The sequence below is a fragment of the Haemorhous mexicanus genome, chromosome 1, assembly GCF_027477595.1.
Source record: "Haemorhous mexicanus isolate bHaeMex1 chromosome 1, bHaeMex1.pri, whole genome shotgun sequence".
NCBI classification, from domain to species: domain Eukaryota; kingdom Metazoa; phylum Chordata; class Aves; order Passeriformes; family Fringillidae; genus Haemorhous; species Haemorhous mexicanus.
The window spans coordinates 85,311,747-85,383,835 of NC_082341.1; the positions used below are offsets into that span (position 1 = coordinate 85,311,747).

The window sequence follows — 72,089 nt, forward strand, 5'->3', positions numbered from 1 at the left end:
TATTATTTTAACTACCGAGTTCCCTTTTGGTTTCCATTCAACTGCATTATATAAAATTAGACTAATTCTTAGGAAAAAACTAAGCTAAAACAGAGAGAACTGTTTTGTGCACATGACAGCTCTTATTTAAATAATAATATTACAAAGCTCTCATCATGCAGACAAGACCCAGAGAAAAGGAAAGTCTTGAATTTGATCCTCATCCAGATACAGAGTTGTCCTTGGTACTGTTGACTTGGGGGGGATCAGAGTAGGGAAACTTGGAGCTGTATTTTTATGCTGAGTTTTTTCTGTGAATAAACAGAATTTCAGTCTCCAGGACCTTACATGGTACAACATACAGCATACAATTTCTCAGTAAAAATATTGTTAGAAGCTGCCTTCAGATGACAGATTTTCATTATTCTCTCTCCTAGTTCAGACTTCACTTCACTGGAGAAAACACCAAACATTTCTTACATATCTGCTATTTAACCATTTGGACTGTAACATACTGCAATTTGATTCTATGACATTAATGAGGGGGTCACATGTCGGTTCTGCAAGGGTCCTAATGTCAGATACAATTAATCACTTAATATACCTACAAATCTGAATAAACAGGGACTGAAATCCAATGAGAAATCCTTTTGAAAAAGAAATTAGGGTGTTTACTTCTTACTTTGCCCGGTAGGATCGGATGAGCTGCAGTATTTTGTTACAAAAGTGTTCTGAGTCTTTGCCCTTCTTGCTACAGGGCAGTGTCTTGAACCATCAGCTCCAGCTGATGATCCGTGTCCTATGTAACCAGGGGTGGGAGAGGGAGAGCTCCTACAAAGAGAGCCCTCAATGCTGAAGATCTCAGATTTCTTTCCGAAGTTTCAAAGGAACACATGAAAATGTCAGAACCATAAATTGGCTTCTCTCTGCTCTTTATCACAGACATAGCATTGCCTTCCAAGGCCCTTACTTTCTTCTGCCTTGCACTAGCCACAAGCAGCTGCTGCTCATAGGCTCACAGCAGTGCTCACAGGCTTTTGAACTCAAAGGTAGGTCCATCATTTAAGTTGTTCTTCTGCAATCAGCAATGGCATGTACTGGTTGCTCACCCCAAGTCAAGGTTTAAACTACATAAGGCATAAAATATTTTAGGTTTAGATATGGCAAAGATTGTATTCTTTACTCAGAGGTAATGAGATGGTAGTTTGAAAGAAACTACTTAATTATTATTAGTCAGATAATGAGAAAAGTCATCTTAACTCCTTAGGAATTTGTCTAGAATCTCCTAGCAATATGGAATTTCATTTTATTAGTGCAACCTAAGGAAAAACTTCTTCATATCCTTCAAAACTTAAGTCTTGTATTTTAACGTTTCAGAGAATTATTTAGCTGGTGAACATCTGACTGGAAGACATGATGTGATTTCAAGAGAAATATTTTTTAAAATTAGACAGGAGTCAATACTTTTGAATAGCAACAACGCAGCAGCTAAAAGAGTTTAGCACCTGCATCCTCCTGGGGAGCAATTTTATTTGGGTTCTCATAATTAACAGGTGCTCATGAAGGTACTTAACTATGAAACATTAGTACCCAGCAGATTTTCATTGCTCTCTTGAGTACTGATATTGCAGAGATACCATTTCAATGGGAAAAAAACCCCAAAACAAAACAAACCTGAAAATTATACCTAGCCTAAAAATTTCAGATACAATGCCAAATAGGTTGTGAAATCCAGCCCTAGTCACCAGGAGGGCACAGTGGATGTTGAATTGCTACTGTGGCAGAGGGTTAGTGCAGCTGGGACTGTTCTGGAACATCTGTAAAGCAAAATTCAGAAAAGAAGATTATACTGATATGTCATCTAATGCAGCTTAAAAATAAATAACTACATAAATAAATAACCTTTTGGACTCCAAGCCCTTGCTTAGATCCTGAACAAAAGTACCTCTAGTTTTTCTTGTCTGTTTTTGTCCCAATACTCGTTCAGCACTCATTTCATAACAGACCATGCTGTCCTTTTTTTCTTTTTGTGTCAAAGAAGTATAAAGGAGAAAAACGCAACTATATTTAACTTCAGAACTGTCCATCAGCCATGCAAAAGCACAAGTAGGTATTTCAAATAGTAAAGCACGTACCACCTCACTGCTAGAGCAGGCTAGCAGGGGAGCGCTAAGGCACACTACTGCGTGATGCTGCGGCGCGGGCAGCACCAGACGGGCACAGCCCGCCCGTCCCGAATAAACGCTGCTCAGCCGCCCCTGCCCGCGCCCGGGGCGGGTCCGCAGGCGTGCCCCGGCCGCGGGGCCGCGTCCCGCACCGCGGGGAGAGCGCCCAAAGCCGCAGCGGGACGCAGCGCGCAGCTCACGTCCCGAACCGACGCCCCTAACACCGCCAAAAGTTTCAGCCGCCGGCGGGGCCGGCCCCCAACGCGCCCGCCTTGCCCCGCTTTCCCTCCCGACCGCCGCTCGCCGCTCCCGGAGCGCGGCCGCGGCGGGGCCCTGCGGCAGGAGCGGGCAACCTCCGCCCCGCACACCCTCCGGCAGCGGCAGGGGCGGGCAAGGCCGCTGCACTGCCGCCCCCCGGCGGGCTCCGAGTCCCCTCCCCGCGCCGCGCCCTGCGCCCGGCCCGCACCCGCGGCGCGGAGAGCGGCAGGGAGCGCGGCAGGGAGCGCCCGTCCTGCCCCGCCGCCCCCGGGGACGGGGGCGCCCGGCCGCCATGTGAGAGCAGCGGGGCCCGCGGCGGAGCCCGTCCCCGGGGCGGCGGGGCCGCACCGGCTGCGGCCGCCGCGCCGCGCTGCGGGCTCGGCAGGTCTGCAGAGGCGAGCGGGCAGCAACAAGCCGCCTTCGGCCGCCCGCCCGCGGCCCCGCCATGGGAGCCGGGCGCGGGGCGACGCTCGCCCGCCCGAGCCGCCGCCGGGGCTGAGCGCGGCGCCAGCGCAGGTACGGAGGGAGGCAGGGAGGCACGGAGGCGTCGCGCCCCCCCACGGGGGACCCGGCCGGGCTGGGGAAGGGGCTGGCCCGGCTCCCTCAGAGCTCCACCGAGAGGAGGTCGGGCGGCGCCGCCCGGCCCTCCGGAAAGTTTGGGCGGGCGGCGCGGAGCCCCGGCTCCCCTGCAGCGGCCGGGCCGCGCCGGGCAGCGCTGCCGGGCGGGCGGAGCGCGGTGCCCAGCGATGCCCTCGCCGAGGGCCGGCGAGGCGGGCGGGTAGAGAGGCTTTTGAATGGCTTTGGGGAGCGGTACCGCGGAGGTGGTGTCGTGCCGGGAGACTGCAGCGGCATTGCTTGTCGTGGCCAGAGTAGTGTACGTATTTTGGTTTGGGGTTTTATTTTGGGTCCCGTCCCCCCCCCCCGATTTGGTGTGCAGTGTTTCAGGGAGAGGAGCCGGGAGCGCTGCCTAACTCCTGGAGGATGTGGGTTAAATGAGCCTTGGCTGCTGAAACTCGGAGCGGCTCTACCTTGTCTTTCGAACACGGGCGAGGGAGAGGTGGTGTGTGCTGGTTTGGGTAGTTCGGAAGGGAGGTAGTTTGTCTTTGCTCGCTTTAGTGTGTTTGGTTGTACTTGTCTGTTACAGAAACGTGCTCGCTGGTAGGTATTTAAACAGAACCCAAACCAGCGTACTTCAGACTGATTAAGAGGTTAATGAAAATCATCGTGTGTGCAGACAGTGAATAGCACTCAGCTGGGTAATTTCTATTCCGGACCTTGCTGGATTTTGGGGAGCTCATTTAGTTCATCGGGCGTCCCTCCTCTTCACACATTGTCATTTGAAAGTTAAAAATAACCTCCCAAGCGCTCTGAGTTTTGCCTGAACCTGCCTTTGCAAACGCTGACTCCCCGGAGTTCTGCGTGGTGCTCTCTCGGAGCCGAAGACGCTCGGTCCGTGTCCAGAGCCCTGCTATTTATAAGAGTTGGCAGAGCGGGGGAGGAGGAGGAGGGATGCAGCAGCAGGCTGTTTGCCTTTTGCATAAACTACCGAGGCAGGTTGCATATTGTTTGAGATGTTGCATCGGTGGAGGCGAGGCGGGGTGCGGGGTGGGGGGAAGAAGTGCAGAAGCTGAAGTATTCCTAATCCTTCTTTTCCTAGGGACTGTGGCTTTACGAAGCGCTTCCCTCCGATGTGAATGCAGTGTCCCCTGTGGGATGCAGTAGGTGATGCCCAGCTCGACTGCAATGGCAATTGGAGCTTTCTCTAGTTCTCTTCTCGTAACCTGCTGCCTCATGGTTGCCCTCTGTAGCTCCACCGTTCCCGTACAAAAACTGGCCAAGGCTCAAGACAAACAGGAGATAAAGGCGAGCCAGGAAAAGAGAGATCACACGTCTACAAGGGACAGCCAGACAGGTCCAGGGAAAATGAATGAGATCGGCAGGAGCGGGAGGGAGGAGGGTAGCAGGGACTGGAAGAGCAAAGGAAACAGGAACTACTCGAACAAGGAGTCTTGGACTAAGCAAAAGCAGGCTTGGAACAGCCAGGGGACAAGCAGTAAATCTGGGAGCATTCAAGTGCAAGAGCAAAGGGATGCTGCTCCCGAGGAACCTCAGGTGGCTGAAGATTCATCTCTCCCAGCATCTGTTGCGAGCGTCACTCCCGAGCCTCCGGAGGAGTACGCCTATCCGGACTACCGTGGGAAAGGCTGCGTGGACGAGAGCGGCTTCGTCTATGCCATCGGGGAGAAGTTTGCGCCGGGCCCTTCTGCCTGCCCCTGCCTCTGCACTGAGGAGGGCCCGCTATGTATCCAGCCCGAGTGCCCCAGGCTCCACCCTCGCTGCATCCATGTGGACACCACGCAGTGCTGCCCACAGTGCAAGGAGAGGAAGAACTACTGCGAGTTCCGAGGGAAAACCTACCAGACCCTAGAGGAGTTCATGGTAAGGAATGAAGCCAAAGTCTTTTTGTGGGTTTTTCTCTTGTTTAAAGTGGCATTATGGTCTTTAGCTGTTTTCTCAGGGAGTGTTCTGTGTCTCCCCCTCCTCTTCACATTTCTGTGTTAATATTACTTCTGCAGTCCTGTAAAATATTCCCCTTAAACATGACCTTTCTTGCTCTAACATTTTTAAGTGAGGGTGCTGATCTTTATTAATTCCTTTGGTATTTACAGTAAAAACTGCTGCTTGGAAGGATGCTACTCAGTGGTGTTCTGGATTTTGTGAAACTGTTAAACTTCTGCCTTGCAGGGATCAAGCAGGGTTTTGTGGGCTGACTTCTATTCCTAGTAATCAGTTTCTGATGATCCCTTCTTTTTTAACAGTAATTTCTTTTTCCTTATTAACTATTTAGGTAGTGCTGCCAAGGTTGCATAATGTTTGCTCTCTGTGAATGACTATAGGCCTTCTTTTTAATAATAGCATGGTTTGCAGTCTTGATTGCAGTGATACCTAAAGAAAGGACTTAAAAAGCTTCATGTTTGGGGAAATCCTTTCAGACCAGGGTCTTTTTAGCATTATGCAAGGTTGTTATCATTGAAAATGCAAGATGTTACAGTGCACTCAAAAGTTTTGGAGTTGGGGCCAGTTTTCTGTTTGTTTTCCTTGTCTTTTTCCATTTAGTATTTTATTGTGGTTGAGACCTGTAAGCAGGCTCTAAGAATGGCTTGTGAAATTTCTTGTGAGTGACTATTAGATGCAGGGCTGTTCCAAAACCCATTTCTGAATACACTGCAGAATTTCATGCTGAATATATTGAGGGTAGGATGAAATATAATTCAAGGTTCTGGAAGCTGAGCCCCTCTCAGGGTAGAGAAATAGAAAGTGTTTTTGAAGGCTGAAAGTAAGTTGTCACATTTGCTCTCTGGTATTTGGATGATCATGAAAACATAGCTTTGGTTCATAATGTCTTTCCATGTTCTTCAATTTAAGAAAAACTAAACAGAACAGAATTACTTTCTCCATAATAAGAGCGTTGTCATTTGCTCTTCTTGGGCAGGAGTGCGCAGAGCAGGGGTGAATTGCAAGGTATGGCAGAAAACATTGTATCATCCTCCCTATTTCCATGTAATCCTCAAGGGTTACATTCAACATCAGAGTGGAAGTGTTCTCCTTAAGGGGGACCAGCTTACCTTACCAGCAGCTAGTTGATGTGGCCTTTTCAGAGATGGCTTTTGAGATCCTTTCTTTCCCAGCAAGCTTAATTCTTGAGGAGTGGCCAAAAGATGAAGCTTCTCCATACCTTCACCATAGGTCAGTGTTTTATAGGCTTCTCCCTGCTTTTCATTCTCTCTCTTCTACTGAGTTCCATTTCCTAGCCTTTTTCTGTAGTGGTGTTGTAGTAATGGCAGTAAAGCAAGCTTAAAATACTGTGTTAAATGTGTAGTAAGTGTAGAACCTTAATGTTCCCTGGTACATTTGAATATGACTGACAGCCTTGGTAAAAATAGTGTTGAACAGTGGCATGTATAGAAATGTCCTGAAAAAATTTTGGTTTTCAGCTTTCTTTTTAACTCCATTCAGCTTTTAGCCCTTGGCTTCATATCTTCCTCTAATGAAACATTACTGCTTTGTTTTACCTGGCTTTGGAAACACAAGTGAGAAGGGATGTCTGCTCAGTACAAACAAAGAAAGTTATTGATGCAATTAGGCAGTGGAACTGCAGCATGATTAATTTCCTATGTGAGAACCTTGTTTTTTTAGTTGAGATTCAGTGTTGGTTCCAATATTGTGAGCACAAGCTGTAAGTGCAGCTGTTTGCCTGGGCCGCTGCAATCAGTGGAGTTGTCTGGCAACACAAGGTGCAGATGTAGTCAGGTTGCTGCTGCTCAGTGGAAGCAATAGCAATATGCAAGCAATTGCACAGTTTCAAAGGTAATTTTGTAAGTTTAAACTTGATGGTCTTGGTTGACCATGCAATCTCTTGATTAAGGTCAGGGAAGGAGTTATAAATGGATAGTGATGTGATTTTTCTCTGCATCTGCTCCTACTATTTGTGGCAAAGAGTACCTGAAGGAAGAAAAAGGTGACCTCCTAACATTTAAGTGACATTTTTTGTACAAAAATTTATGTATAGATATGTAATTATGCATGCAAACTTGTGAGTCTGCTTCTACAAAATTCCTATATGGCTTGGCATGGCAAAGAATTGCCCTGACTGGAGCCAGAAGCCGAGTGTGCCATAGAATTTGAGGTTTGATATGTTTCTTCTTTGAGTTGCAGTCCATCCTTCAGGCTTTGCTTGCGTGTGCATGTAAGCATGCATTTTGTGTTTTCAAAAAGAACATGGATGTCAGCACAACACACAGCTTGGGTATAGGGAAAGGATGAAGTCTCATAAAGCTGTTTCCATCAGCACCACTCTGGTCACCCGTGGGTATTGTGGGGCAGAATAGCAGTGTGATCACAACATCCATATTAGTGGAACTGGTAGCAAAATCTTTATTTGGTGAAATGCAATGGGTGTTAAAGCTCTGCACTGAAGCTGAAGATTTCTAAAGCACGTGGTCCAAATCTTCCAAGTACAATTTGAAAATGAAGGCTGATGTATAAAGTCTTAGGAGAATGAGGAATTATCTTCAGAGGTGCAATGTTTTGAGAAAGACCTATCGTTTTGAAACCTGTTGCTTTGTGTCTTTTAGAATTTCCTTGCTACCACAAGTGGTATTTGTTTTGTGGGTAAGTTACTTGGAAATCTGGAAGTCAACAAACCCAAAGGAGTTTTGAAAGATCAGTGGTATTTTGAAGGCACAGAGGAGTAAAAGCATGGCTGGTATGTTTATTATTGTCAGTGTAACCCCATTCTTGTTCTCCTGGGCTGTGTAAGTGGCAAGAAAATATTAGTAAAAATTCCAGTATAAATGAAAATAAATTTGGGGTTATGACTGTTTTTTTTTTTTTTTAATTTGGCTCTTCTCAAGGCTGAAGGAACCAAATGTAGATTGTATATCTGTTATTAATCCAGCTTTTTGTTGGTTTTGTTTTGATGTCTTTTTGGTTTGTAATTGAAGTTGGACATTTGGTAGGGGAAAGCTCAAATTGCTTGGGACTACAAATGATTTGTCACATCTTAATTATGAAAATTTACATTAAGCTGCTGGATAGACCTACTACCCTTACTAAGCTACAGCTTTGTTCACACTCCACTAGTGGAAAATGTAGCAGTTTACAAGCAGTTTACACCGTAGTGCATTTGCTCTTTTACAGTGCCTGCAGCTCCTATACCTCTGCTCATAAACTTCCCTTTAAACAGTTCTAAAGAGCTAGGGTTTTTTTGCCATCTGTAGTCAATTTTCTACAAGTTTTGTGGCTGCCTGGTGAATACACAAGATTTCTGTTGCCTCTTGTTGTCTTCCTGCAGTTCTTTCATAGGCAGAACTGCTGCTGCTACAGAGTTAACAGCTTCATCTGTAGACCATGGAGATGTGGTATCATCAGTTGTCAGAGAGAGATTGATATTTTTTCCAGTCCAGCCTGGTTATGTAGAAGTGCTGAGCGTGAGTGCTGCTGGGCTGGTCATTCCCCACAGGAACAAGAGGGATGCTCCTTGCAATGACTGCCACTGGGAACTGCGCTGCAGGGAATGCACTTGCACTGCATGAGTAGAGAGGGGAAATGAAGGACCAAATGTGTCTTTTCATTCTGATTTATTTAGCTGCTGTTACATACAGGAACTGTCTTATTGTCTCTCTCTCTCTAGTGATAATTAAGTCTCCAAGTATTAAGCTGCCATTAAGGTGCAGAAAGTGGGGGTTTTCTACAGTTCCTGCTGTATCCTGATGATCAGTAAAAAGCAATGTGTTTAGTCCAAGGATGAACAAATAATGGCTGACACTGATACCATTTTAGCAGCCACTGTGCTTTGCTTGCATGCCTGAAAAGAGCTTTGTTGAAATGACCTCGTGGATACCCTCATTCCTGCTGCCATTACTCAGGTTGGTGGGTTGCACAGATGACAGTACTTACCAAGAGTGTACTGGAAGTATTCCCCTGAAATCCCATGATCTAGTACACTAGAAATGCCTTCATCACTGCAGTATCACATTAACAGTCCACTCTGTTCACAAAAAATGTTCTCTTCAGGTGTGTGTGCTGTATAGGACAGAAATGTGTATCATGAGTCATCATTATTAAAAAAGAATTAGATCAGTTTTGTTTCTCAATCAATAGTAAATTACTTGTTTTTTCTGAGAATTTCCGCCTTTGTCAAATTTGGAAATTAGTAAATTTATATAATTAGAACATGCTTAAATTTTACGGAGGAGAGATTTTATGAATAACGTCTGTGTGTTGCCTTGTTTCCTGATTGTTGTCAGGTACTCTAGTTTTTTACACCACTTCCAATATTGAATGACACAGCTACTAAGCAGTGTCCCGGACTAAGGAATGTCTGTTGTGGTAGCTACTGATCTCATTCAGCTTTGATGGTTGGCAAATTTGCATCTTTTCCAAGTCATGGAAAAAAGTGTTAAAATTTGATTGAAAGCTGTAGGTTTGCCTTGTTGATCCTGATCCTTGGAACTGAGTGCTGGTATTTTTTTCAAGTAGGATCATATATTGTATAATATTTTTATATTAAAAATAATATTTTAAAAATCAATCCTCCTTAAAACCCGTGTTTTTATAATTTAGTAAGTATTGTTTCTAGATATAACTCTAGAAGGAGGGATTCTTGTTGTTGACTTTATCCTTAGAAGCTCAGGTTTGCTGACACTCAAAACTTCACATGTTGTTCAAGTGATTACTTGAAATACCTGAGCCTTTCAACTCTGAGCACTGGATCAGAAACCTCCTCATCTGCTGGCACTCCAGCTCTGGAAGTCAATGTGGCAGTTTAAAAACAATTACAGGACAAAGTTGTCCCAAAGTCTGCAATAAAGATCTTCTGCACAGGACTGTCAGCCTCCATGTGGGATTTCCTAAACAAATGCGTGGTGTTATCCTTGGTAGAGTGTAAAGCAAAGAGAAAATGCAAAGTGAGTAGCCAGCAAATGAAACCTGAAATAAATAATAGTAATAAAAGCAGAAAGCAACACAGCAGGAGACCCTATTTAGGCTTTCTAAGCAGAGGGAAGGGTGTGAAAGATATCTGAGTGCATAAGTGAATAACAGCCTTGGCAGGTGGGAAGGGAAGTAGCAAAGCATGAATGAGCATTTAGTTGGAGATGATGCTTTGCAAGCATCAGCATGTTTGAACTTTGGAAGTGAGAAGGATGTGAGAGGCAAGCAAGCAGAGAATGGATTTGAGGAAAAAATGTGATAGGCTGCCTGAAAATAGGGAGAAGAAGCAGATGATCTGCAAGTTAGACATCTGGGTGATTCTTCAAAGTGAATAATTATTTTCTTTTTTAGATTTTATTTTTTTCTGCTCTTATTGGAGAAGTGAAATGGGGGATTGTCTGCATCAGCTGGAATCTGGAATGAAAATTGTCCATAAAAAGAACAACCTCCTCCTCTAAGTAAATCAGTAATCTGCACAGATTTTAGATTTAGAGGATCGCTAATAATAATGTTCAGCTGCATTTTCATCCTGAGTTCTGAGCATGTGTACCCATGTGGTGTTTTGGAGTGTGGCAATGAGATTTACAGTACAGCATTTATTGCTCTTCACATTCTGCTTCCCTCTATCTTGTGTGGTATGAGGATATCAGCAATGCAAGTGAGATGTGCCTGGTCAGGAATGCCGAGGAGGACAGCCCAAATTGTACATGTGGCAAATGCAGATATTTCAAAGTCCATTTTTTACTAAAGAGAGTCTTGCTACTCTTTTGTTGGGAATTAATTTCTTTGAAGTAGGTCTTTCAAGTAACTATCTCATGGTATTCCTATTCTGTAAGAGTTCTTCAAAGGCAGTAACATTTCACTAGGTAACCTGTATTTTCCTTCACCCCTTCTTTGAATTTCAACTTCCTTTCAGAAAATTACAAATATTAGAAGAATTGTCCAAAACCAATTAACCTATGGGAAATAACTGAATTCAAAAGGATCAGGATTTTTCCTGACTTCTCTTTGAAAAATATAATTTGCAATAAAATGCAGCTTCATACTTTCAAACCTGAAAAAAATACACTAGGGATTTCCATTAAAAGAAGTTTCAAACTTCATTTAGCAAAACTTTTCTTCTTAAAATACATTTTTTTCTCTAAATTATTTTTGAACTTCTAATAGAACTGAGCTAAATTATGAACTTAATTTTCGGAAATTCATTAGAAATTCAGTAAGATAATCTTTGTTTTAGTCCTATTAAAAGTCTTCGCCGTTGTTGTTTTCAACATCCCTCTGACTTCCCCATTCAGTATGTAGGTTCAGAGAAGAACCTGTTTTGGTTTGGTTTTCTTCTCCTGCCATTGTTCTATAACCTTGCAGGAGCCCAGTCTTGCTCTCTGCATTATTTAGGCCACAAAACCAGTTTGTTTTAGAGCAGGGTGGAGAAAGACGTGAAGGAGAGAACATTTCAGATGAGAAGGGGGGCACTGCCCGCTCCAGGAGCGCATGAGGTGGAGGAGCTAAAGGGTGCCTGGTTTGTGTTCCAGGTCTCTCCGTGCGAGAGGTGTCGCTGTGAGGCCAACGGCGAAGTGCTGTGCACGGTCTCAGCCTGTCCCCAGACCGAGTGCGTGGATCCCGTCTATGAGCCTGACCAGTGCTGCCCCATCTGCAAAAATGGTGAGTGATGGCTGCAAAGCCAGCAGGAGGCCTCTGTCAGAGAGATCCATGGTGCTCTGTTCTGCTTTTGAAAAATGATTCAGATATTTGTCTTTTTCCTCGACTGGAGATGGAGTTGTTTATGGATGGTGTAATCCTGTTGTGAGGAATCAGATCTCCCTTGATTGTGGCGGACTCAGTTATGACCTACGTGGATTTTTGTTACCCAAGAGACAGTTAGGATGTTAATACCAGCTGTTGGTGTATCTCTTGGATATATAATTTGCACAAACTCATTGTGGTTGTGTTTCACCTAGGCACACAAAGTGGAGCTCAGACTCTTCATATTATCCCCCTTTCAACATGAGCAGGAAAAGCTACCTTTGTTCTCCATTCATATTTGTTTCCCTTTTAGATATTCTTCTCCTTTTTTTTGGTATTTTTTTTTCCTCAAGGCAAATCAAATGTACCTTGTTGAGTTCATCTAATTTTCATAACTAAATGAATTAAACTCCCAAGTTTAATTGAATATTTTTTGTAACTAAATTAGACAGAAAGTCTCTCTACTCCCAGCAAGGGCTTGTATTAGATCAAAGTCTTAGTCTATTTAGACGAAAGAAATTACATGACATACTAGCTCATCACTTATAAAGAAGAAATGATAATTTATTAATAGAAATGAAAGCTGCAAAATCTCAAATGAAATTATATTTAAAATTAAAAAGGACATTTAAAAATACTCAGATAATGTGCACACATCTATTATTTCTCTTGAATAGGTAGGTATAATTACATCAGCTAAAACAAACTGCTTAAAATTGTGGGAAAGTTGGGGGAGGAGAGAGTGTACAGCATATGGTTTCCACAAATTCAACAGTAGATGATAAGGGATTGTTAATTGCATTGGAGGAGTTTCATTTGTGTGGATATAAAAGTAATTGCTTCATATCCCTTAATTGGTTGTTACAACCCTGAAGGAATTTGTTCTCAGCTGTACAGCTTAAGGGCACTCTTGTTTCTGGAGATGAGGACAGGCATTTTTCAAGGCATTTAGGGGCAGTTCCTGAGAAAGTCTGAATTTGGAAGGTGGTGATGTCATAACTAGCTAGTCCTTAGGATCCTTTAGCACTTGTTTGATGGCAAGAATGTTGCTGACATTGTGCATGACATGGTCTGCTGCAGTTCCCAGGTCAAAGTGACTTTAGCTGGCAAAAGGTCTGTTTTCACTATCAGGGATGGAGTTAAAGCAGAATACCTTAAGACTCTGTAGTCTTTCTCACTGAACTTGTCCAGTGGTCTTAACAGTGTTTGGAGCTGGGTTGCTCTTCCATCAGACACATTCTCCCACAAGCAGCAACGTAATGCACAGCAGTGGCAATCTCCCATTGATGGGTCCCTTTTGGATTAAGGTGGTATAGCCGTGCAGGGCTTGGCTTGGCTGTTCACACAGATTCCCTGACACTTTTCCCAGAAATGAGGAAAAGTTCCCAAAAACTGTATGTGAAACATACCTTTTGTTGTGAGGAAGCTGCCTTTTCAGAGCTGTTAAAGCTGTATTACCTGAATTCTACCAGCAAGAAAAGGATGATCTTGTCCTCAGCCTCTGATTCCCCAATATTACTTGTGTATTTCTCCCATATAACTGAGAGCTGGCATCTCTGACCCAGTTTCAGACCAAGGTGACCACAGCTGCCTGTTTCTAGTGAGATGTACTGTCACTTCTCTGCATGTCAGAGAGCCAGCAGTGGCTTTCCTTGTTAGCTTTTAGATGAAGAAGAAAACCATTAGCAATAACTACAAGACCAAGATAGCTCAGAAGCATCTCAGCTTTTCTGGTTCAGCAGTTTCAGTATAATATCACGAAGAAACTTCTGAGGAAACCTCTCCATCGGGGGAGTGCATTATTTTGAAAAAAGGACTGTTTGCTTTTGGAGCTTATTTTAAAGTATGGTACATGTGCAGTTCTCTAGGAGCTTCAGTGAATTGCTGAATGTTTTTAACTAGATTGGAGCAAAAACCTATTGAGCAGGAAAACCTAGCCTGCCTCATCCTCTCATTTTCAAGCTTGCTGGAACAAATGTACTGTGAATGTGGGTTGGAGAAACAATCATTGCATTGTGCTTCAGGGTTGATTGTTACAGTGATGACATCAATGACATCATGTCAGTGACTCACAAGAGCTTTGGATGATGTACAGGGAGCTCAGCCATTTAACCTGAATGGTGGGAAAGGTGGAGCCATGGAAAGCATCCAAGTGAGGTACCCGCCATCACAATCTGCAGTAGACCAAGAAGGGGTGGGAGGTGAAGTTTGGGTTCTCTACATTTACTAGCATTTGTGTGTTGAAAATGCAGACAGTCAAACTGATTTCCCTCCCTTTCCTGCCACTTCCTAACATACAACACCTTCCCAGCTTGCCTGGTGGAGGATTGCAGGCAGGGACCCAACAGTGAGAGCTGTTACCTCTGTCACTGGTAAGAACGTACACAAAGGCCCGATCAAGGATGGAGGAGATCCAGTGAAAGCCTGTGATTATTGGAAATTAATGAATTCAGTATATTGACCGGTCTGAGACCCTGTGCCTTAGCTCTTGTAGAAAGGCAGGTAGGTAGTTGGCTTCTCTATTTTCACAAATTTGCTGGCAGCCCTTACGAGGAGGGGCAGATGTGTAACTGCACATTGGCCCTACACAACTGTGCACATGTGGAGGTACAGACTTGCTTTGGATGTAAGCAGTGGTGAATGGAAGATTTGTGGAAATAAAGAGTAGTTACATATGTAGTATTTAATAATCTTCTATATCAGCATGTGATATCAAAAAGAAAGCCTGGATACTTCAAAAAGAAGCCTGGATACTTCCATAGCTGAAGATATTATTTTCACCTTTGTGGGCAGGGACAGAGAGTGCTTTAAAAGAAAATTTGCTCTGAAAAGTAGTATATAGAAGAGAAAAAAGATAACACCTCTCTGAGATCTTGGTACCAGGGTAATTTTCCTGCTTTTTGTGTCTCAGGTCACTGCAACTGAGGGGGTTGTTTAGTCTTTATCTTGTATAAATGGCCTGAAAGAAAACAGGGTGAGGACAGAAGGGGAGGGAGGAGAGGCTTCCTTCTCATGCGGATTACATGTTAAGCTTCATGCTTTTGGTAACCATCAGCATCAGCCACAAGAAAAAAATTCAGAAAGTTAAATCTGACTTCAGAAAGTTACATTAAGTAACAGGTGCCCAGTTCAGATCTCTATTCTGCTATACAATAGCATTGTGGTTACTTTTGTGGAAAACATCCCTGTTCACAGCCATATCAATAACCTTAGATTCAGGTACAGACATTTCTACAGTTTGTGCAGAGATCAGGGTAAAGATAATGGGCATACAGTCACTCTTTCACTGGGAAAAGTCTGGGTGCTTCTCTCTGACACATTTGGGGTGGTGGGTAATACTGGTAATGAATTATCTTTCTCTAGATGAAGTTACCTTGGTTGTGTGTTCCACTTCTATTCCCAGCATTAGAGCCCTAGTAGGCATACACAGCTGAATTCTGCTTTGCCTAAGCCTGCAGCCATGGAGCAGCTGATGGAGTCAAGGGTGGCCCTGCTCCTGACGGTGTGCTTGCAGGAAGATGAGATTAAACCCATAACCCATGTGGAGCCTGAGGGGGAGTCGTGGTTGCTAGACCAAAAAACATTTTGATCTAAGGTCCCCAAGAGATTTTTATTTCATTATATGGCTGAAAGATTGCCCCAGATAAAATGAAGTGGATCCTGTTGCACTCCTAGCATTTATCTATCTGTGTGTCAGTGTTGTTTCTCTGTCTAGAGCAGGGAGAGCTGAGCTTCTCCTTTTGGCAAAGGCTCATAGCTGTACAGTCAAAAATAAAAAACCACTGATGCCTGGAGGATCAAGTGTGTTCTCAGGGCTGTAACATTTGCAGGAGATGTCTATTCTTACTGGCTGTGCAATAGGGAGACTTCACTGATTGCAGTCCTTTCAGGTGCCTTAGGTCATTTCAGGACCTAATTTGATATTTGTGTTCATAGTTACGGTTGAAATCATCATTTGGTTGAAATGATTGCTGCTAGTGAGGTGCAGGTGTAATGTGCTGTGGCCAGGGAGGGCGTGTGGTGATGGTTTTGTATCCCTGTGCTGAGGCTGACTCACTGAAACTTGCCTTAGTACCTTTCCGTACAATTGCAGTGTTTGGGCTCAAGGTGACTTAAAAGTGCTTCTGAATGGCAAGGGGGGACCTCCATCTGAGAGAAGGAGCTCTCGAGGGAGAGCTTGAGAAACCCTGGTAGCGGCTGGCAGAGCTGCTGTCTCCTTTTGCTACTATTGGTAAAACAAGGCTTCGTCTCACCCGAGGACTCGGGTCTGTGCTGGTTGATGCAGTACTGTTGTCCCTGTCATCCCTCTAAGATCCAGGTGGAGATAGGCTACCTTGGGCTGAGAGACCTGTCTGGCCATAAGAAAGAGGAGGATGTTTGTTCTGGGCTCACGAAGGGAAGTTGCACCTTGGCAGCTCTCATTTGGGCTGGCTGTTTGCTCTGCCCTGCAGCCCCGGCTTTGCTCAAGTACCATGGTGAATCTGACCTGTAAAATTTCATGTCCTTCTGCACTGTGTTTAAATAAAATATGAAATGACCTTGACCATAAATGTCTTAATCTCAGCAATGAAGAAAGTATCGTCATGCTGGTGTCCAAGTAGAGGGCAAGGCAGGACTATTGCAAACATCAGGAATGGAAATGCTGTAAAATTGAAGTAATCCATGCTTTTGATTGTCCTCCCTTCCTTTTTCTATTGTCATTTTAAATACCTTTTTCAGTCATGCTTTGGCAGCTAATTTATGTATAGCAAATGAGATCCAGAAGTTTTAAAGCCTAAGAGTGGATTCTTCAGTCTACATTATAGGGGGGGAATATCAAATCAGGTGGTTATGATGGCCTCTTTTAGATGTGAAATATAGGTACCATAAAATGATTGTGAATTCTAGTTGATAAGATTGAAATAGTATTTAATTTTTTTTAATGGGATGTATGTTAAAAAGTAATAACCTAATGAACAAGAAATCATTTTAAACTAATCCCAGTTCCACCCAGACAGTATGCACCAATGTGATTTGTTCCCTTCTAACTTGAGGCATTTGAATGCTTGTGTATGCAGGGTAACATTTGCTCCATGTTTCTGTGTGCATGAATCTCTTAGCAAAAACTTTTGCATGGACTCTCCACTTTAATAGAGCGTATTTCACAAAATGATTTATAACATGGGACTCCTAACCAAGAAATATTAATGTTCTAGGGGGAATGAATGTTTCAGGGGGAAAAACACTATTTAAGTTGTACAAGCAGCTGTATCTGATTAAAATTGCCTAGAAGTTATGCAGGTAGGTTGCAAAACTAGCAGATATTATGGCAGCCATGTATTGAAAACAACAGTTTTGCTTCTTTTAGTCTGCATTGGGTGTTTAAAGTGGCTTCCAAATCTGGAAGGTGAAGTTGGCAAACTAGTTGCAGTACTTTTTATTCTTGCTTTCTGCTGTTGATGAAGATGAGAGGAAGTTTGGTCTGTACTGTCTTAATTCAAGGAATTCCTTTAAGCTCATGTTATCTCTCCACTCCCTTTCTCTCTGTACTGCGGGAAAGTTGGTGGCTGCATAGGCCACATGTGCTTCCTGTGCAGAAATCACAGAATTTTATTCTTGTGCCGTATTTTAGATCCAAAGCTGTTTCAATGCACATAGATCAGCACTGCAGAGTGGGCTGAGCAAAACCTTCTGCCAAAACCACAGAGGCCTGGTTGTTTCCAGCTCACATGCATGCACATGGATATAGGGTCCACTGCTGGCACGGCTCATGTTCACTTGGCTAAGGAGTGGTAGGTGTGTTATTTCCTCCAAGGGTGTTTATTTAGTGTCAAGTTATGTTGACTTCCAGAGCATACATGTTTTCCCAAGTATAGAAACTCATCAGACCATGAAAAGGATCTGTCTGAAGGTATGGCATAAGTATCCAAATACTGAGCCTAGATCAGTTACAAGGATAAATCAGTTTATATAATCTGTATGTATTTATTGCAAATAAATATTGTGTGCATTTTTTTCTTCTTCCAGAGGCCAGAATGCTCTCAGTTGGGAGTTCTGCTGTCAAGAGGCAGTTGTAACTCCTCTGAGTATATAATGTCCCATCATTTTGCTCAGACACATGAGGACAATCAGAAATTATACTAACCTTGGTATTTAATGTGGTACTTTATACTTAAGTAGAAGGATGTAGAAGAGCCTATTAAACTATAAAAACAGTGTATCCTATAAAGTTTTCAGAACTTACTTTGCAATATTTTTTCTTTACAGGCTGTTACAGTGAGCCTGAAAACCATTCAGTTTTTTTCCTCTTACTTGATACTGCAGGTTTAAGTCATATAGCAAAGCTAAAGTCTGCTGTATCAGTCCACTTTTGTGACAGCTGCTTGCAGGGATTGTCATTTTACTGTAAGCTGAAGCAAAAGCCAATGATGATATGCCCTAAACTGTTGTTTAGTGGTGGTGGTCCCAGGTGAGTGAGGGAAGCAAGCCAGCAGTTCCCCATGGTGCTCAGAACTTCCACGTGTCACAGCTATCTGGGTTATTAAAGTGTGTTTTGTGTCAGCCTCAGGAGCAGAAAAATGAACATGCTTACTGTGCTGATAGAAAAAGAAACTGAAATCCTGGGATGGGAGCAGAACATTTTCTAGCAACTTTCGTGTGTCTGATGTAGCTTACAGTGCTTGTCGTGGCAGTTTCACATATCTGCCATCGTGTGTCTTTCTGGATGCTGTTTAGGATTCAGACAGGAAAGTGCCTTCGTGCCAGTACCCATCAGAGTATTGGAGTAAACAGTGTGCTCTTGCTTGATTTGTGTTTCCTGACACTTCCTCTGCTACATTGAGCCACATTTGGGCATTTGCTTAGTTTCTAACAGAATAGCTAGCCCATGCTCCTCTAAATGAAGTTATCAATTGTTTTGGGATTTTGTTTGCTTGTTATAAATAAAATAGATCCCACATCTCACACTGTGGGCTTCCCCTGCTCCATACACTGCCCCCAGCGTTAGTTCTTTGTTGTTCAAAGAAAATAAACATTGTCTCCTACATCCAGTATTTCTTTATATATTTTGCATTAGAGAAAATATTCCCACTGCTAATTTTGCTCCCCAGTTCTGCTCTTGGACATCTGTTTTAATTTTGTGTGTGTCACTAGCTGAAATTGTGGTAAGTATCTGGGGGGCACGTAGTCTTCCAAGGTCTGAAACACTTGTGTGCATCTTGCTGTATGCTACATCCTTGGAGTAAAATTCCCTGTGAATAGAACACTACACTATTTGATTTAATTGTGAGCTCTTAGGTTCTGAAACCCTGTCTTAATCCAGATTGAGTTACCATAGGTTAATTCATTATCCAGTGTCAGCTGAGCTCCTGTACTGCCCATGTGAGCTCTTAGTTCTGTTCTTTGCAGGTAATCCTGTTTGTAAATAGAAGCTGTTTACTAGTTAGGTGCTACAGTAATAGGTCTACATGGCTGATTAGTATTTTGTGGTGTGATCAAAAGGAGCAATGAAGAAAGATACCTTGTGCATTTTGCTTTATGTTCTTTTGCGTTTTTTCATTGCTATTTCATTATGTTCAATGAGGCATCCAAGAGTTTGCTTGGCTTTGAGGGGAAATGGAGGCTTATATTAAAGTGATGTTATATGTTGGTATATCTCTCATATAAGAACACTTGCCCTCTGATTAATGATAAAGTCAAAGTTTCCTATAGTTCTAAGTGCAGTGTAATTTTCTCTGCTTATTTTTTCATAAGAAGTTGAGATTTAGGCATTAAGAAAGATTTGAATTGATCCAAGTGACTTTCTGGTTGATGGAAACAGGGAATTAGCTGATTTCATTAGATTTCATTTCCTTACCTCTTTGCTTTTCTGGGGTTGAGCTTTGCCATTGTGATGGCCTTTCCGCACAGTGAAGAATTGCTCATGCCAGGTTTGTCCTAACTTGGCATAACTCCTCTTTCTTTTGTGTTTTCTGAAGGTCTTACCATGGCATGACAGAAGTCTCAGAAGTTTTCTTTAGTCCTGATGGAACTGTATTTGTAAATGAGGTCAAAATCTGATCAAAAACAGGAAAACCTGTTTCCTGTCCTGACATGTGCTTGACCAGAGGCTGACTGGGACACCTCTGCCGGTGTTGGGAAAAGGGTTCTGAAGGAAAAGGAATGAGGAGTTCTTAGGGAAAAGGCTAAAAGCTTCTCTTATTTTTTATTAATATTTGTGAAATTGCAGTGCTTGTTTTTTTTTGTTGCTCTAAGTAGCATCTCACTGTTTTAAAGTACTGCACTGGGGATCCCCCCCCGTGTTGTGTGCTGTGAGAGTCCTGATTCAAGTCCCTGGCGATTACCTTTGCCCAGCAGGTCAAACACCTTTGTCAACTAGAGGCTCAAGTACTTTTCTAATTTAAAACCTTGATCTTTAAGGTGGAAGGAGCTTTTGCTTCGTGAACCTTTGGATTGCTTCCATAGGGGTAATTATCCATACAGTTTTGTTTCCTTGAGCATGTGCAGCTGTAGAGCAGCAGTGATTAAAAAAAAACCAAAAAACTAAAAAAAGAAAATAACACACTTTAAGTAATTCCTTACCTTCACCAACACAGTTACCATAATGATTAGCATTTCAAAGCTGATAGGCAATCAAAAACTTCAAAAACTTTGATTGCTATTTTTGTTTAGGGAAACAGTAATTTTTTTTTTTTTTTTTTTTTTTTTTTGCTGCCTACACTAGTGCTTGTTAAATTTTCATTAGAGGAATGACTTCCTACTGGTAAACATCACTTTCTTCTAAATGCCCTGTTCTTTTGCTGAGTCTTCAGCTCCATTTGGTTATTTCTGTGCTGCTAGCCCTTGGATAGGGGCCCATTAAAAGACCTCATGCATAAATTCTACTTACCTTACAGTTTTGTAGGTGATGAGTGCTTTTTCTCCTGCATCATTTCATCTCACTATTGCACACTGGTTACTGACCAGCTTTCTTTGAAGTACTTGTGAGCAGCAAGTCACTTGCTCTTTATTACCCATGGAAAAGATAACTGTATCTTCACAGTGTGCTCACCCAACATGTTACTTAATTTTTTTTTTTTTTCTTTTCAAGTGGAGTTGATCAGATGGAACAGTGGCAAAAAGAAGAGAACAAGCAATGCATTGTAACAGGACTCAAAATACTGTCTGGTGCTTAGCATTGAATAAAGATCCCTATCCAAACAATTGCATTTGGGCCTCCTGTGTTTCAAACACTTGCAGTGTTATTTCCTTTCTCAGAGGTAGTTGCACTGAAGTGTGAATTGCTTTTTCCAGAAAAAGTAGCTTGTTATGCTGGAAAATGGTTCCCATTCCTTTTCTTTCTGCTAATACCTTCTCAAACATTTTGAATTCAAAAGGAAGATCACTGGTCAAGCTGGACAATTTTGGGGGAGATACACAAGTAACAAGTCCAGTTAAAGACAGAAGAGGAAGGAGTAGTGACCATTAATAATATCTCATGAAGCCAAACAACAAGGCAGCACAGTGGTAAATGAAATTCAGCAAAACCATATGTTAAGGAGTGAAAGAAATTGCTTGAGTATTTTGATGACCTTTTTTTAAGATTTCTGCAAAGTGGTTTTATTTACATATCAGTGTGAAATACTGTATGGAAACATCTGTCGGGCTTCATTAAGAAAGGCTTGCATGTATTAGAAGTACACTATTATTTGAAGACTGGTTCCTCCCACCTGCTTTGTATAATCTTCCATGTTTGCTGAGCACTCAGCAAGAAGAGGTTGCAGAAGTACAGAGAAGAGCAGCAAGAAATTTCCCTGAATATTCCCCTGTGAGAAGAGATGAGGCCTCTAGTAGTGATAGCACATGAATTAAAAATCATGTGATAAAGTGTGGTACCAGGGGAGAGGGACAGTACCAATGAAAATCTTCCCTGTGCTCATATGTCAAGGGAGAAGCAAGAAAACAAAAAGACATTGTACATGAGCTCTTTAGAGCACCGTGTAATTAGCCCATGAGCTCACTGAAGAAGATAGTTCTGAAACACAGTTTCCTAGGATTAGAATAAAGATCATGTCTTTGATAGAAGGAATAAAATACCTTAACCTAGCTACCATAAAACTGGCTGGGGTGTCATGCTGTAGAGCCTTCCAGAAACCTTCTCATTTTTACGTGAACACAAATATAACATTGTTTTCTACTGTCCACATGTTACAATTTCCTTTTTGAACTGCCTTTTTTTTTTTTTTTTTTAATTACTTTGCAGAAAAAGGATTGGGCTATCTTGACTTCAGCCCAGCCAAACCCATGTTGGATGGGTACTTTCTTGTGAAGGCAAGAGCACAGAGCTAATGAAGACTGCTTAGAAGAGCAGCAGTCCTTTTGCTGCACAACCATTGCACAATCCTTGTGTTGTGTGCTGGGCCACAACAGCACCTTACTCAGTACTTCTGGATGATGGAGATGGGATCTAATGAGGATGCCTTTTTGGCATGGTCTGCTCTCAGTTACTCTATCAAGCTTTCTTTAAATGACCTAAAGGACAGCCACCCATGAATTGCTTGTGTAATAGCTATCCAGGCTAAGACTTCTGAGATTGGTCAAAGGACTTTGTATTTATAGTTAGTGCGGGTTTAATACAATCTGCTGAAGAGCTAATGGGAAAAAAAAGGGCTCAGAAGCAAATAAATTATAGCAGTTTATGGAGTTATTATATCAATGTGATCTAGAATGTGCCACCCCACAATAAGAACTAATTATCTTCTGGCCACAGCAGCTTGCTAACCTGATATTTTGTTAATGAATGGATTAGATGGAGCTTTGACAGCCCCTAACATGAGCGAATGATTAAGACCACTTTGTGCTGATGTCTAAGCTAGGTGATGATTATGACAACTTAGAGGTAATTCTGTATCCATTATTAAGCCCCTGCCCCCTCTTTCTCTCTCCCCTCCACTCTTCCCTGCCAACCTCTTAGATAATTAAGTCTAATTATATGTGTACATCTTTAAGCACTCCTACATGCATGCGGCTGGCATCCATGAGGAAGCTTCAATTACCCACTTTGTAGCCTAGATATTAAGTCTGCAAGTTGGAGTTTGATTTCAGTGTGTTTAAATAAGGTATGCTTTCCTTCCCACACGACTGTTGTGTTTTGCTGTGATTTGATGAGCTGTTAAGACATTGAAAGAAATATCGAGTCCAAGTACTGGGGCAAGGAAGATCCAGGTTTGCTGCCAGAGGCTGCCTGGCTTGCTGGCAAGCAGGTGTATGTCAAGTGTACAGTTTATATGCCTGTGGTGCTGAAAAATAAACACTTCCTTGGATTTTCTTGCCCACAGCTTGTTCAGCAGAGATGTTTTAACCATTGTGCAGTCTTCATTATGAGAAGGCGATGTATTTGTCAGTATGAGTGGACTTTTTAATTTCACATCAGCTGAGTGTTTAATCTCCAGTCTTCTGAAGTTAAGTTTGTTGGGACAGCTGATTCTTTCCAGTCAGAGTGACTGAAGAGTCGAGCCAATTATCTTGGTATATATGGGTTTGTGCCTAGGTATGACTGATTAGTCTTTGGCTCCACGCTCTCTTGTGGTGCACGCTTCCTCAGGGCCCTGGGGCTCTCTCCCTGGCTGTGCTGCTGTCTGTGCTGTCACCTGGCCATGGCTGTGCAACAGAAGCTGCTTCCATAAAAATCTCTGTGTTATCAGCTATGTGCAGGAACAGCCTGGAAACTTTTACTGTCCTTTAAGTAAGCTTTTAGGAAGGTAGAAGTTTTCTCGACTCTGGTTTTGAGGGCTCTACCAGAGACAAGTATTTGGGGTGGACAGTTGACAGAATGTGAAAATTCCCTCTGATGCCAGTCATGGCCATATAAATTATATACACAGGTTACAACATCTGGGCAATGCAAAAGGGAGCATTAGAGATTCAGATGATAAAAACCCACTTAAATTTACCCTAAGCTAGGATCACCTCCAAAAGTGGTTCTCACCATCTGAGGTCCAGCTGGCAGATTTCCAGCCTCCTGGCTAAGTACTTTCTTTCAGTGTGTGTGTGTGAACACAGATATGTATATACACACAAGCACGTGGTACAAGGGTCATCAGTCACCATACTTGATGAAAACATTTCCCACTTTGGAAGCCCTCTCGAACCAGTTGCTTACAGTGCTCCACAAGCATCACCCTTTTACTTTGCCTCTCAGACATTGGGGCAAACTTTTCGATTGGGTCTCTTGTGATAGGATGAGGAGTAATGGTTTTGAACTAAAAGAAGATAGATTTAGACTTGATGTAAAGAAGGATTTTTTATGATGCTGATGTTGTTGATGCTCCATCACTGGAAGCATTCAAGGCTGCCTTCTGGAGTGGCCGCTGTCATTTCCTTCCTGCTTTTATGAGATGAGGTGATTGGTGACTTACTGAAACCTGAATATCCATCCATGGGGACTGTGTTGCTGTGGGTGTACAGGGGAAATGCCTGCCCCCAAGGGCCCATCACACCCTTGTTTTGCAGAGAAAGCTACAGGAGTATTGCTTAAGCTGCCAGGATGCTTTTGCTGTAGAGCTCTAGAGGTTGCCTTGTTATTATGGTCCCAGAGATGAAAGATGACATTTTGGTTATCTGCCTGAAGATGTAGGCAGATGTCTGTCATTAGTTGTGTGTAGCTGGTTCTGTAATGCATTTGTTACAGTTGCAAGGCTCAAAATCTAGTGCTTGTATTTTGTTGCTGGTTCCTCTTTTAAATAAGTGAAATCAGAGGTTTGGATTTAATCATAACATTTCTACAACTGTGGTGAGTCACCTTTAGTTCACGTGAGACTGTAATAAATGTGAGTTCAGGGTTCCTCCTTGGCTGTACATTCCTTGCAGTGGGTGTAGCTGTGAGTTGGAGCAAGCTCTGTAATTACAGAGAAGCCCAAAGGGGTATTCCCAAATGGGCAGGCCCATTAAAAAGTAAATTCCCATCAGTTGTCACTAGAGGTCAGCATTAATTTTAAGATCAAATCTATTCTTACCATGTAGTGAATTGTCTGTAGATTTGGGCTGTGGGTGGTTGTGACGCAGGTGGGACTCGCATAAAATGAATAAAATAGAGAGCTTAAATAGTTGGGTTGAGTCATTTCATACATTCTTATCTCTTGTTTTGGTGGAGTGACTGCTGTTTTTGAGGTAAGTAACAAGATGATTTGACTTATTGTCTTCTCTTTCCCCTCCCCACTTTCTTGCCTGCTTTATAATTAAATATCTGTGCTCCTTTTCAAATGTGTGGGTTAGTTTTTTAGCAGAGTTTGAATTGAATAGCTGTTACCATAGTTTTCAGTAGGGGTTGGGATCAGAAGTTAAATGTACAGATACTGTTACGATTCTGTTGCGATTCACGATTTTGTGCAGGACAGCAGCTGGATATATAGGAAGTGGTGTCCATGTGTATGAGTGCGTCTTGTGTGGAATCAGAGATCTAAAACTTTCTCACCAAAGCCCTGCCTCTAAACTTTAGTGTAGGTCCCTTCAATCTCCTCTGAATACTACAGATAAAGAAGCCCTGTTTGTAAAAGGCAGGTATTGCTCTGAGTTGAATTAGAATATTTAGTTAGTTTGGTTTTTGGAATATATGTGTTTTAATAAAATGAGGACTAGCCCTTGATGCCTAGTTTTTCCTTGTGGAAATTAAATAGATCTAAGTCTCAAATAGCAATATGGATCCATCTGTTCCAGGGCATCCAGTGCTTGGCCAAGTGGAGCTGCCTGTCCATGTTGGGGACGTGTTCATAGGCTGTTCATAGAAAGCTTCTGGGTACATCAGATTTTTGGCTGCCTGAGAATGTCAGGCCATGGATGTACAAGAAATGATGCTGCCAGCTGCTGCAGCTCACTGAGCCAGGCCTAATCTCCATGGGAGCGATGAGCCTCTTGAGGAGTTGCAGTTATCTTCTGCCTGTGAACTTGCAGAATTGCTTGTCTTTGGGATTGTGGTGTGTGCTTTGTTCGTAGCAGGTTGTGCTTAGCAATAATTGGCACTGTGTCTAATCCTTTCTGGTTTAGGACATGGAAGAGAATTACATGACGTGATGGTGCCTGGAAAATAACAGAGTAGCCTTGTGTGAATGTGGTTATTCATCAACACGGCTTTAAACACTGTGGTACACATCAAGGAAGGAAAAACAGAATTGATGGGGAAAGGATGGAAACCTCCCTGATTTCAGGGAGAGCATGGCATCTCCTATGGCCTTTGAAACTCTAAAATAATGAATTTATTTTCAAGCATCAGATTATTTGATAATATTTACATTTCTAATTCCCGATAAAATGATGTTATTTAAATGGGTGCCAGCCTTCCATTTATGGAAGGTTAAGTGGCATTTGCATTTTGTGATGTTTGAAAGACTTGAGTTCTCTGAAATTGTTTTAGTGTGAGAAACCAGCTTCAGTGATAATTATAGAGAGAATAGCTTAGCATAAATGCATATATATGTGCTTTCATCATTTTCATAGAAGGACAACTGAGTACTTCCCAGCAGTGAAATCTCAGTGCCTGTTTTCCGTAAAGAAAATTCAAGGAATACTTAAGAATGCCCCAGAGCAAGTGTTTTGTGCCCTCACAAGATGCACCTGTAGGAACGCCAAGCTACTGGGCAAGTCAGTAGAAATGGCTTTCCATAGACTGCTTAGGAGTTTGGTAACAAACAGACACAGATGACACAGATTTCTTCAGTCAACCTCTATTTCTAGGTTATTTTTATTAGCAAGGTCAGTGATCTGTCTGAGCCTAATTATCCCATCTGGTGAGTATGCTTGAGGCACACAAGTTTCTTGCAGTTTGTGTGCACAAAGAAATGATATGGTTACCACATTATTTAGTCTGCTCTGACTCCTTGGATGCATGGGAAGTGTCTGCTGGGAGCTGCCTTGCCTGGGGTAGCCTTATATGTGACTCTGGAAAAGAGTTTCCCTCTCCAGTTTTACTGGGAGAGTTTGCGCTACTGCTCTGCTTTTGGGATTTGTGTTTTCATCCCACAGTTTATCTTTTTTAACACATTCTTTTAATGGTCTCAGTTAAAAGCTGTGTGTTGGTTCAGAGTTTCTCTTCATTTTTTCAGAAGTTTCTTCCTTTCTTCTTGCACCACTGAGCGATTGGGCGGGCGTTTCAGAAAGACCTCCAGGTCTTCCAGCTGCATCATCTTACAGCTAGCATTGTCTATTTTAAGTGTTTGTACAGACCTCCACAAGCACACAGTATGTAGTCATCCCAACCATCTCCAGTGCAGTTCAGTCACACAGTGCCTCTGTAACACACAGAACTAGTGTTGGAGAAGAATCTTGGTGGGCCAAATATCATGCCATTGGTGATGTGCACATGAGACATGGATGGAAAAGGAAATTGCATGGTAACTCTTGGGTTATGTCTTAGCCTATGAGCTACTAAATCCCTCTGTTCTTTCCTAGGACATCCATTCAAGATGCCGGCTGAAAGGAATTTAGATTACTGACATGTACTGTCACTATATTTAAACCTTCACCAAGACTATGCACAAACCCAAAATCTTTAGAGATATCTTTATTAATGAAGCTTCTCAGTCATAGGCAATAATATAGATATATATTTTAAGACATTCATTTCCTTGCTTTGTAATCCTATTTCAGCTCTGAAAAGAATGTAATATAATTCTGGCTGGAAAATGTTTTAGATAAATCTATGAATTCAGTCAAAACTGTATGTTCTACATCTGCTGCTAATCTCTTTCATTAGTGGCTCTTGACAAAACAGTGCTATGTAGAAGGTGACAGTGGAACTGATAAAAATCCAATTTTCTTTGTTTAACCAGAAACCAGTGTGCAGTCTGTGTATTTTCTCTGTCAGCTTTGAGACTGCTGGTGGGCTTGAGATAGGTCTGTAGCTATGAGGTTTGCAGCTTCAATTCTGTCACTGGCCATTTTCCCACTGGAATGAGCTATACCTATTTGCAGAGGCACAGAGCAAAGCCATGCCAAACTGATAAAGATTATGTGCACAGGAATGAGAAAAGGATAAAAAACCCATGCTGATATGAGGAGAACATGCTGATATGAGGAGATTTGAAAATATGAAATAAGGAAGGGAAAGCTTGCATTCTTTATTTTCTTTTCTCCACCTCTGTCTAGAACAATTTCAAACAAGAGTATGCTAGCCCTTGTTATGTCCTTGTACACATGCAGACTTGTAAAGAGAGTAAACTCCTCTCTTCTTGTGTTGCAGTGAAAATGCTGGCACTTTTTCTGATATCATCACTGAAATGTGAAATATTTAAACAAAAACCATTTTGTTCATTTGTTAGCTCAGAAAAAGCCTGGGATATGAAACAAAATAGTATTTTTTCCTTTCCTGATAAATTTGTTCTGGTGCACCTGTCTGGTGTGGATATTTCTTGGTCATCTAAGCTGGTCTTTACTTCTGCCAGCATCTGAGTTCAAATATCACTTAAGTGATATAAGGAAGGGAGATGGAAGGTATAGGAATGAGGAAAAAATGAGAGAGAAGGATGAAGAGGAAGAAAGACAGAAGGAGTCAAAGAATATGGGAGAGGATGAATTAGAGACACACACTTAAGAAAAAGATTGTATTCCCATAGTGAGGTAGGCAAGAAGTGCTTTTATTGTAGTCTGATTTATCTTGTTATATTTGTTTGGAGGAGAAGAACATACCCAGCCATAGGGTCAAGTCAAAATGTTTTTCCAGTGAAGAATTAGGGAGTGGGAGGCATGGAAAGCAGAGTTGTGGTGGCCATATATTCTGCACATACCCAGCCTGCATCTGCTTGACTGACCATAACCCCGCAAGGCAGGTGGGCACAAACTGTGTGGTGCATGTGTTTCTGGTGCAGATTCCCTGAATCTGTCCTGAACCAGCCCCAGATTTATTTCATCATTTTAATCATCTTCAACAAAGTCATCCATCACCACCTTAAAACTTTCCTCCCAGCATCACAAGAGCTAAGCAGCCATTATACTCATGAGATTATTGAGATTTTATAAGTCTGACAGCATGGCTTTCATCAAACCACAGTTCTGGTGCTTTGGCAGGAGATTTTGTTATTATTATTATTTTTTATGTATGAAACATAGCAGGACTTTTGCCCAGCTAAATGTTTATTTTAAAAAGGAAATGTGGTAATAGAGATCTGTAGTCAATAGAGGCACTGGGGTATTCAAGAAAATTGATTGGATTTTTTGGTTGGTGATTTGATTTTTTTAATTAGTTATTGCCTTTGGTCATAATGAATTTGTCATGAACTTAAAACTAATTGTGAACAGAGGAACTTAAAGGAAGATTGAATGATTTCACTTCTGAGCTGTTTTTTTCTGGGTGAACAGACATGATGCTTTTACTTGTTGGCAAAAGTTTTCCATGCTGCAGGTTATAAGATACCATTTCACCTTTTGTGAGTACGAAAATCACAGGGAAATTGTTTTGGGTTTTTAAAGAGAGTGTGGCAAAGAGGAGAAAGACTCCCTTTGTTCTAAGGTCAATATCATATCCAAATTCTTTCTTAGGTACTTTAGAGACTCCCAGATTTTCAGCATCTAGGGCAAGCATGCTGAGGATTAAGAACTCAGAATGGGGACCCAAGGGCATCTCATCCAGTATAGTCCATTATATCCCTATGCTATGTTGTTTGAGGGGAGCCCAGGATGCCAAATTCTGTTTGTAGCCATCAAAGCTGGCATTGGCTTGAAAAAAATATTTCAGGTTTGGGGAATTATTTGCTTTTTCTTCCTCTTTCATTTTAAGGACATGCCATCCATGTCAAACAGGAAGTTCTGAAATGAGCATTTTGATGTCTAGTGGCACCTGTAGCTCATGTGACTTTTTTGGCAATGGTAATGAATTCGTTGCTTGAATAAAATTACTCCCTCTCATCTGCTTTTGGGTGGTTTTATGTTTACTTGCATGACTCAGAAAGGATTTTTAGCACAGATTTCTTGCCTAGATCAAGCAATGTATCTTAGCATCTCAATGCATCCTTCCTCACACCACATTGCCAGCAGAAATGTCTCTTGCTTCGAGAGGCTTCTAGTCTTGGGGAGACTTTCACTACAATTGCAGTTGGCTTGTATGGGAAATAGCACTACAATTTCCAAATCCATGAGTGTTTGTATGGACAATAAAAAATAAATCCCTGCTTCAACCAGTACACAGTCTAAATGCACATTTCCTAGAAGGAGTATATTGTTATTTTCGTTAATACAGTTCTTAATGTCATATTCCCCACACTATCATTACTTAAATTATCAATTGCCTGCCTTATACTGAGTGGTTTTCTCACCCTGTCATCTTTTATAGCCACAAAACATAGGGGATTTGGATAGCACTGAAGGATGTGTATCAAGTATGAGGGGAAAAAAATCCAATTGCTTTTATTACTCATGACCAGAACAATTCAGCACATTACACTGATAATCCTGTGCCAACATAAACTTTGAAAGTATTAAAAAAGTGGAGAATGGTGTCAGTCACTGATCTTGAAGCTTGACCAGAGAAGGAAGCAAGAAACCTTCAGGACTGCTTTGAAAATAATTATTACTTGTGAACCTGATTGTTCCAATTTAATAAGCTTGTTTGTTTAACCCTGACTTCATTTTCTTTAAATGCTTTTATTAAACCACATAAAAGGTGTACATGTTTAAGCAAATGGGGATCTTTCCACTTCCATGTTCAGACCATTTATTTAGAATATGTGTACTCAGGCATTTATTAGTGCCATCAATACTGCCATGTTGCCCAGTTCCTTTGGAAAAAAAAAAGTGTAAGTCATTCTTGGATAAGGACTTCTATCTGAATGAAGGTGTAGTATTTCTCAGGTAGTTTTCTTGGGTTGGTATAATTTTAATTGCCAACTTTCAAACTGACTGGTTTGGGCCATAGCCAGGTTACATTCAGGTCATTGCCTATTTATAGTGTTTTCAGAATAGACAGTGCAGGTGTTGATTTGTGTGCACTCTTATAAATGTTCCCCATGGGCTTCTGCTGTTTTCAGTTGTGCAGAACAGGAGAATTCAGATTGCCATTGCAACAATTTTACAGATTTTATTTAGCAGAACTGCAAGAAAGAAGTGCCTTTTCCTGGGTATAGACATTTAGATGCAGCAGCTGAGCTCTTTGGGCTACCCAGTCTGATTTGGCTGTGTTGCACAGTCATGGTCATGCAGTCCTAACAGACTGAAAGTAACTAACTGTGCTCTAACCTTACTTCTGGAGAAAAGGAAACAAACAAAAGAGAAAAACCAAAGAAGAAAATAACAAGACCAGCAGCACTTCAGCAGGATCCTGATTAGGACAAGGTCTTTTGTTGCTACATGTAATAAACACCACAGGAAAAAAAACCACCACAGAAAAAAAACCCACCATGAAGTGACCAACATATCTATAGTCCATGTGCTTAACAGTAAGGACAGGGTTTGGTCATTTCATGGTTTTTATAATGGAAGAGCAGCTGTGAGGTGAGAAAACAGATGGTCCTTCCTGTGAACAACTCACATCTTAAATAAATCATTGTGCAAGCATAAGGAGAACGGGAGAAGGAAGAGGGTGAGTTTGTGCACATATTGTCATGGTGTGTGAAGATGCTCTGTAACTTCTCAGTGCTGAAAGTGTTCAAGGTGTTGAACTGTTCAGATCTCTTTTCCCCTCTGCAGCCTGTGAGTTTAACTCACTACTGAGCTGTTGACCTCTGTATCAACACATGACTTGGACTGTGTCTGACCATAGGAGGTTGTCCACAGCATTCCTGTGTCTCCCTAGCCGTGATGTGGATGGCTTGGAAAAGTTTGACTGAGGAGAGGCCCCTCCACTCTTCCTTTGATCAAAGTTTCATGTTACTTGCAGTGCTGCTTAGTCTTCTCCAAGACATTTAGGCCTCTCTGTTTTTCCTATCTTTGGCCAGCAGTTTTCTGGCTGTGAAGGATTTTTCAAGGTCCTGCTCACCCACGAAGGGACAGGAACCCCTTCCCCCTCAGCCCTTCACATGTGGATTGCTGCTACTCCTCCTCTTCTGGCTTCCAGGTGTCCCAGCAAGCAAAACAGGGTTAAACCTTTGTCTCTGGAGCTCATGTGGCATCAGACAACTGGCAGTGGAGAAACCAAGAGATTATCTGGTGTGACTGCACAGGGAGTTTGCCTGTATGGCTGCAGCTGAAGGAATGAGTGCTGCAGTGCCTCAGGAAGGGAACCAGCCAGCAGTGCTTGCCAAGGAGCCTCTGTGGCAGCAGGAAGCTGCTTTCACACAGAGCAGGGTGGAAGTAAATCCTCTCCAAACCACCTTGTGGTTTAAAGGATATACATTAGTATGTGGCAGTGTCGTAGTCAGGTGTGCCCTCACAAGGTCAGGGACAGATCTGTTAAGGAGTGGAAATGAGGACAAAGACAGCAGCAGCCGAGAGTTGGAGCATCAGAGTTGTCATTCATTATCTTTTCAAGTCATCTTTGGATTACTGATAATTAGAGGATATGTTGACTCATTTGCCTGTGCTGTGAAGCTGACGTTTATTTGAAAAGGAAATAAAGTCACCTCTGAGAGAGGTGGTGCTGGCTGCTCTCAACTGGGGGCTGCCACTGTGAGAATCATTTAGGATTGCACATCTGTTCTTTGCTGTAGGTTTAATGTGATTTTAAATAAATGGGAAAATTGAAAGACATGAGACAAAGAGGAAAGTGCAGAGGAAAACTGGATGTCATTTAACTTAAAAACCAAAAAAGCTGTTAGAAAATGCTAGTCTTTGATGTCTTGGTTGTTTAGATCACATAGCATTAAAAATGAGATTAAAAACAAGACTAAAAACGTGCCCATTTTATACATCAAATCTCCACCATTGCAAGTACTTTCAAGTTGCAGACAGTTAAAGAGCTTTTAATGATAATGATCCAATTATTTTTAAGACTTGGTTGTAAATACATCATGTTTATATTTTAAGGGTTCAAAATAATGATTTCAGTTTTACAACTATTGTAAGAAATAGGCACACCATATGAAATTCCATTGGCCAGGCACCCTTAAATTATATCCTATTCCTGGTACATTACAAAGCATAAATCAAAATTAGAATCCTGTGAGTAATTATTTCTTTACTTGCTGTTTTCTTGGAATGGCATTATTATGTTCAAACCCCACATGGAGGTTGTGGTTGAGGTGTTTCCAACAGCAGTAAAGAGTTTGAGTCTTTCAGAGGTGAGGGTCCACAAACTGGTGTTTTCCTATACAGTATGCTGTCACACTTGCACGATTCTTTGTTTTCAAATTTTATTTTTTGAGTTATTAAATATTTCCTTAAAGGTGGAGGAGAGAATTAAAATGGGTACAATATAATTAGTGGATGATAAACACAGACTCTTCTAATTATCTTTTGGGGATGACAGTGATTCTGGACAGGTGATACTACAGGTATTGCCTCTGTAATAATTGCCCATAATTACATGCCTAATAGTAAAAATACTCTGAAGTAGTTTATCCCTGTTTTTGAGCTTTGTGGAGAATCCAACTGTATGCATTGTGGGGATCAGACTCCACTGCTGCCCTTGGCTTCCTGGCACAACAGCCCAAGTCCTGAGCCTTGATCAGACCTTTAAGTTATTCTCCTGAACTGGCTCCTCAGAAGAGTTGCAGTTTCTCCTTTAGGCAAAGATACAAGAGAAGTGGCTGAAGGCTTAGAGATCATCTGAATTTCCTCCTGCTTCTTGTGTGCAGTTGTTTTTTGTTCCAGCACAGCATTGTCAAAACAGATGCACCTCTCAGAATGTGGATGAGAGAGGAGTGTGCTAGCTGTATGGAGAAAGAAATCTGTGCTTGTGCACTCATTTCTTTTATTTGGTAAGGGAGGCTGAGCTCTGTTTTTGTGTTTTTTGGATGGCATAGTCTTGGTTTTAAAACACAAACGATTCACAATTAGGCCTATGGTTTCAAATTTCATCTTGCAGAACAAAGACTTTGTCAGTCTTTTTGTGCTTTCCTTTGCTCTGAGTTTACATGCCAGATGAACCAAAGCTGTTTACTCCCAGGTCAATCTTGCACTGTGGCCAGGTGAGCACTGGCAGAGCTGAGCTCTCTTCAGTAACAGCTTTAAATGAATCGTGCTGAGCCAGTGGCCTCAACACACTTCCCACAGAGGCTGGTGTTCCTCTTCTGGAGCTGGTTAGCAGGCAGCTAGAGTGTGTTTATCCCTGCAACCTCTATGCTGCTTTAGTGTTAGAAAAAAAAATTTATTGTTTCTAAAGCAGCATGGTACAGGAAATCCAGATCTTACCACAAGAAGAAAATACTGTCACTGACAGTGTTTGCTGCTATATTTGAATATTTTAACCAAATGCGTGTGGGTTTTTTCCTCTGATTTATAATGCTAAGTAGTAAGTACCATGCGGCTCCTCACTGATTTCCTTCCCTCCCTGCCCCCAGTGGGATGGGGAGGAGAATCAGAAAAAAAGGTAAAACCTATAGGTTGAGATTAAAATAGTTTAATAACTTGAAATAAAGTAAAATAATAAGAAGAAATAGTAATAGTAATGAAAATCAATATCTCACATCTTTTCAGATATTAAATATAGGGTCAACATGCATCTGTGCTCTGGGATTGTTCAGTGCAACATCTCCCACAGCAGTCTTTGACAAGTTCTTTGACAGCCAAAAATCCGTGGTATATCTGTATAAATTCTCAAAGTGATACCAGCATTTTTATTCAATATTTTCTCACCTTAATTCAAAGTATTGTCAGAAGCTGAAATTGCACTTTGAATACAGATCTGTGCAACTTACTTAAGAATATTCCATGAACTTATGTCCTGTGATGAGCTAAAACTTGGGTCTTCTGTAGTGTGTACTACAGAAGACTTCTGTACTATTTCTTCTTATTATGTGGTGTCCCACATGTTTGGAAAACTTTGTTGAGAATGTAGCTCTGCAAAATTGTGCAACACACTTCAAGCAGCTTTTTTTCTTTTTTACTTTATGGCACAAAATCTTTCTTTTTTAGCCAAGTCCCTAGCTATCAGTAGAAGAGCATGAGGCTTAAGGACACTGGCTCTCAATACAATTTTTTTTCCATTGCAAGGAACTTTGTTTTGTCTGTTGTTGTTGTGAGAGCCTGATCAGCACAGAGCAGCAATTTGAGGAGTTAGAAGCTGGCACATTGTGGAGACCAAAGAGTGCCAGCTGGGCCTGAGGAGCAGAGTGATCCCTGGCTGTGTTTTCCTGAAAGTACTTGGACAAGTTCCATGTTGTGAGCAAGATGGACAAAACTCATACATCCAAGAGCAGTCCTTGAGGCACTTTTTAAGTGTGATCTCCAGCTGTGTTTAATTACACCTCTAGCTGGGTAAAATTTCCCACAATTTTTAAGTCCCTGGCCAGTACCTGAATTTATGCAACTTAAAGTATGTGACACTGTTTCAGACTTCCTACTATTTGTCTTCTAAACCTTAAAATCATTTTTCTCTTTTAATTCTTCACACTAAGATATTTTCAAAATCCTTTTTTTTTTTTTTTTTGTTTATAGTCAGCTGCTAAAATGATTTGGCATCTGTGGTTTTTTGCATCACCTATCGAGGGAGCAGAAGCTGGGAGGCAAATGCTGGTCCAGCATGTCCAATGATGAGTTCTGACTGATGACTGCTTTTCCACTAAACTCTTGTCTGTCTTTGTAGAATTAATGTAATTCCTGCAAGCAGTGTAAAGCTTTGACTGGGGCAGGGGGGGAGGGAATAATTTATGGGGAAATTTCTTAAAAAATCAAATGGTACATCTGGGGGGGTCTGCAGAAAATTATTCTAATAATAAAACCAGGACCTTGGAGGTTTAATATTTTGAAACATATGTACTAGTGAGACAAAAATCTCAGATGAGAATTTTCAGCTGTAGATGCTAGAAGAATTATCTGAAAATCCTGTCTGCAGTTGCTGAGGTCAGTCAGCCTGCAAGCCCTGCTTGTTTCTGTGGATGTTCCAAATTGTCCGACATTATGATGGTTTGGAAGGGTCAGTGCATATCCTGCACTGTTCTTCTGGGCTGTGCAGAAAGATGATAGGGTTCATAAGCTGATCTATTGCATAGTCTCTGTGTCATCAACCTCCCCTTTGCCCTGGAGGAGCTCTCTGGGACCCTTGCATGTTTCCCTGCTTTAGTTCAGCTTCCTCTAGCTGTTTGCCTACCATGAATCCCACTCTGGCTCTTCCCTGTCAGGAGTGCTGGTCACTGGGAAGGGCTGGAGGACATTCTTGGCACACATGGGTCTCTGAAGAGCTTGCAAGCTGGGTCTGGTGCAGACTCATGTTTGAGTCAGTTTCAGATGATGTTCCAGAAATGCTTTTAAGCACAGACTTGGCCACCATGTGTCTTACCCTGATCCATTTCAAAGGCTCATCCAGTTGTTCTCTGTGACGGTGCTCACAGGGGCCCCACGATGAGGGAAGAGACGAGAATCCTGACTCCATGTTTCAGAAGGCTTGATTTATTATTTTATGATATATATTATATTAAAACTATACTAAAAGAATAAAAGAAAGGATTTCATCAGAAGGCTTGCTAAGTATAGAAAAAGAATGATAACAAAGGCTTGTGACTGACCGAGACAGTCTGAGACAGCTGGACTGTGCTTGGCCATTAATTAGAAACAACCACATGAGACCAATCACAGATCCACCTGTTACATTCCACAGCAGCAGATAATCATTGTTTACATTTGTTCCTGAGGCCTCTCAGCTTCTCAGGAGAAAAAATCCTAAGGAAAGGACTTTTTCAGAAAATATCATGGCTACAGTTCTCCCCAAATTTTAATACAAAAAAGTCTCTCTGTATTAAATATTTCCCCCTGTGTGTTTGTCCTGCATCCTTGTACCAGTTAGGCATCACTGCACCTAGTAGGTTTATCTCCCTCAGGCTGGACACAGGTTTGCTTCACTTCCATTTGCAAAGGTGTTGGCTATATGCTGAAACATTAGTCTTGCCTTCAAAAGAAAATGCTTAAATTCTTGCCCCTCATTGATGGTCATATAGTTAACTACTAACACTGCTCTGCTCTGTCAGCAAGGCCCTGTCAATACAGGTCATTCAAGCTCATACTTCCAAGCCCATGGAGCTAATCTGGTGTATAATAGCCATGGATCTGGCTCATTTTTCACCTGCTGTGAATACCACTAAACGTATTCATAGAAACCTTTGCTTTGCCTCAGAGTTTCCTCATGACCTTGAAAAAAAGAATTTATAACTTTCATATGTTTAAAATTATGAGAATGAAAATCTCTCTTGCCTCATCTGTTTTTTTCTTGCTTGAATGTGAATTATAGCAGAACAAGTTTTATTATACAGTAGTGCATTGTATCATGATTAAGATCTCTGCTGGAGCATTAAATATTACTATTCTACATAATTTTCATTTAAGGAATTGTTCTTGTTCTTCAGTTGCCTTCCATGCTGCTCCTCTGTTATGTGTATGTGCAGAGGTGCTTCATTTCATATTGCACAGACAGGTAATACTAAATTTCATAGAAATTTAAGTGTGTGTGTGTCTGTGTGTGTGGCACTGAACACAGAATCAACATCAGAAGTTATGTGTATGATCTAAGACTAATCTATTTATTGAACAGATGTTGGGAGGGAGGAGAGCAGTCTATTGTAAAGTGCCACTTTTAATTGCGACTCCAATATATTCTTACTTTGCAAAGCCTTGGTAGAATTTTATTGACTTGATATATTTTTTGCAAATGAAAGTTTCAAATGCATATGGAAATTACCGTAGCAAGCACCAGTGTGTTTCTATTTGAAATTGATCAGGTTTCAGATTATCTTAGCCATATATACCATTTTAGTGAAGTACAGAAATTTTCCTGGCATGAGTTTGGGAAGCCAGTTTGTTCTGTTCTGCCCTTCTTCCCAAGCTCTTTAAAAGAAACACCTTCCCTCCATTTGTCCTGGGTCTTATTTGGCTGAATGTGTAGACTCATTCTAATTCTGACATCTCCTTTGGTCCTTGGAATGATCAGCACTGCCCATGCTGCACCAGGGCTCTGCAGGAGGATAGGCTGCTTTGGCCACGTGGTCCTGGGGCTCTGACTGATCACAGATTTTGATGTCTTATGTGCATTAAATCTACATCAAAACAACCTTGAGGTATCTCTATTAGAAGATGACACGTGTCTGTTTGTCCCTTCCTTGAAAGTTCACAGGCTGCTATTAGTGCTCTGAAAGGTGCTTTGCAGTCTGCTTGGCCTGTGATTTCTGCAAGTACCATTGTTCTAAAAGCATGAATTAGGGAACATCCAAATAAGTATATCTCTAATATACTAAAAGCAAAGGTTATAGGTGCCCAAGTGCCCATACTAATTCACTGTGTCTCACAGTTTTATTCTTTTTGGGAAATGAGGTTTGTGTCCTCCTCAAGTCACTGAACTACTTTGGAGTTAGTTTATATGAGTGTGTGCACAGGTGCATGAGGACAGCAGTTTCCAGCAGTGTGACATCAGAGTTTTGGGTTGGAGTTGCATGTGCAACATTTTTTTTCTTAAAACCTGTAGGGAATCTTTAGGTTTTGGTAGGTTTAGAAAAGTCTATAAAAATGCAGGAGAAAGAAATGAGCAAAAATGTGGATGGTCAGCAGCATTCCATGCCTAAATTAGCAGCTCAGTCTATGTAATGACTATAGGGCAAAAAGTCGTACAGCAAGGGACCCCCACAACTGTGAAGTGACACAGGATGTTGCACTGGGAAAAAGAAACAATTTAAACTTTATTAAGGTGTTCAGTATGCTACACATTGGGCAAATCATTAAAAGAAAATGTTACTGATTGAAAAGAAGTGATATGGAGAAGCTCTGTATTACCCCAATGCTATCAATTTAAGTCAATGACTAGCCTGTATTAGAAACATGGAAATTTTCAAAAACCTGAACCTGACATTAAAAAAAAAAAAAAAAAAAAAAAAAAAAAAAAAAAAAGGCAATTATTTTTCTATTTTTCTGCTGGGATCTTAATAAGGCTCTTTGATTTCTCCTGGGAAAAAAAATGCCTCTCTGAGAGATGCACACTTACAGCAGCTGTTCAAAAGCACCAATGTGGTTGCAGTATTTTTGATCAGCCTTGAATATACCTCAGAATGTTAGTGACAACTAAGATGTCAGGACCAGCTTTTTTATCCATGTTCTGCAGGAGTTCAGGAGATGCATGGCTGAATTCATGCAACATGCACTTCTATAATGAAAGCTGTAGTATTCATGAGAAGAAAGCAAATCCCTCACCAGGGTGTGGAATTCCTGAAGTGAATGTGCAGCTGGGAATACTTGGGGAGCCTGTCTGGGAGAATGTGATGCTGTGCACCTTTCTGGTCAGGTCTGCTGTCTGGGCTTGAACAGGCAGCATGAAGTGGTGCTGCTGCACAGCAGATGATGGGATCCTGCAGCTGTCTCAGAAATCAGGAGGAGTTAAGGGCAAGGAAGGAAGCAAGGTAAATCTGACTGGAGCAGAAAGAGATAGAAAAACTAGAGGTGAAGACAGAAAGATAACTGGAATGAGAACTTGAAGATCTTTGTGTACTGTAATTTTATTTTATCAACTTTACAATTTTTTAAAAGGTAAGAAAATTGCTTACAGATGGTACTTGTGTGTACTTGGCGGGTGAGGGACTTAGTAAGAAAAGTAGTGTGCTAAGGGTGATGCTGGGGGCTGCAGCACATAAAGACTTGGCAGGGGGTACATTTGAGAAAACTTGTTTAGATGTGATGTGCTCATGCCATGATAGCTGGAGGAAGAGAAAGTGCTTTTAAGTTTCATTTATATTGCATGACCTGTTTTGAAATCTTTTTAGTGCCTTGGGCCTGCTTTCCTTAACATGCAGACTTGCACATTTCTGCATGGGAACCTTGCAGATTCTTTCATTTCCTAACTTTCTTATTTTTCCACTCTTTTTTTTTTTTTATCATTCCCTATTACTCTCTACTGCAGTATGGCCAAGGTGCTCTCTTCCATAAGTCTTATGCTTAAATGCCCTTTACAGTCTTCCTACAATCCTTTCACACAGCTCACATCTGGAATCTGAACACAGGGCAGGACTGTACCTTAAGGGGTGAAAATAAATGAGGTGAGGGTTGAAGCTTTTCTTAAAATCTTTCTCTAAACACTTAGCAAGAAGCAAAGCCATAGGTGTTCTGTCTGTGATGGGAGTCCAGTGTGGTCAGATATGGCTACGCAGGCTGGCCCTTTCCTTTAGACATTTTTTCTCACTTTTTAACAGCCTGGAAGTGGAATCTGTCTTTTAACCAGAAACCTGTGTTAGAAATGATCTTTTAAAAGCAATGTCATCTGCAGGAAGAACCCACAACAGATTAGTTGTTGGGGAAAAATAAGTGACTGAGTGCAGCTTTTAGGAGTTCCACTTTGAACAGAAGTTAAAACTAACAAGGGGAAGTACCAAAAAGCAAAGTTTTTCTTCCTGCCTTCCATTATAGCTGCCATTTCATCCTATTTTAAGAGTTTTCCCCTTTCTGGCTTGTCAGCATCTGTATTCAGTCATTACTCGACAACATGATTATTTTTGTTTTATTATTAAGAGTGAATATGCCATAATTAGCTGAAATATCAGTCTCATAACAACAGGTATAGAGGTGTTTCATTTGATAAGACATTGTGCCCAGAGGAAAAAAATTACTTAATGTGCCAAAAAGGCTTAAAATCAGAAATATAAATTTGTCAATCCGATTATTTAACCATGATAAGGGTATTTTGACTTAGTTTTGGCATCCTTTTACGGTTCTGGTGTTTGCAGCACTAGCCAAAGATAAAGATGTATTTAACCATGGTTTTTATTGCTGGCATTTTGAAGAGATGTTTGAAGGAGATCTGTTTGTGTGATTCCCTCATGGAATCTCATGTTTACAACTGTATTATTTTGCCTTGCTGATAGATGTTTTTATCTGGAGCAGTGTTCCTAATACAGTAGAAGTCAGCTGACAATCATGCTTGAGGAAAGAGACTCCTTGATGTATTCTGTTCCTTGTTGTAATGTGCCTGGAATGATATATATTCTGTATGAAAGTTTCCATTCCCAAGTGTTTTAGTCTATATTGAAGCATTTGCATGGTCTTATTCACAGTATTGTGGTCAAGATTTCCCTTAAAAACTGTTGCAGAGTTTTGATTTTGGTTTTTTGTTTGGAGTTTTTTGGTGATTTACCTCTTGTTCTGTCCAATTTTCTCTCCTCTCCTGAAAACCCATCCAGAGCTTTTGTTCCACAAAGATTCCTTACAGAATTCTTTTTTTATTCTTTATTTATGCTATTACATGGATTTCAATTGCACATGCATAAATTAGGTATAGACTTGGAATAAAGAATCAGAAAATAAATAACTAATCCAGTAATGGTTGTAGATTTTACAAGTACATATCATGCTATTAATGGTTATGGCATCGAGTGCAAAGGGAGTAATTGCAAATTAAGCCCTAGAGCAAGACATGAATGAATGTCACCTTGCAAAAGGGAGCAAATTGGAAGATCTGCTGGTTTCTTCCACTTGGGCTGATACCCCCCTTTGCTAGGACATCACTTCTTCTGCAGGAAACATCTCCTTTCCACATCCCTGAATCTCACGTTTTACAGCATTCCCATCTACTCTGTAATCAAGAGCTTCTCATTTTAATTTAGTTTTGTCTTCTTGGGAGGTTCTTGAAAATAATAACTTTGACTCAACACAAACTTCCCAAGTCTCCTTTACACTTATGATGTGTATGCAGCAGGTGAGCAGGGCTCATTTTTATCACCAGAGAGCAGAATAATATCCCCAAGACAGATTGAGTAGCTATCACTGTAATCTTACACCAAGTGCTTAATTGTTGGTTGTAGGACATTCTGGAGTAATAACTTCATTAGAAAAGTAAAATTTAATTTTTAGTTTCACCACTTTTGTATTGTTTTATTACTCTTTTTCTAGTGCACTAATCTGAGTTTCAAAAAAATCAGTTCAAAATGCCTTGGGAATCATTTACAGTTTCATAATGCTTTGGTTTTGCCTATGAAAAAAAACAAACATAGCTTTCAGATAAACATAAAAGTACCAGCTGTTTTCCTCCAGTATTTTTATTTCCATAATAATTGCCTTTGGAGGTAATATTACAAGAAGAAGCATATAATATGTGGAAATATTTAAGAATAGGTTTACAATAATTCTATTACTGTGCATACAAAGACTGGTTTTCATGCCTCAGTAACTGCTGCAGAGGTCATACATGTTAGGGGGGAAAAAAAGGAAAAGAAAGTTCTAGGAAGCACCCCAGCTTCCCAGTGCCAACTTGTCCATCTTGTGGGCCATTTCTGGAATCCAATTTTTTTTTTTCAGAGTTTTCTGGGCTATTAATTTAACGAAAGTCCTGATCCGACTTCTTACTTTTCCCTGAGCATCTTTGCAGGAGCTTGATGGCTTCTTCTGTGAACAGGAACCCCAGTAATATTGGTAGTGCTTGCCTCCTCTTGGGCTTAGTGCCTTGACTTAGTGGTTGGGCATTTAAATAGTCCTTTCCCTTGCTGGGAATATCTTGTCCCTCCTTAGAAGAGCAGACATCTTTGCAGTCTCCATTATATGAATTTTGGCTTCTTAGACTGTGAGTTTTCATTGGCTAAAACCAGAGGGCTCTACATGAGCCCTGGTGTTTTTTGAAGGTGTCTGTATCCTGCTGTGTGACTGGCATCAAATGTTGAATCTTCCTAGCCAGAATAGCCCACCCTGTGATGTTAGTGTTGGTGGCTCGATCCGTTGATAGCCCTTAACAAGTTGCCATGGGAATGTTGAAGGGAACATTGAGCTAATCAGCCTCACTCTGTGTTTCTTTCACTAGCCCCTGGCCCAGCTGGCATATGTCCAGGAAGCCAGAGATCTTTCTGCTCCAAGGGGGTTTTGCTCTCTGCTGGGCTCTGCCCAATTTCTCACATCTGTGTAATGGAAAGAAAGAGCCTGCACTAACAATGTCATGGAGAAGGGCACTGCACTATCAAATGGTGCTCTGGGCTTTGCAGCACCTGGGGAAATAAATGCTGCTTAAGACTAAAAGTGAAGAAGTGGGGCAATGTTATGTGGAAGATTTTTTTTGGGGTAGTGTGTGTCCTTTTATGTGTGCCCCTGTGAGTGACCTAAAATTTCTGCGCTGCTGCACTTCTCTTGGATGAAAGGATTTGTATAACTCACAGAGGCAATCCTTACATTTAACAAAGATGGTTCTCATATCTTTCATGATTCATGTCTCTCACTTTAAATCATCTGTCTTTCCATTTCAGCAAAAAGGTGATTCCTTAAAATAATTTTGCCAGTCACCCTGCCTGCTTTCTTCTTTCTTCCTTCCTGCTTGAAATCACATTGATTTGGTTTCTTCCAACACCAACGGCTTCCTGATCTCTTGCTTTTGCAATGAATCACCCTTCCATCTTCTGGTTTCCCACTCTTCTACTCCAAAGCATCTCTGTTAGCTAGTTTTTGATTCATGAGTTGTGTGAGAGTGATGCCAATGGAAGCAAGAGGAAATTAACTTCAGGTAGTGATGGATTTTCATGTTGCAACTTAATATATTTAGATTTGCATAATACCTGGTTGTATTTCTTAAAAGCTGGCTTTAGACATGGTCCTAAGCGGAGTGTGTGAATTCTCCTGAGGAATGGTGTCTCAAATGTTCAGCTCTGACTTGTTGACAGTTTCTGATCACCAGAATAACTTATATTTGATGCACCCCTTCCTATCCTGAGTATTGCTTTCATCCAAATTGAGGTGTTCTAGCATCTCTCTCAGTATTCTGTGCAAGACCTTGATGAGGTAAGGGAGTGATCCAAGGTGCCCACGTGAGAAATGGGGCTGGAATGTGAGGAGGGTGCCTGTGTGCTGGTGCAGGGCTCAACCTGCAGAGCAGACTAGTGAGCAGCTGTGGCAGCACCTGTCTGCAGGAGGTACAAGGACTTGTCCCCAGAGGTGCCTCTTCGTTTCCCTCTGTATACAGTCCATGGCTGTGACCAGATCCCTCGTTTTTGGGTGGCAAAGCTGGGTGCCTATGCCCACAACTGTGTCTGGCCAGAAGCAGTGTGCTGGAACAGGGATTGATGCCAAACTTTTCCCAGACTGCCTCCTGGCCAGCCATGGGAGCAGGGCTGCTCAGGGAGCCCTGCCTGGGGTACCAGGGGCAGGAAGAGCACGCTTTCACAGAGATATTTTCCTGTGATTTTAAATTCAGCTTCCTCCACAGGTACCAAATGCAGTCTTTCCAAAGCAGCTGTGTCAGGGCTGTGTTTCATAACCACCAGGGGAAAATCGTTAAAGGGGATAAAAAGCTGGAATTATTGATTGAGTAGCATGGAGGGCAAAGCATAACCTCTCTTTTGCTCCTAAAAATACTGTGATTTTTCTCAGTTGTGGAGTAACCTAGGTGCATCTTAAAGCTAGCTGATTAGGAATTTTTTTCCTTAGGAAAACTTAACAACTTCATTTTTTTACAGGTATATTCACATAGTAATAGTATGACATTGAAACAATTAGCAATTGCAACTGTATATTTTGTAAATTTTCACACCTATAGAATTAATATGTTTAGACTGACTAAACAGGCTCTTCATTTTCCTGTTCTGGTTCCCACTGCATTACATCTGTTTTTTACAAGGACAGCTTTTTATTTCAGACAGTGTAGCTAACAAAGCAAAGCAAAGGATGTTGTTAGAATTCATTGTATTTTAAAATGATGCATGACATGCTGACAGTTGTAATTCATTCTTTGGCACAGATCCCTGACACTTCTATTCCTGTAAGAAGGGGTACTGTTCTTCTGGTTTTAGGAGGAAGATTATTGGAAACATTCTAAATGAGAAAGGTAGGAGAGGCAAAGAAGGTAGTCAGTCTTCAGTATCTATTGAATAATGTCCTTTGTGGAACTGTTTGGATTTTTTTAATGTTTTAAATAACAGTTGTGCTGGTGCTGGTCTTGGCTAGGTACCTACCTTTTGTAACTCAAAAGAAATGGATAAAATAAGCACAAAATCGCAGATACAATCAAGAAAATGCCACAGGGCCAAAGTCCTCAAGTACAAAGCTGAGCAGTTCAGATGTGACAGACCACTTATTTCTGTTACTGCAGAAACTTTATTGCCTTTAAGAGCCTTAACCTCTGTTTCCTTTTTCTGCAGCTGTCAGCTGTGCTCACAGCTTGTCTGTATGAGAGGGTTACACAGGTGTCTGAGATCCCAGACTGCAGCTCCTCCAGCATTAACATTTTTTTCTCATTGGTGTGTGTGTTAGTTCAGCAGCAGATTACCTAGAGAAAGGCATGCTTGGGACTTCTGTACACCTACAACTAGAACAAATCAGCTCTAGTGAAGAGTGGCTAGAAATCTGTCTGTGTATGTAAGCCCCAAAGATAATAACTAAAACAAAAAATAAAAACCCAAAGGATCAGTAATGACGGCACAAAACACAAAATAACAAAAAGTCAAACCAAGTCTTTGTAAAATACCTAAACTTGCAAGGGGACTGTGTAATTGGGAGAGTTGTCTCTGTCTGCTGTGACAGTCCATCAGGACTTGAATGATACTACATTTAGGATTTTGGTATAAATCATTTTCTGTAAGAAAGATAACTTCTGGTTTAACTGTATTCAGTGTGTTTATTCTAAAATGTGGTGAAAAAATGGCTGCTGCTTGACTGATGATGTTTTGTTGGTTCTATTGAATAAGTCCTTGTAGTAGTAGGGAGCCACTGGCCATCCTCATATATTGTATTCTCAATACCCAGTGATTTATAGTGACTGACTGGAAAAATACACTGATTTAGGTTCTGCTTCATTGCTAAAGCAGAATTATAGTATATTTTGGTACCGCTGTAGCTTTTGATTTAGTTTAAATCTTTACGGATTTTCCCAAAATAATTCTCTAAATCTTATCCTTCATTAGCATCCTTCATTTAGCCTCTGTTTCAGGACATATAAAATCCTGACTGTTTGTGCATTTTGCCTAAGTCACTGACCTCTTCTCAGTGACCTAACTAGCCTCACTGATAGACACTACAGCCCACCAGTGCTGAGTGTTTTGGCTAATTAAAATGTGCTTTCTGTTACAGTGTTTGCAGCAAATCTCTGAGGCCTGTATCATAAGCTTTTGGAAGAGCAGAATCTTTTTAAACTTGCATAACAGTTTTTAGGACAACCTGTTGAGGATCTTTCAACCAAAGCATTCCACATGGTTTGCTTTATCTGAAGAGTAAGCCAATGTTTCCCAGTGCAAAGAAGATGTCTTAGTGCTGAGCAGATGTTTCACCAGGCCCTCAGTTATCCTGCCAAGCCCTGCAGGGTCACTGGGATGATAAACAGCTTAAGAAAGGGAAGGATTAGCCCCGTTAACCTCAACAGAAGGGTTTTTAAACTCCCATGCTAACACACCGCAGCCCACAGACTGCCCCATCGCTGCTGCCAGTCCTTGCAGTGCCTGCAAATGCTTCTGCAGTGTCTGTAACAGAGGGAAAAATTAGCAATGATTCCATTTGTTTTCTTAGACATGAGTGCCCTCTCTGGGCTTCAGAAGTAATTTCCAAGTAGCCAGTGCTACTCCCACACACTCCCTGGGCTCCACTCCATTGCCAGCACCTCTGCAGAATGCTGCACAACAGCTCATGTCCCAGACCAAACCACCTTCCTCTCTTCCAGGCTGGCTTTAGCCCAGGCTGGTTCACAGTCCAGTCTGGGTGGTGCAGGGGGAAGCAGAGAGGGAGCTAAGGGAGTGCAGGCAGGCAGCTTTCTGCAGCTGTGCCTGGCCCAGCAGGCAGGGACAATGGTAAGCAGGGGAAGGAGTGCCAGCCCCCAGAGTTCCTGTTTCTGCCACAGCACTCTCCTGGAGAAATGAGCTGCTCGTGGCTTGCACTGCTTCCCTGTTCACTTGGTAAAAAAACAGCTGATGACCAGACCCAGCGAGTGGTGGTGAATGGAGCTACATCCAGCTGGCTGCTGGTCACTGCTGGTGTTCCCAGGGCTCAGCATTGGGGCCACACTTTGCATCCTGTGTCCAGTTCTGGGTCCCTCACTACAAGGACATCGATGTGCTGGAGCATCAGAGAGGGGCAGTGGAGCTGATGTAGAGAGTGCCTGTCCCATGAAGACCAGCTGAGGGAGCTGGGGTTGTTTAGCCTGGGGAAAGGAGGCTAAGGGGAGACCTTATTGCTCTCTAAAATTACCTGCAAGGAGGTTGCAGCCAGGTGCAGGTCATGTCTCCCAAGCAGCAAGTGACAGGAAGTGGCCTCAAGTTATGTCAGGGGAGATTCAGACTGGATGTTAAAAAATAATCTTTATAGAAATGGTGGTCAGGCTGCCCAGGGAAACAGTAGTAGTATGACATTCCTGTCTTGCCAGTGAATGCCTGAAAGCATTCATTAGGGATGTGGATGTAGTGCTTGGTTAACATATGGACCCAATGAACTTAGAGATCTTTTCCAACATAAATGTTTCTGTGATTCTTTATTATCTCAGGTATCTGACATTTTTATCCATACTTTCAAGCCTGATGGTTTTAATTCCCTAATCATCCGGGTTGTGACAGACCTGCAAGAAAGCTGAACCTAAAATTAATATGCAGCTTGCTGGCTTCTAAGTGTTTATGTAATTTTCTGTGACATACCCACAGTGTTCAGCTCATGTCTAATTGGTGCTGTTCCTGGGCTGAATACAATGTCCTTTTACAAGTACTGAAATAATTTTAAGTAGCCTAGTTGAGTCTTCCTGTATTTTCTCTGATAAAGGAAGTTGTTTGATACAGTATATTTTACGGCAGTCAAGTCTCATGTTTAATTTGGCCCTTTTATGCTTCAAGACTTTCTGTTTGGCTCATGTGGTATTGGATTGTGTGGTATTTGATGCTCCTTTGCTTCTTTGTATTCAGTACACAAAAAGCTGAAATGCTGCTCACTGGTTACACCTGAAAATCTAAGGTGACAGCAGCAGTGGCAGGTTGCAGACTGTTCCTTCCTGCAAGGCATTTCTATCTGTGCAAAACTGTGCAGCCTTTTTTGGTAGTGATACTGTTGGCATTGTCATTCCAGGGAAGTCCACATCACCAAAAAATTCAAGGTGAAGGAGAATGAGATCTGGGAAGAAGCAGTGGTGAAAAGGATCAGTCCAGTGGCTTTGGTGGCATTGTTTCATGTTCTGTGGGTCTCTTTGGACACTACTGCAATTTCTAGAGCTGGAGCCAGAATTAAATGTTCATCAATAGTGCTGTCACATGTGTTAAATGAAAAAGTAAAACAACGGAACATGGTTGTAAGCAGGGCTTGCGAGTCTCATCAGCAGAGCATTAAAACCCAACTCTTAAGCAGATTATAGCTGGTTTATCTTCTGGATTAAAGCCCATGCACCCACACTGGCACACGTAGGCTACAGCAAGTGCCAGATCTTTGATACCCACTTTGTCACAGCAGTGTCACTGATAACATGGTCACCCTGTTTAGTTACAGAAGAGCTTCCTTGGGCTCTCTTCTATCTGTCTGCTTACAGCAGACACTTTTATACACATCCTTCTAAATTGTTGACAAAATAGTTGGCAAAATGTTATTTTAAATTGTTTCTTCCAATCTGTCATTTCCCTATACATCTAACAAAATATGGCCCTAACAGAAGGAGGGGTTTTATTATTGTTAAAATCACCAAAGCTCTGTCTAGCATGAAAAAAAAAAATGCTTTCATGGAGGGTTGCATATTGCACCCACTGCTTTTTTGTTACCTCCTGTAGCAGGTAGGAATATCACAAAATGGATATACTTTTATTTTGCTTTACCTTGTCATACATTTATATATATATACATACACACATTTACAGGAAGTCTCTTAGGATATCTGCCATGGTTCTCTAGCTGCCGGTATCTTAAAGCATTGATAAACCGTGGAAATAGTACATAATTTTCAGGGTCTCAAATTGCTTTTAAAATTGGGTTTACCTGAATCCTTCTTCTATTGAAAACTCTCTTTTGGGCTTGGTTCAGTTGTGTCCAGAGGTACTAAGGCAAGTAAAAGATTTCGATGGATTGGGAGAAGTCAGAACCATGACAGTAGCAGGGGTGATGAACTTATTTTTGTGAGAGAATGAGAGTCTGCTGTAATCCTGGTCACACACTCCTTTTGCCAGCTGCTTTTTGTGCTTTATCTTCTGAGCTGACATTTCACAGGAGACAGATGTATTATATATATACACACATCCACGTGAGAGGGAAACAAAATCAAGTCAGGGAGATACAGACCCCTTAGAAGAGATTACAGATGGGAAGGACACAAAGCAGGTACTGATACCATCTCTGGGGAAAGTGATTAGGTTTGAGAGGGATGAGGGAGATAGTGCCCGTGTCTCAGAGATCTTTCTGTTGTGGAGCTACGTGCCTTATTTTAATGTCTCACCATGCCACATTAGCACATTTCAAAACCCATCTCAAACAGCTGAGCAGGTGAGAAGGGACTTTGTGTTCCTGTGCACTGGGAGGCAGGCATAGCCAGCATCTGCCTGTGGTTTGGTCCTCAGTTGTCCTAGCTCCTCAGTGTAACTTCCAAAATGTCCTTGGCTTTGTATTGTGGCGTCACAGGTCATCGTCAGCAGTAGACAGCTTGAAATGTTGTCTACATTTTCCAGCTCAGTGTTTCATTAGTCTCCCTGGTACCTGCAATGGAGAAAGGCTCGAAACGTCAGAAAGAACAAAGATCTGAGAGATGGGAGGGAGGCTTTGCTTTCTCCAGCATGTTCCTGAAACTACTGAGCAACAAAAACACTTCTCACTTCTTCTGTACATGGAAGACTGTCAAATAGCATTTCTGGGCAGCCAAACTTTTACGTAACACAGGCAGTGACAGATTTTACTTAAGTGCAATGAAACTTTTGTTTCTGTAAAATTTCTATCTGATGTAAAATTCATAAGTGTAATGAAAACCTCAACTCAACTTTTTCATCAGTGGTCACAACAGAAAGGCAAAAGTCAGAAAGTAGGAGGAAAAATAGGAAACAAAACAGGGAATATCGCTGTGCTACTGTACAGGTCCATGGTGTCTGTACAATCTGTGTATGGTACACAGGTCTGATCCTCACAGCCCCAAAAACAGGTAGCAGGACTGGGGGAGGTCTGGGGAGGTCAGCAGGGACAGTGATGGTGCAGAGCTGGCCTCTTCAACCTGCGGGTGAGGTAATGGGATGGAAGGGAAGCATGATATAGGTCATGACAGCATGACAGAAGTGAGGATGGTTGTTACCACCTCTTCCACTATGAGGATTTTTAAATACCAAGTGGAGGTAGTGGGTGAACAACAAAAGAAAATGGTTCTACCCTGTTCACAATAGCTGTGGACCTCCTTGCAACCAAATTCTGATAAACAGGATGTTGGAGAGGTTAATCATAAAGTAACCTTTTAACTCCATCTATTAACTCCATAACTCAGCATGGAGGAGCCATTGACCAAATATCCAATGCAGGCAGTGCTGGAAGCTGAACATGTGTGCTTGCTCTGTCCCTGTATACTTCCCCATGCATCTCCTTCTGCCTCCTGCTGATGCAGGTGGACCTCTGATCTCACCCAGCACTGCTCGTTCTTGTATATTGTCATGGTCCCCAACACTTCCAGGGCAAAGTGTAGGACCTCTCTTTCCACATTGCAACCATTGGAACTGTCTCCGTGAAAAGTGAAAAAAAGTAAATAAACCCAAGGGGGTAAGGTAAATACTGAGGTTATGTAACGTGCAAAGTGCTCTAATACCCCATGAATTATGCCAGTGATGAATGCCAGAAAACTGTCAGGGTAGATGGGACTGCCTTCAGGTGCCTGGGAAGTGGCCTGTTTGCTGCAAGGAGCTATTAGAGAGGCAGCTGTGAGGAAGCTTAGTGCAAACCAGAGCCCAGAGGAGTCTTACATCTAAGTGTTGTATTACAGAGAAGTTGTCACTGTAGTTTTAATTGGCAAAAATCCACCGTGGCTTATTCTCCAGGCAAGCACAGTAACTTGGAGTTGAACGGATTTCTTTGTCCATGCTTTGGTTTAACACGTGATGAAAACAGTTGATTAAATCGTGATTTACCAGATTGCTGTATCTCATCTTTTGTAACTGGTTGGAACATGTGCCCATACAAAAACAAGGACAGGAGGAAGAGGAAACAGGAACAGCTCTGTGACATACAGCTGTGGTTTTGTGGAAGGAGGGGAGGAGTAGTTTCAGAGAGACACTTCTGAGGTTGCCAAGGTTACAGGTACTTCTGTAGGTGAGTGGCTTGGGCATTCTCTGCTGAGAACTGGCATCAGCTGTTTCCGTCTGAGATAAAAAAATTTGCATTTTAATTAGATTTTTGCCTTTGTCAACACTGAAGCATAGCCTGTAAGTCATTGGAAACTTTCCACAGGACCAGTGAAATTATTAAAAAAGCAGCATTTACCCCAATAATATTTTGAAACTTCATTAGGTTTTCAGTGTTTTCAAGATGAGGATCTCTTTATAATCGCTCAATGAATTAACCACCCAGAAATGCCTTCTTAGTTCTCTAGATCCCAGTAAAAATGTTGCTTTTGGAGGCTAGGATTCACTGTTTCAGGTGCAGGGAAGCCAAGAGCTGCATGCCAGTCTGGTGCTCAGTGTGAGAACTGAGGATTTGCACTGAACTTGCTGCTTTGAGACATGGCTGCAATGGCAGCAACTGTGCCTTAGCCCTGGGAAAGAAATCTGTGCTGATACCAGCGTGGCATGGCTCGAGAGGAGTCTGACAGCACCAGTTGTATACTTCAGGAAAACAAACAGTGTCCTGGTAGATTTCAAGCTGTGCTCAGAATTGATACAATATGTCATAATGAATTTTCTGCCAGATTCAAGAGTGATATGGAAGATCTTCATCTGCTGTGAAGAAGTGCAGCACCGCTGAGTGCCTTAGTGCTATGTAAGTGTACACAGATGGGGATGGGGCCAGGAGGTTTATCCTGCAGAGCAAACAAGCCAGCACTGCACTGAGCAAGTACCAGATGCTGAAGCTGGGCAGAGTAGTGGTGTAGCCAAAAAGGAGCTCAGAAAGCAGGCAACCTCCTTTGTAAACCAAGGAGAACAAATTCACTGCTCCTGGAGCAGCAGCATCTAGTGAGAAAGCCCACCACTGCCTTGGGGTTGGAACAGCCCCAATTTACTTGGAAATGCTTTTCGTGTGCTAAGTCAGGTAATTTTGCAAACTTTAAAACTCAAAAATGAAAAAAAAAAAACAACAAATCTTTTGAAAATCTTGCTAAATGAATATTAACTGCCCAGTGTTAAGTAAAGCAGTACTTTCAGCGAGTGCCTTGCCATTGTGGCAGTTCGTCCTCCCTGAATGTGGAGGACCTCCCTCTTCAGAGGGAGACTGAGGAAAAGAGACTCTTACACTTTTAAAATCATCTTTTGTGTGCCTGCTGTGCCTCCACACCTTCTCACTGTCTGTTCAAAATCTTCAATTCCTCAGTTTCCCTACTCTCCTTTTAGACAGGCAGAGAATCCTCAGTGGCTTCATCATCACTGTCCCTTCAACTGGATTTGATGATCCTTGTGGATCTCTTCCAACTTAGAATATTCTGTGACTGTGTGACAGGCAGGGGCAGGGAAAGGCTGCTGGAGGCACAGGAGTATCCAGAGCAGCCCTTCACCAAGGGTCCCACCAGTGCTGTCCTATGTATAGCCCATCACTGCAGGCTGGTCTCATCAGTCCAGCCATGTAAGTCTGTGTTCTGTGTCTGCTCCTCAGAGGAAGAGGAAAGGGGAGCATTCCCGGTGCTGTGGGAAGGGAGCCACAGGACACCAAGAGCCAGGACAAGCTCATACAGCTTCAAAATTGAATGATGGTTGGGGTGAAGCTCAGAATTATTTTCCCTAGCAGTCTGAGACTTTGGAGAAATGACAAAAGAAGAGTTGTGGAATTATTTTCCCTTGTTTGGACACTGTATTGCACTGACATTTATGTGCATGATGTTGCAATAATCCAGTCAGTTCAGCCTGTTCATTCATGACCTTTCCTGTAACATTGCCCACAATGTTGTGTGTGATACTGCAGAGAAAAAGGTGAGGGCAAGGATGCCAGCTCACTGTTGTCAGCTTAAGTACAATATAAGACTTGCACTTACAGTAATGATGGGTGCAAATGCAGAACCAGAAAATGGGCAATTTTCCAAGGAAAAGTTCCATGGTACTAAAGCAACATTTGTTGCTGCCATTTGTTTTTTTCAGGTCCCTGTTTCAGGTCAATGATTACTGTTCTTCCATAGATTTACCAAAGCAATTACTTACCCCCATGTAAAATAATTTAACAGTTGAGGTCTTACTTGTTGAATCTTTACATTAAATGACTTTCTGCTGTAAACAGGACTCCTCACACATGACATTAAAGTATTACTAATTGTGACTGGAGGCATTTACATTCTGAATCCAAGTGAATTTTTTAAGTTGTGTTGTACCATTTTTACTTCTTTCCCCAGTTGATTTTATAACCAAGTATAACCTATAACATTTGCTTTTCCAGAATAAAATAAATCCTGTGCAGGGGATTGGCATCACTTTTTTCCTATGGTGCCTTTTAAGTAGTGTTTAAATTTCAAGTGGTCTTGTAGGTTTCATACAAATTCTCCATGGAAAGTAGTTTCTGTTTTTAATATTTTAACTCTTTACATCATATAGCTTTGTAAATCATGAGGCTGTTACAGTCCAGCATACAAAACATTCAGGTATCTTTACGTAATGTGCAGGTGAACTCATTTTGGGATGAAACTTTATTAATTGCAAGAAGAATACTGTATTTTAGAGAAACAGAATTGTACAGATCAGCATTCAAATATGTTCCACTAAGGACAGCATAGTTAAACCTGCTTCACCTTGGTTGAAAACCTGGGCACCTCTCAGAGTACAGTGGGGACCCAGGAGCATTGCTTTCACCCCAAAAGTCCTCCTTGCAGTGTTTCCAGCTCAGTAAAACTTTACATGTACAGGGGACTGAAAACACAGAAGTATCACAGTAACATTAGGATAGTGAAGCAGGTGATTTTAAATGAGATATGCTGTATTTTGCTGCACTTTCTGCATCCAAATGTGCAGGAAGTCACCCAAAACTGTGAAAGAAGCCACATGTTGGAGACAATTGTCATCAGTCAGTTCCAAAACCGGGATAGGCTGCCCAGGGAAGTGGTGGAATCACTATCCATGGAAGTGTGGGAAAGGTATGTGGATGTGGCACCTGGGGATGTGGTTTAGTGTGGAACACAGTGGTGGTGAGTTAACAGTTGGACTAAGTTACCTTGGAGGTCTTTTCCAGCCTTAATGATTCTACAGTCTGTGATTCTATGAAAACAAAGTATGGGCTTAAATATTGAAAGCATTAAGAAGGAGTAAAACATGGGGAAGCAAATTTCTGCAGGTCTTGCTGGTCTCATCTAGAGGTAACTCTTACGTGAGGAGAGGCTTTCTTTATGGCCAGTTTGGCATCTAGTTCTCAGGCCATTGTGTGCACTCAAGGACATAACCTGTTTCAATGAGGTAACTGTTAAAACTGACTTGTGAGCTATTTGGTTTGTACTTTTAAATGCACAGCCCAGGAGGTGGGCTACTTTTCTGTAGAAGAAGAAGAAGCCATGCTCTTTGGTGTAGGTCTTGGAGTAAACCCTCAGCCATGGAAGACTGAGCCCATCTGGGATATATTTATTTGTGTGGCAAACAGGCTGGCAGTCAACAAGTGTTTTGTGCATCCATAGCCTTTAAGAATTTCAGCAGTATCAGATCAGTCTATCCTGGCCCCTCTTACAGATCCTGCCCTGATGACAGCGGTGCCAAAGTGCTGAGATGTGGCCAGGCTGTGCCTGAGCTGCTGCTGTTTGTGCTCATTAAATGGAAGGGCCAGGTTCCACTGGGGGCATGACAGTGGATAGGTGCATGGTTGGAGGGTTTAATGCTGCTCTGCAAGGGCATGTGGATTTTCAAGGCAGAAATAGACTTCTTTTTTGACATAGAAAAATATGTCTAAAGAAATATAGATAATCCAGCTCTCACAGCCTTCTGCTTTTTGAAAGAACCAGCTTGGTCTTCTGAACGTTGTGCTGGTGGGTTTTTCTCCTGCCTCATCCTTGGAAATGAAGTTATTTCAGTGTACTATGAAAAGAAGTGTTTGGAGACTTACTGACTTACATAAAATGGAATATTTCATTTTATACATGAAAAGTATCCTCATTCAGAAAAGGCTGAAGCTATTCCACTCTGCTGGAAATAGACTATTTTCTCATGAAAGGGAAGATAAACTAATGTGATACTATGATTACTACAGAAAGTAAAATGCTTGCTTCCAGTGGGAAAAAAGTAATAAAATGTATGAGTGGCTCTCTAGCTAGCTTACAGTAGCACTGTTGAATTATCAACAGCTGGCATTTCCTCTGGCTTCAGTCTGTGTTCATCTGCACCATCTGGGTGTGCCCAGGTCTCTGTCACAGCTGCCTGTTGCACAGAAGGGCTTTATTGCACCTTCCTGCACAGGGAGCAGGGACAGTCCGTACCAGAAACATCCAACCACTTGGGCAGGCAGGCTCCTTGTGCTCTTTGCTGCTTTTATGCCTTGTGCATGATGCCCATGTTTGTGTAATGTGCCCGGCATTACTCACTTTGCTGCAGGCTTTCTGTGCCCAGGACCAGGACCATGGATTGCAGTGTGCTGTTGGTGTCACATAATGAACTCTTTCCTTCTTTCAGGCCCGAACTGCTTTGCAGAAACCCTTGTGATTCCAGCAGGCCGGGAGGTGAAAACAGATGAATGCACTATATGTCACTGTACCTACGAAGAAGGCACTTGGAGGATTGAACGGCAAGCAATGTGCACTAGACATGAATGCAAGCAAATATAGGAAATCTACAAATCTACAGACTTTTTGTGGTTTTTATAAAATATCCCACAGCAGTGAGCACCCAAGATGACCCAGGGAAATCCGAATGAGAAGATTCTGGTGAGGAGCAAGGAATAAAATACTGATATTTTGTTTTTCAAAGTAACATAATACTGCAAGGCAAAGAAGTGCATATATTTAAAATATTTGGACATAAGAATACCTGTCTTAAATGTGTTATTTTCACAGTGAGTACACTTAAATACACTATAAAATATTCTATGTATTTCTATAATACCATTATAGAGCTTAAAAATAAATGTTTTATATAGACAATACAGATTGAAGTACTGTAGCATTGCCTCTCCTCTTGTATACATGCGCCATGGCTAAAACTATACATTTCTGTTCCAGTTTCGCTATATGAAGATTTTCTTGCTTTTTTTTTGGTTTTGTTTTGGGGTTGGGGTTTTTTTGCTTTTGCTTATTTTGAGTTTATTGGGGCAGGCAAGAGATAGCACATGACAAAACTTTGGCATTCTCAGTTTTGGAAAAAAGAGGAGAAGAATAGGCTTTCAGAGAACATGTGTTCATTTATGAACATAAATGGGCTGTAATGTAGAGGTGAGTCAGCTCCATATCTTAGTTTTACTTGTGCTCCTGTCTCCTGATCCATTGCCAATATAATTGGAGCAGTGGGTAATGCGAAACTGGTCTGTCATAGCTGCTGCTAAAAATTTATTCAGATGAATTCAGTTTTTAATATTCATTTCAGACATAAAATTTATCAGCAGGACAGATATGGCTGTGACATAATACGGCATCACCAAGCTGGTGGGAGTGATGGTAAGTAACCCCAGAGCATCATTGATGTGGTGCATAATGGATGTGCAGAAGTGCAGCTTTGAAGGGCTACAGCAGCCAAACGAGCCTTCACTGATGTGGCTCCACATTGCTAAGTAGTGGGCAGGAGAGCTGGTTAGTAGCTGCACCATTCCCTAGCCCTGCTCTTGCCACCTTTTTGGAACCTGGTTCAACATTTTGTTTGGCAGAGTGTACAGAATCTGTACACACTCTGTATTGAAGTGAAAGGTTTAAAACACTGGTGTTGAATCCATCAGAGGATTTCTAACATGTAATCTGACCCTGACTGTATGGGAGGTGAATTACATCTCCCTGTTTCAGCCACCACCAGCCTTTGCTTAAATTCATTTCAGTTTTAGTTTAGTTTTTCATCAAATCCAACAATATATCTGTTTTGGATATCTGTTAAGGCAGTGACTCAAGAGATATGGATTTACTTTTAAGCTTTTGCTGGAGGGAAGATTTGGTGAATAAATGTCTGAAACTAGAAGATTGTTGCCTAAATTCCCACTTTGCTAATTTCTCCTATGGTGTAACCTGGTTACCACCTTTGCATCCATACAAAGTACGACTTCCTGCTGCTTCTGAACACTGAGGAACTTTTGCCAGTGACTTCAGTGGATCCCAGTTATCACCTCATGTCCTTATTTTGAGCATATTTCTCTCACTGTGAGTTATTTGGGAGTAAAGGATGTATGTTTTGTCTAAAACTTGTGATAAAGCATACCAGTCCATTTCATAGGAGTCAGTAGTCATATGACAGAGAGCTAGCTCCTAAGCCAGTCAGACCCATGCCTCATGGCTGTTGGGCTTCTGCTCACTGAAATCAAGTGTCAGCACAGCTCTGAGAGACTGCCATAAGTGTCAGTGGTCTTCCATGAATGACTTCTCAAGACAAGTGGAAGTACCCATGTAGGAAGCAGCCATGAAAGTTGAGCAGAGAAGGTGAACTTGCAACTCAGCGTGGGAGTGCCTTTCCAGGTCAGCTGCTGGGTGACTCTAAGAGACATATGTGTTTTCAGTGAACTGTGAGAAACTCACAGTTTATGTCTTTCAATGTATGGCCAAAATGAGTAAGTTTTTGGAATTCTCACCTCAGACTAGTAAGGCTTTGCTTCTTTACTGAAGGTTTTTGTGAAGCCTTAGACCATTTCCAAGGGGAATTTCTGTTCTTTTAGGCAGTTCTCTTTGTAGGAGTAGTGAGAATAAAGGTAAAGGGTTAGTTTCTAGTGTAGCTTTTATAAATATTTTCTATTGCACATTTTTTCAAAAATATTTTTCTGTCTTTCAGTCCTGGTACCAACATATTAATGTCATTTTTACTGTAGTAATAGGATGGTCCTTTTGATTGCATGTGAAACTTCCCAGGCATGTTCATCTTAACATCCAGCACTATGAGTTGTTTCTTAAAAAGGTTGTATTTTGAGTTATATAATGGTTTGGTTTTTTTTTTTTTGAGAAGCAAATTTCAGGTATTTTTAGATTTTTTTCTTTATGTGGAGTGATGTAGAAGTTATTCTTTGTTTTTGACCTTTATGCTTAGATCACTGGCCACATCCAGCTTTGGCCTATAGTATTACCACATGAGAGCTCTTTGGTTATCCCTGAGAAGGGAAAAGGAGTTGAGTGACTCTTTCTAGGCAGATCTCACCAGTCTTGCCCAGTTGCCACACAGTGTGCTGTGGGATAACCCCAGTAGGGAGCTAAGAACCACATGGCCACTCTCTCCCCACCTGCCCACCCAAGTGGAATGGTGGAAAATAAAGAAGAGTAAAAGCAGGAGAACTCATGGGTCAAGGTGAAAATAACTCAATAAAGAGAGAAAGGAGAGAAGAAAGAAGCATCAAAAAAAGCATGGCAATTACAATCACAGTCACTCACCACCTTCCATGGGCAGACCAGTGGCCTGAGCAAAAGGTAGCCTCAACCTCCCTCTTCTTCATTTTACTGCTGAGCAGAGCACTATATGGCATGGAGCATCTCTTTGGTTAGTTAGTGCAGGTCACCTGCTGGTTGTGAGCCCTCCCAAGCCCTAACCCACCTCATTCTACTCGCAGGGGATGAGTGAGAAGCAAAGACCTTGGCACTGTGCATGTCCTGTTCAGCAATATCCAAAGCACTTGTGTGTTTCAGCATTGCTTTGGTCACAAGCCTAAACCACAGCTTCCTACTGCCTATTAGGGAGAGTAATTCCATCCCAGCACGTGGTCATTCTGCCAGTAACCCCACACAGGGACAGAGGCAAAGACCCCAAAAGACCCCAAAAGCCTGACTCCAACCAGTGACTGCACCAAGCAGCACGTGGGCCTTTGGCAGATGAGTTGGGGAGCTGAGATTTACAGCCTGATGTTTAATGTCACTTCATACAGACAAGTTTAAAATTTTCTTGTTATTGGAGTTGATAATGAAAATAGTAAAAGTAAAATGTTTAAAGTTAGCCATTATTGAATGCCTTTGGGAATAATTTGCCTTTAAACTAATTTCATCTCAAGGCAATAAAATAACAACCCCAGAACTGCTGTGGTGGCCACATGTACTTATCTAAATGTTATACTTTGGTTATGTAATATACCTGTTCATGTGTAACCTTAAAAAAATAAGAGAAAAGTCATCTACATCATTTCCAGTGACCTAAACTCCAGAGAATATTGTCTTCCCTACTGAAGCCTAGCTACTCAGCTGGTTTTAGCATCAGTGCAAACAGGATTATGCATCCTGCACATGAGGAGTTCTTCAGCTTTGCAGGTGGGTTGTGTCTATTAAAGCTGTATTTCCAGACACACTAATAACTGATGAATAATTTTGTATTTGAAGGTCTGTTGCTTGGATAATGAATATTCTTCTCAGATGTTCTTGTTGCATTGGCATGAATATGAGATTTCTGCTTCTGCTTCACTTGCTTCTGCTCATTTCCCAGTTGAAATCAAGACAATCCATTTCTGTAGGAGTGCATTATACATGAATTTGTCTTCCAGCCTGTGTAAGCAGGTGCCTGAAGAGATTACATTCTAGATGGTTTCAGGTAATTATAAAATTGCACTGTTAGTGTGCAGTAGGATTCTCTGTACTACTCATTTAAGCCACAAAAATGGGAGAGCTGATACACAAATATTATGTGAGATTTAAAAGGCAAAAGGGGAAAAAGAGAAAGTATGAGCTGGGCATTACAATAGGAGTGACCAACAAAAAAAAAAAAAAAAAGAAAAAGAAAAAAAAACCCTATATTTTCAAGGTGTATGATAAGAAAAGTAAATGAGAAAAGTATTTGGGCACAAATTGAAATACAAAAAATTCTTGTTGGCAATGAAAAAAAAATCACACAGTAAAGGTGAATGAATACTGAAGGATACTGCCCAGAGATGCTTTGGAGTCTCCATCTTTGAGGATGGTGAAATTCCAACAGGGCACAGCCCTGAGCAGCCTGCTGTAGTTGAGCTTGCACTCAGCAAGGTATTGGATGGTATGCTCTCCAGAGGTGCAAAATTAAAAACCAGATTCAAATGGCATTGAATTAAAGTCTTTAATACATACAAGAAAGAAAAAGATATGATTAAAGGTTCCCTCACTTTGGAAAACAGCTGTTCTGTTTCCATATGGGGAGCTGTCCTGTCATGCTTGTAAGGTATTTGATGTTACTTTTGACAGTAACTTTAATACCAAAGTTATCATAGCTCCATGATACATTGAAGGCTTTTAAAGACACACATTATTTTAGAATCTAATGTAATCCAATTAAATGCTCCATTTATTCCCCTTATCAGGCAATGAGTTTTCTTCACAGCCTGTCTTAACATGGGTTTTCTCTCTGCGAAAATGCAACTTCTTACTGAAATAAAAACCAAACTCAAACTTGGGAGGCAGCACTGAACATCACAGACTATTTTCCTGACTATCTGAGAATTCAAAATTTTCATCACTTTTTGGTTAAGGTAAGTACTACTTTAGAAAGTACATAACTCGTTCAGTTTTGACAGCCACTCCTTCCCTGGTTTCTCTTTTCTTTGAAAATATATTTAGGCTCAAGCACACTGAAAATGAAAATTTGTAGTCTCTTGAAATGTCACATTAAATAACTTCAATAGCAGGCAAAAAATAAACACAATCTAGTATATTTATTTATTTATTTATTTATTTATTTATTTATTTATTTATTTATTTTATATGCCTGTAAAAAAATACAGGAAAATTCCAAACTTTAGTGTGTCACTCAGTAGTTACAGAAAAGTGGAAATAATGATACAGAATATTAAATTATCAGCAATAGGAAAAAATTCTTTTCTTGGCTATATCAGCATAAAACAAGAATTTTTCAGAAGCCCAGGTAAACACAGGTAGAAATAATAAAGTCTCCGTACTTGACTAGTTGATCAATGAGAGGGAACATTCACAAATCCTGGTGTATAGTGCCTTTGCTCATAGTAGGCAGAATTAAATACAAACCTTTATTTATAATCATTCACTTTGCTTTTTCCAGTAAGTCCTAAAGGTTGTGCAAACCTTGTGAAAGAAAGTGAATGTCACCTATGAGGAGGACCAATTCCCACTATTTCTTTACTCTGCTAAAATCCATAAATGTGTGCATGGAGAAGAAATTCAGTATTCCAGTGCGTATAATACCCCAGTGAAAAATACATCCATTTTATTTTTCTCTCTCAACGTATAGATGAAAATCTATGAATGCCTTTAATTGAAGAAAACATCTGCCAACCAGAGCTTTCCATTTCTGATATAAAGGAAGGCAAATTATAAAAATGTCGAAGTGCTGCTTAATGTAAATGGCTATTTCCTTAAATAGCTGCATCTATTTCAGAGGATAATTCTCAAATTAGTTTGCTATCCATACCTCAGTAATGTCCATGTGCTGTATTACTTGTTACAGTTCTGTTTAACAAAACCAAAGTCTGTATTTTCACAGAAGCAATACTGTATATGGTGCTCTCTTTTTAGCCACTGCTAATTCAAACGTGTGCTAGCTACTTTAGTGCTGCTGTGAGTGAGAAATCATGGAGATAACACAGATATGCTGTGCTTCTGCTAAATGTAACAACCCAGTGATCTCTTCAATTCTGGTTACCACAAGAGAACAAGGAATAGTTGGCCTTTAGTCATTCCAAGGGTTACAGTAAAAGAGAGTTCAATTTCTTAACTACCAAACATTTTGTAATGTTCTTTCCCAGCTATTTATTTTCAAATGGCATTTAATAAAAAGAGCTGTTTTATATATTCTGCTAGTTATGCCATTTATACTAATGTCTGAGCAGTTAACAGTGTAACTGTAGGATGCTAAAAATGTGTTCTTTCCATTTTCTTCCAAGTGCCTTAGCTGCCTATGTTTTATACAAAGAACTTCTTCTATACTTAATTCAAACCAGAAAGGCCAGTGATACAGTCTTAGTAGTTACTTTCAAATGTACTGTTTTCAGTTTGGTATCTGTCAAATCAAAGTATAATGTATTTGGAGCTTCAGGCTCTGTCACGTTAACAAGATAGTAGTGGGACTCTTATAGTATAGTACCTTAAGAGAATACATCATATTGAAAAATTATTTCTTAGACCCAAGACAGTATTTCTTTTTAGTCCTTTTTTTTGGAGTAGAGTATCTGAAGGCTCATATTTACCTCTGTGGTCCATATTTGTGCTTGAAAAAACAAATACCTGCAAACCTCATTCTCCAGATATGGCAAAGAGGTGAACATGGTGTCATGGTTTCACCCCAGCCAGCAACTAAAGTCTGTGCAGCCGTTTGTTCAGTGCCCCACCAGCAGGATTGGAGAGAGAATTGGAAGCGTAAAAGCTGGAAAAAATATGGGTGGAGATAAAGATAGGTTAACAGGGAAAGCAAAAGCCAGACACACAAGCAAAGCAAAACAAGAAATTATTCACTGCTTTCCATGGGCAGGCAGCTGTTCAGCCATCTCCAGGAGAGCAGGGCCACTTCACATAAAAAAGGTTACTTGGGAAGACAAACACCCTCACTCCAGATGTTCCCACTTCTTCCTTCTTTCTCCCATCTTTACATACTGAGCATGATGTCAGATGATCTGGAATATCCCTTTGGTCAGCTGGGGTCACCTGTCCTGCCTGTGTCTCCTCCCAGCCTCCCAAGCGTCCCCAACTTTCTCACCAGCATGGCAGTGTGAGAAGCAGAAAAGTGCCTGGCTCTGTGTAAGCCCTGCTCAGCAATAACAAAAGCATCTCTTTATTATCAACCCTTCAGCACAAATCTAAAACAGAGGCCCACAACAGCCACTGTGAAGAAAATAAATTCTACCCCAGCCAAAACCAGCACAAATGACCTTCACATCTAGCTGACTGTTACACATGAATTACATTGAAAAGAAGTGGAAGATTATAAACTCTGTAATGCTTATTAAAAACTGAGCAATTTGCAAATACAAAACAAATAGGATTTTAAACAGGAGTCCACTAGTGAATACCAACTTAAACAAGGCACTTAGTGAATGATGATGACAAAGAATACATTGAGTCAGCCACTTAGTAATTCTGAGCAGTCTTACAAAAGTAGATGAGTGTCAGGAAAAGTATCATGGTACTTCATGTGGCTGTTTGTTTTCTTCAGGTAAGAGCAAAAGTCTTGTGCTCAACGTGGTCTCTTAAAGCTGGACAGATGACTGACCCAAGTGGATGTGTTACATCCTTTGGGAAGAAGTTGCCAATGTGTCAGAAGTGGTGATATAATTAACCCTGAAAGAAAGACTTCAGGATGTTTTTGCGTTGGAGGCCAAATGGCATCATTCATGATCTTCCTCAAACACAATGAGCTGCTGACTCTAATCCTCTAAACCAACAACTGAATGGGCAGGGAGCTGAAAACTACAGTACAGACTCCTTACATCAGCCCATCTTTTCTAGAGTAGGCTTCTTGAGCATTCTGAGTTAATGATGAAAAAATTGTATATATTTTCTACGTCATCCATTCTTAAACCATAATTTTCTTCACTTTTTACTCCATTTACATATGGGGGATATGCCCATCAATTGCATTTTAACATGCCCTATGTGCAGTAATATTTTAAGTACACTTCTATAGCTCCTTGTATAAGTACTACAAGACAAAACAAAGCTGAAATTTACACTCTGGTAATTATTAAGAAGTAGTGCAAAAATAATAAAAAATAATACATCAAATTAGACATCAATGTATGATGCAGAACAAGTGTTCTGAATGAAATCCTTTTCTCCTCTCAGCTCATGTTACACCATTTGACAAAGTCTGCACAGTCACCTACAGAATGACTTCACTGCAGAAGACTAACTCAGCATTGTGCTCTTGGCAGAAAAAGATTTGCAGGATTTGAGCTACTTGGTTATGACTGTCCTAAGTCATACCTTGATTTGGCAATGGTAGCCTTTCTTTGAATGAACCTTTAACTAACAGCATTTGCATTCGGTAAATTAAGGCTAATTCCCTTTTGCAGAGTTGGCATTTCCCTTGTTACTGGGTTCTGCCTGTCTCAATGTTGACATCAGAGTCACTGCTGCAGAAACCTCCAGCAGGATTTTCAGTATTTGGTTTGGTTTATCTTTGTTTGTTGAGGCTGGCAGATTCCCTGGATCCCCAGCGGCTGTTACAAGCTCACCAAGCGTTTTTTGCCACTGCTGTTGATGGAAGGGGTTTTAGAGGTTATGGAATGTGAGAGAGAAGGAGTCCTCTTCAGGTGATGTCAGAACATTCCTGTACATCAGTGCAGGCAGACCAAGATGGCTTCATTGGAAAGAGAAAGCTTTACAGGTAACTAAATATATTTTGCAAACTTTCTGTCTGGAAAATCCATCATCTTGTGCACCAGAGGAATAATTCTTCTCTTTTTATTGAAGATTATAGACACATATCTAGCAAATCCTTCAGAATCTTCAGTTTCTATAAATGTAGGAAGGTGGGCTTCTCTTACAGTGGGATAAAAACTTATTTCTCAGAAGTGTCATCTGCTTGTTATCTATCAGAAAGCAAGAAAAACAGAAAGAAATCAGAATTAAAAACCAGTAGCATGCTTACCCAGCTACTGGAAATGTTCTCTAACTGTTAAATTGTTTCAATCTTTTCACTAATGGAAAACCCCTGTTTTTTTATATTTACTTTGAAAACATAAAAATCTTAACAAAATACTTTTTACAGCATATTTTACATACTTTCCACATCACAAACCAAAATGGACATGTCCTAATCTTTTCTTGGATCCTATAAACTAAATAGTATTTTGCACTTTCTTCTGATTTTTAGGACTGTTTCAATGTTCTTTGAATATTGCTTTTCCTTTTGAAGTTTCAAGTTACTGTATGTCTGCAATATAAATAATCACCATACTGTGAGCAAGAGCTGAAGAAAACCAAATTAGAACTGACTATTCAGTATCTAGTCTACTAAAAATAACACGGAAATCAAGCTCTGCAGAATAAAAATATTTCATTAAGTTACTACAGCATCTCATATCAAATTTTCTCCTCAGAGAAGACCTAAGAACATATGACATTTTGTACTGTATTAATCTCCCAGCTGCATATGATTTATATATCTATCTATAAAATATATATTTATAAAGCATACAAATTATATTTAAAAGTTTTGATGACATGAAAGTGACTCCATTGCTTATCTTCAGTAAAATTTAATGGTGGATCAAACACATTGCCAAAATTGTTAATTAACTTATTCTGAAATAACATTATTTAGCATAAAACAGGATTTTAAATGTAGAAAAGCATTAAAATTAATACAAAATTATATGAAATAATTTCTCAGATGTTTGTGCTTATCAGTTCTGTTTATTCAAGGCTGCCCTACAAAAGCAGAACACTAAATGAAATTACTAATCATCACTAACTCTATGTCTTTAAGACATTGCCTCTACAAAACTGCTCAGTAAAGAGTTGGCCTGAGGCTTATCTCGTACTGGATGAACAAAACTTTGATATGTTTTACTGCCTGTGTTTTCTGCCAAAAAGATTTCTCAATGGATGGGTGCAGCACACAATGGCTGACCAGGGTAACACATTTAACTGATTCAGAAAGAGTTTTAGACTAGAAAACAGGAGTAGAAGTTGAGACAAAGCTCAGTGTTTCCTGCCATGCTAGCAGAAAAGTAGAGGTGGAAAAACAAATCTGGATCTTGTTTGATACTGAAGAGCATGAGGCTGATGCGTGGAGAAGAAGATGAATGCAAGTTCTGATACAAAGGTTTGGATTGGCAGAGGATGCCGTAAGTGAAAGGGGTTTATGCTTTGTGCACAGATTGTGTGATGGCAGTGTGAAATAAATGATGCCCAACAGAGCACTGCACAACAGCATGCAGGAGAAGAACTACTGAAACACCACGTGAAAAGAGTTATTCTAAAAATAATAGAGGAAAGAGAACAGGTGTAACTGAATATCAACTATTTTGATGTATTAAGAAGTAAAAATAGAACAGCCTTGGTTATGAAACCTGCAGAGGCTATGGATAGGTTTTTTAATTTTTCCATGCTCTTGGGCCTACTCCACAACCTCTTTCCTTCTGTCAGATCCTTATCAAGACAGGGAGACTAGAAACAGATGCACTACTCCAAGTTTAATGTACTTTAGAAATTCTTGAGTGACATCTGTTTGCATGTTCCAAAGTGGGACTGACCCACAGAGGGTAATGTGAGGTTTTCAGTGTGTCTGTGGTGATAGCCTGTGACTGCTAAGAAAAGGGAAAAATAAGAAAATAAGAAAAGGGAAAAATAAGAAAATAAGAAATCACAGACCAGCTGATCAGACTTACATAATATGTAAAGACTTCATGAGTGAATGCTGAAAGCCATGCAGGTAAGTGTAAAGCAAATACAATCTGATGTGGTTTTTCAATTAAGATAAACGTGTAATTAGTTTGAAGGTGCCCGATATGGCATCACATATAAATTTAATTAACCAAAAAAATACAGTGATCAGAATTAAAGTTAAAAAAGATTACTGAATAATCCTAAAAGGGAAATGAGAGTTAGAGAGAAATTGCTAAAAGGGTTACTTAGGAGCTTGCATTTAGAGAGACTTACTAAATATTTCCACTAAGAAGATTTTCAGAAAAAGTCCCAATTGACAATGCTGACAATAAAAGTGTGAGAAGCCATGAATTAAGAGAGTGTGTAAATAGGCAGGAAGAAACAGAAGAATGAGAGTGGCCTGTGTATTTGTTTGATTAAAGAGGACTGCGGGCACAAACAGTCACAATGGAAAGGGGAAGCGTGTGCTGGGATATCTTTGGTGAAAGAGGTTCTGTGGACCAAGAGAAAAGAACTAATGATGTAAAAGGCACTGGTAAGAGCTCATATGAAATACCCTGTTGCAATCTAGCGACCCCAGTGTAAGGATATTAAAGTCAGACATTACATGTAGGATACAGGTTTACTTTCCACTGGTGAGGATGTGCAGTACAGAGTTTTATTTCCTTGGGAGTCTGTGTAGCCTTCTGGGGTTTTAAAATCTTATGGAGGATACATCTCTTAGGTATAACTGAAGCTCAGATCTTGGCTTGAGGTAGAATGATAAGCAGAACATGATAAGCAATGTGATTTGGATTCCGGAGAAGGAAATTCCTGATTTTACCAAGACGTCGACCTAGGAAACTGGTGTATTTTTGAGCATGCTAACACTCAAACTTTGGGACATCCTCAACCATGCCAAGTAGTAGCAGTCAGGTTTCAGGATTCTTGGGTTCTTCAAATGTGAAAGCTTGTCAAAGCTTCTGCCAAAGATGTGGCTGCTGCAATCCCTGTTGAACTGGAATCATCTCCTTGGATTGATGCTGGGGTAGGGCTGTGTGATGTTTCTGTCTAGTGCAGGAGGTATTGGAGCATGGAAGCTAAGAAAACAGTGTTATTTTTTTGCTGCTTATGTTAAACAACCACCAGAGCTAATATGAAAGTTGTGTTTTGAAGAAAAAAGAAATGCAAATTAGCTTAGTCTCGAGTAAAATATTCTGAAGGAAAGCCCAAAACAAAAGTGCAGTCCATGCAAAGCAAATGATCCTAAAAAGCCCCTGCTCTTCTAAACTTGATTTTCAAATTTAGATTTATTTTGCAAATTTATACAGGGCCATTATTGTACCTATTATCCTTATTATACTTAGATTTGGAATGGGGTGTTTGAATTTGTAATTAGATGAAAGCATTCCATTATCATGACCCCCTTTATGAATTTAAGAACAAAAATAATTATCTTGTTTGTCTCATTGTCAAAGAGCCCTTGAAACATACCTTGTGAGATTACAGATTTTATATCTTAATTGCAAAAGAAAAAAAAAAATACCATTGCTACTTAGAGGTTTGAACTCAATCTGATTGCTTTTAATTTGAATCAGGCCATAGAAATGTAAGGTCTGGCATGAAATCTAAATGAACAAGGTCTTATTAAAGTTCTGGCTAAGTACTAACCTGATCTAGTGCTTGTTACCTTGACAGGCTTGTCCCAAAACAGTCTGGCATAATAACCTTCTGAAGTTAAGTATCAAAGTACTGAGTCCAATCAGAGAAAAAGAAGCATTGCACCATTTAGTACTTCAAATAATAAATTAATTTGGCACTTAAGACAACAGTAAGGATGTATTAGAGCATTCATTCCATGGATATCCCCTGGATACTCCTGGGATGGTAGCAATCAACTCCTGCCATTTGCAGGGTACCTTCAGTGTGGTGTATTAGAGGGAATAAATCAGGACTTCCCCTTCTGACTTCAGGCAGTTCCACAATGAAAATATCCCCATACAGTGTTTTGCCTAAATTGAATCAAACAGGTTTTTTCAGAATCTGTGATTTAAAGAGGTCAGAATACAAGAAAAGACAAAAACATCTAAGTATGAGTTAGGATTAAGATGTAAAGGATGTACCAAAGGATGAATCTTTGGGCTGTGGCTAAATGGAAGCAGGACAAGTAACATTCTTAAATATGTTTGATTTAGTTTAGATAAACCTTGATCAATTACTTCAATGTCTTTGAAAGTGTTCATGATTATACAAATAGAATTTTCAAAGCTCATCTGTGGCAACTTTGCCTACATTAGAGAGCTGGAGCCCACCCTCAGTAGACTTGTAGTTTTCCATCTGCATAAATACTATTTTTTATGTCCACTTATATTTCAGAAATACTTTCCATCTTTATTAGCTATTTCTGTTCAATAAAGAAAAGTGCTGGAAGTCTCTTGAAACCAAGTTAAATGAAGATGATGATGGTGATGATGTTGATGATGATAATGATTAATCAATCAAATATAATCATGGAAGACTAATGCCCTTACTAAAAATATTTGTACAAATACAATCCTAGATATGAAAAACATTCATCAAAGACATTCAGTCAGAGTAGGGTCTGCTGCACAGAATCACAGAAATGTTAGAATCCAAAGGAGCTCTATTCCATCACACCTATTCCATCTCCCTGGCCAAAGACAACGTTTGTTTTTGAAAATGCTTTATTTTCTCAATTATTTTGGACTATTTTTATACACGATTTTTTATTTGAATATTAAAGGCTTTAAGTCATAGCAGTTAAATTTGAAGATGTGACTTCTAACTGGCTAAAATACATGGAATATAGAACAAAAAAATAGCAATCTGACAAAAAGTAACATTAAAACTTGTCAGTGCTTCATATCCACACTGCTTTATTTGTATAAAGGATCTAGTTATATAGAAAGAAAACTAAGAAGAAAAAGCAAAATAAAAAGTATTTATAATGCTTACAAGGTTCAGTACACACACAAATTGGCAAAAACAAATTTATTCATGCTCTCTTAACTTCATCCCTTTTTATTGAAAAGTTTCACTTTGGTCACGAGCTTTCCCTACAGATTTTTTTAGACTTTTTTCAGAGGGCAAGATGGAAGCTGCTTAATGACTACAATGTTGTTTTAGACTCCCTTGGTCCTCTCTTGGAATCTCAAAGCACGTTAGGTACACAAAAGTATACTTCTTTCTTGCTATTCACCCATACTTCCCTTCCCCTTTGTACTTTCCCCTCTAAGAATCTTTGAATTATCAGTTGACTTGGTAAGCAGGACTCTGGCTTCTGGTTCTTCAGTGTAACAGCCAAATGCCCCCAAGCAGCTAAAATTCTGCCCAATCAATAATAAAATCACTTTGAAGTGATGGAGAAGCACTCCCACTGCAGAACAGCATTTTGGTTATTTATAAGACAGCAGAGATTCAAAGTTTCTTGGTTGGCTTGCCACTTTTTATGGTCTTAATATAGATTGATAGTGTGATCTGCCTTACCCATAATGGCAATAGAATATTAGCAATTGTAACTGATAAAATTCTGTATCCACTAGGACTTTTCTATCGATTTAATAATTTACTAAACAAAGGCAGTTTCATTTTTTTAGTGCTGTTATTCTTTATTGTGAGAGTGGCTCATTATGTTAGGTGCTATTTTATGCTTCCATCTACAGTACCTTGCTGTGTCTCTGAGGTGCATCACAAGCACTCTGCTGACACAGGCTGATTTTTTTTCTCTGTCTAAGGAAGCAACTGTAACAAAACATAATCTGATTATAGAAGAACAATGTCAATGAAATTATTTATCTTTTTATTTACTCAAGATTCTAGTCAGCTTTGATGCAAGTATTTAGGAAATCTATCCCTCTAATAAATATCACACATCTACACCTAATTTTCAGTATACTTAAATATTTCATGGGAACTGTCAGTTATTTGCAAATTCTAATGGCAAGGAACTCTATAATTCTGGACTCTCCCCAGATTTATATAATCAGAATTGCTTAAAAAAATATAAACTACTCCCTCTCAACTTCCCTGCTGTTGTGGTTTTCTGAAGATTCAGCTTTATAAGACAGTCATACAGGAGCCATAACAGTTCCAGCTTCTGGCTGTTTCTGTTATGAACTTGAGTTTTCCCTCAAGAGCAATCAATCAGGTTAATAGCTAGTGCTTTTAAAGATTTTCACTGCTCCAGCCCCCTACACAAATATACCAGTTCTTGAGCCTCCTGCACTCAACCCTTTATATTCTCTCTGGAATGTCTCTGACACATAGGAACAAAGAGAGATTTCAAGTACAGACTGAAGAAGAAGTATAATTTCCTTTTAGTAATCCATTTGTGTGGCTCCACACTCCTTATCAGCTGGCTAGTACCAAGATGTGGTCAAGACCTGGGGAATTATTAACTAAGCTGCTGGACTGCTCTCCAGGACTGATATTAAAGTAAGCTGCCATATGAAGAATGAAATAAACTGTTAACATTTGAATTTATCTCTTTGTATTACAAGCTTTACCTACCTCTGTCACAGAAGTTATTCTGAAATATCAAATGCTATGTAGAGATCAAAAAGTACTTTCTAAGACTTAGACCTACTTAAGACCGTGTAGTTTATGACTGGCTCATATCAAAGTTTACATTCATCAAAATCTCTCACTGAAGACTTTCTCCTACTAACATTCCAATCTTATATAAAAACTGCACATTGGCCAAATCTCATTTATGTAGTCTCAAAAACCTTAGAATTAACCTTAACTAACTACTTATGAGAGGAAGCAGATTTTTCAAGTACATCACTACAAGTACAGTTTTCCAAGAAACACAACAGACTATAGATTTCAATACTTTAATGAAAAAAAAAAATGAAGCATAATTGGTGCACTTTGTTCAGAAAGAGATCTTTTCAAATTGACATCTTGACACATAGTGAATAATCTAATACAACATAGGGAAACAATGGCCTTTTTAGAACCAAATTAATTGGAAACAGTAAGTCCAAGAAAACACTGCAGATGTTCTAATGCGCATTCACCTCAACAATTATAAGTATCCCCTCCTTGAGGTTTAGGTATCTCTTTTACTAACAAAGCACTTCAATGAACTGATTGTACATTGGAACTCTGTTATAGGTTCCTTCAGAACTCCAAGCATAAATTAAACTTTTTTTTTTTTTTTTCATGTGGCTTCAGTGTTTAGAATGAAAGGTTTAAGAAAAAATCTCAGGGGAAAAAAACTCTTTTGGATTGACATGGCACAGAGATTTCTGCCTTCCACACTTAATGCCTTTTGTGAAAATCTGGTAATGAAAGTATTTTATAAAAGCAAACTGATGTTGAAGCAAATATGTATTTTTAGTAACACTATCAAAGGCAAATTAACAACTAAGACACGGAAGGGTCTTCATTTATGTATAAACTCATTCATATTCAAACATCTAGATACCTATTTATCAAATATAAAGTTTTATAATTATTAGAATACACAATCACACTCATTAAGAATCCTTAAATATCCTGTAATTGGGTGACATATTCCCAAGACACCTAATCGCTTGCCATAAATCCAGCCAACTCAATATTTCTGACAACTCAGTTTTATCCAAGTCTCCTTTAGGCTCCTTTTGTTTTAAAGAAATGCCAAGTTATAACAACTCTCTCTTTGACTGGTGCCACTTAGAGAAGGAAAAGTATTTAGGTTCATCCCACTCAGCTTTAGCTCTTGAAAATCAGACATCCAGCCTTAGTCTGTCATTGGGAAGATGTTTATAAAGACCAGGGTGCATCCATGGAGTGATTTATGCACCTGTTGTACGTGGCTGGATGAAGGCTCTTGGGGCAGTTAAAGAATAGACTGTATCACTTTCCTTCCTGTGCTACTGTGCATCAGGGGACATTATAATGGTTTATGATACAAAATGAGAAATATCTTCATCTATCCACAGCTATAAGAAGTTCTAAAGCTATTTGAAATAATGTCAAATATGCACTTTTGAGTAGATCAACTATTCTTTTGCTATTGACATGAATTTCACATTCAATAC

The 72,089-nt window shown here is 40.6% G+C and overlaps 1 protein-coding gene across 2 annotated transcripts; it reads left to right on the plus strand.

Annotated features, from left to right (window-relative positions):
- The first annotated feature begins 2,768 nt into the window (after positions 1-2,768).
- On the plus strand, positions 2,769-55,792 carry VWC2 (von Willebrand factor C domain containing 2). 2 transcript variants are annotated; one of them, XM_059855272.1, is made up of 4 exons: positions 2,769-2,918; positions 4,060-4,841; positions 11,429-11,558; positions 55,307-55,792. In XM_059855272.1, exons 2-4 carry the CDS (start codon positions 4,128-4,130, stop codon positions 55,456-55,458), a joined length of 996 nt encoding a protein of 331 aa, XP_059711255.1. In that variant the 5' UTR covers positions 2,769-2,918; positions 4,060-4,127; the 3' UTR covers positions 55,459-55,792. The 2 variants fall into 2 exon arrangements, with proteins under 2 accessions (XP_059711255.1, XP_059711264.1); XM_059855281.1 differs by lacking the exon at positions 2,769-2,918 and adding an exon at positions 3,137-3,276.
- Positions 55,793-72,089: the final 16,297 nt, after the last annotated feature.

What these genes read in the sequence shown, in the direction of transcription:
- VWC2 (XM_059855272.1), top strand. Translation starts at nt 4,128, where the DNA reads ATGCCCAGCTCGACTGCAATGGCAATTGGAGCTTTCTCTAGTTCTCTT. An exon ending in AGACCCTAGAGGAGTTCATG is followed by an intron (nt 4,842 to 11,428) that starts GTAAGGAATGAA and finishes TTTGTGTTCCAG; the next exon opens with GTCTCTCCGTGCGAGAGGTG. An exon ending in CTGCCCCATCTGCAAAAATG is followed by an intron (nt 11,559 to 55,306) that starts GTGAGTGATGGC and finishes TCCTTCTTTCAG; the next exon opens with GCCCGAACTGCTTTGCAGAA.